At 43.7% G+C, this 72,089-nt stretch overlaps 1 protein-coding gene and 1 long non-coding RNA gene across 2 annotated transcripts; one reads left to right on the forward strand and one right to left on the reverse strand.

Annotated features, from left to right (window-relative positions):
* Positions 1-25,913: 25,913 nt before the first annotated feature.
* Positions 25,914-45,429, forward strand: LOC128840262 (uncharacterized). Its single transcript, XR_008445624.1, has 3 exons — positions 25,914-26,636; positions 42,600-42,705; positions 44,873-45,429. It is a non-coding gene; the product is annotated as an uncharacterized LOC128840262 (long non-coding RNA).
* Positions 28,587-47,388, reverse strand: FBXW12 (F-box and WD repeat domain containing 12). Its single transcript, XM_054034059.1, has 10 exons — positions 47,274-47,388; positions 43,934-43,971; positions 41,881-42,044; positions 40,488-40,609; positions 36,084-36,293; positions 34,537-34,701; positions 32,202-32,409; positions 31,087-31,268; positions 30,855-30,982; positions 28,587-30,114 (listed from the first exon to the last, which is right to left on the reverse strand). Exons 1-10 carry the CDS (start codon positions 47,364-47,366, stop codon positions 30,015-30,017), a joined length of 1,410 nt encoding a protein of 469 aa, XP_053890034.1. The 5' UTR covers positions 47,367-47,388; the 3' UTR covers positions 28,587-30,014.
* Positions 47,389-72,089: the final 24,701 nt, after the last annotated feature.

Genomic DNA, 72,089 nt, shown 5'->3' on the forward strand with positions numbered 1-72,089 from the left:
TGGGAATGGATCACTCAAACTGTCCTGTTCTGTTCATTCCCGCTGAAGAATCTGGCACTGACCACCTGACTACTGTCGGAGGACAAAATACTGAGCTAGATGGACCATTGGTCTGACCCCGTATGGCCATTCTTATGTTCTTATTATTTCTCATACTGAACACAGGGCTGCCCGGGGCAGGGGCAGTTTGCCTCAGGCCTCCTGTTTGCGAGGGCACCCAAAATGATGGAGGGGTGGCTGGGCCAAATTTCAGTGGGTGGCATTGCAACCTGGCACACAGGGTCACAGCACCACTGAGGTTTGGTGCCCGCCATCCACACTGCAGGGAGCAACTCACTCACCCCCGCTGGGACCAGATCCCATCGTCACTGCCTCTGGCATTATCGTACTGAGCCCAAGGCAACCCATCAGGCTGAGAGCCTGGGGGTAGGAGTGGAGTTGGGGATACCAGTTCCACTGACATTGGGGCTGAAGCTCAGTGAGAGGCAGGACTGGGAGCAGCCTTCCAGCTGCATGCAGAGCAATGCCTCCCATCCCCATGGAGAGGACAGCAACCCCACAGGCCTGTGCCCTCTCCCACAGTCCCACTTATCATACAAATAATTTCCTAGGCGAATTATTGCTTTGCTCATTAAAACCCAGGCACAGACCCGCTTTTCCCTTTCTGTGGCTGACAAAAATATTGTCAGCTTCTCTACTTGTACCCAAACAAAGAGTTAGACACAAAAAAATCCCACTGGTACCTCAGTTCTAGCTCCTCTCTCCTCTCATGCACAGAGCCCAATAAAAGAGAATGATAAAACTGATAAACCAAGATCCGCTATCACTGCTCTATCATGCTTCCTGACTCATTTTCCTCAGAAAAGAAGGTGAATCAGAAAGGTCAGACAATGAGATCCAGGCCACCTTTTCCGAGGGAAATTTTATTAAATGAGTTAGAAAGATCATAAAGACCAGACAAAACTCAAAGGATAAGATCAAAGGATGAAAAGTACTCTAAAACCAGAAAGAAAGGGAAACATTTGCCCTCTACCAGTTAAATTGAATGTAAGCATTCCACTCCTCTTTCAATCAGCAAACAGTCAAAACAGAGTGAGATTCCTTAGCTAAATAGAAGGGATGCAACATACAGAGTATGGAATGTTATAATATTCCTAGGAACAAGTCTGATTAAGTTGATCTCCCAAAAATTGATCATTGATTTCTTTCCTAAAGTTTTAAAAGCAGGAAAAACACTTACAAAGATTCATGAGACACCAGCTGCATCTACATGTTTTTCCAGGGACTGCCTTTGTTGGGCCTAATGATCTTACAGAAAATTGAGGGGCACAGAACATAGACATCATGTCACTGCTTAATATATGTATTACACATAATTATAGCATTTACCTTCATGGCTGGTCCAAGAGAGACCCTTGTTTTTAGATACACTTATGAGTGGGAAGACCAGAAAAGTTCCCAGTCTGAGAAGATCTGCTTTCACGGGGCTCTATCCTCAACATACTCCCAGAACTTTCCGGTGACTACCTCAGACATCATAGATTCCAAGGCCAGAAGGGACCCATGTGATAATCTATACTGATTTCCTATATAATACAGGTCATAGAATTCCCCCTAAATAATTCCTAGAGCAGATCTTTTAGAAAAACATCCCACCTTGATTTAAAAATTGTCAGTGATGGAGAATCCACCACAGCCCTTGGTAATTGTTCCAAGGCTTAATTATTCTCACAGTTAAAAATGTACACCTTATTTCTACTCTGAATGTGTCTATCTTCAACCTCCAGCCATTGGATCATGTTATACCTTTCTCTGTTAGATTAAAGGGCCAAGGATATTACCTTTATCAACCAAACTTGTAATCTCATAAAAAAATCTAGTTTGAATGCATTTATTTTCCATAAACTCATGTTGATTGGCATTAATTATATTACTCTTCTTTACTTCTTTATTAATCAAGTCCCATATCAGCTGCTCCATTAACTTGCCTGGGCTCGAAGTCTGGCTGACAGGATTATAATTACCTGGGTCATCCTGTTTTACTCTTTTTAAAATATTATCACAACTTTAGCTTTCTTCCAGTCTTAGAACACCGGGGAAGTTCCAGAAGACTTATTGAAAATAAACATTAATGGTCCAGTGAGCTCCTCAGCCAGCTCTTTTAAACTCTTGGATGCAAGTTTATCTGGACCTGGGGATTTAAAAATGTCAAACTTTAGTAGATGCTGTTTAACATACTCCTGAGATAATAGTGAAATGGAAAGCATGTTACCATCATCATATGATGAGACTAGATCCATCTGTTTTTTTCCCCAAATACAGAACAGAAATATTTATTGAACACTTCTGTCTTTTCTGCATTATTATTGATAAATGTACCATTTCCTTCTAGTAATGGACTAACACCATTGCCATCATAACACTGGGTTTCCAAATTTCTCAAAGCAAGACTCTCCTGAATCCACACATCAACCACAGATTTTCAACATGGAACTTAAATACAGTTCTGCAAACTCTGTTAAAGTCAACATCTGAACTATTTCAATTAATAACTTTATATTTATCAAAACTAAAAGTTACCCTCTTCACAGCCATGACATCAATGAGAAAAGTATCTGAATTACCAGCCTTTTCTATTGAAGATCAGATCTGATCTTTCATCAAAATACTATCATCTTAATCTCACCAGAGGGAGTTATGCCACTTTCCACAGGTCTCAGGACATAATTCTTCATTCTCTTCCAATTCCAGTCACGTGCAAATAAAGACATGGCATATGCTGGAATTCAGGTAGTTAATGCAGGTCTAAACAGCAGGGCAAATCTGTGAGAAAAATATTCTGTCTGGTTGTATTAGTGAAACAAATATCAAAAGTTTATAGGTAGGTGTGTGAACTGTGTTTAATACAACTCACACATCTTAAAAGAATATTGCAGTCACATGAAGAAATGAGTGCAAACTGTTCCAGATCCAGAGCTATTGCTCCAACTGAGAAATTAGGCATGACATATCATGAAATTCTTTGGCAATCAGTAACATTTTCAATGTAATTGACTTTCAGTGGGACTTATGAGTCTAAGGCACTTTTGAAAGTTTTACCTTGAGTTTCCAAGCTGAGTGACTCAAAAAAACAAACAAACAACCCCTCCCCCACAGACTCTTGTGAAAAATGCAGCAGCCTCTTCTTTTTAAGCTTCCTCCCTTGTCTCTCATCATCACTATCTACATTCCAATAATGAGGGCTGTCAGACATGAACTTTGATAGAGAAAGGTAAATATTCTCACCAAGTCTATTTTTCTTATATGAGAGTTTGTGTCCTAAAATCCAAACTTTGGCAAAATTTGTGCTTATACAAATGTAAGCCGAGTCTAAATGAGCTCTCCCTTGACATCTAGTGGTGAGCTGTGGAAAAAGACTTCAGGAGCTGATCTTGTTTGAATGGACACACCCACCCTGCCTAGGTGCTCAGCATGATGGGATTGCTTGCCCAAATGATCACTTGTGGCTGGTGCTAGATCCCAAGTCTCCTTGTTATTGGGACAGGAGTAATAAAGTGTTGTTATCCTTGTTGTGTGAACTCAGGGCAGCAGAACTGTACCTGGCATACCCCGATGGAGGGACTCACCCTCAACTGAATGGCACTCGGTAGACAGGGGACATGGATTCCAACACCCAAGGGGGGAAGGGGGGTATGTTTAGGGGTTACAGATGTGAGTTGACCTGTTTGTTTTCCATGGTATAATAAATGAGCTAATTTAGAGTGGTTTTTTTTACTGTTCAGAACTGAAATCACTGATACCTAGATTTAAGGATTAGACCTACTTTGGGACAGTGTGTTTATTGCAAGAGATTGCCCACTGTGCACCAGCAGTGAGGCTCCCCCACTAACAGCTGAAATCATTGAGAGCTGTGTTAAGTGGGGGGCCCTGAAGACATCTTGGTGTGTGGCCAGTTTGGTGGCTGGCAGAGAAGTGTGGTAAGCGGCCAGCAGAGCCCTGCTGAGAGGCATGGCAATCAGCTGTTGGGGTGATGAGCGAGTGCCTGGGCGTGTAAGGTGCCTCCTTACCACCCCTTCTGCACAGGATGGGAGGTGAATTCTGTGGATGAACCTCTGAACTCTGGGGCTGCACCAGCCAAGGACAGCAACTGTGAGTGGGGTATAGAGAAGGGATGGGAACATTAAAGGGACTTTTGGGTTGCTGGACTTAACCTGAGGGGAAATAGACAGTGCCCAACTTACTTGGGGGTGGGCCTGTTGCTCATGGTTTATGTTTATGAACCCTAGTTGTGGTGTTCTCCCAAATTAATGCTGAGTTACTTCCCTCCTTTTATTAAAAGTTTTTGCTAAACTCAGACTCTGTGCTTGTGAGAGGGGAAGTATGACAGCGGAGCCACTGCCAGCAGCAACACAAAAGTAAGGGTGGCATGGTATGGTATTTCCACCCTTACTTCTGTGCTGCTGATGACAGAGCACTGCCTTCGGAGTTGGGCCCTTGGCCAGCAGCCGCCGCGCTTAGGCTGCCCAGCTCTGAAGGCAGCACAGAAGTAAGGGTGGCAATACCACGATCTCCCTTAAAATAACCTTGTCCCCCGCTGCAACTTCTTTTTAGGTCAGGACACCTAATTTGAGAAACACTGGTCTCCCTGTGAAATCTGTATAGTATAGAGTAAAAGCACACAAAAGACCAGATTTCATGGTTCATGACATGTTTTTCATGGCTGTGAATTTGGTAGGGCCCTACATATATAGAATGGAGTTGTGGTGGATGAGGCATAAGGCCCTACCTAGCGCTGTACACTATGTGGGTATATGTGCCCGTGAACATGTACGTTTGCTATGCTGCTGGAGACATTAACACCTCTCAGAATATATTTCTTCTCTTGACCCCATTTTCCCCTTCTTGCCATCATACAGAATAATGCAACACAACATCACCACATAGGAGTGAGACTTGTGATATCAGCTCCTCTTTCTGTTTGAAGTTCTTTTATGGTTGTGCTGCACATCAGCATACAGGTTACTCTTTGCACAAATCAATTTAAAACACAATCATTCCAGGTTCTCAAACTGTTTTTTGGATTAAAGGCTTGGTTTACTGGGAGGCAGCGCTGTAGGTTGGACCAAGGCTCCCAGGGACAGATCCTGCCATTCTGGTTATGAATACATGTTCTGAACATACAGAGGTGCAGGAATTCAGGGTCACAGAATTTACAGAACAGTAGATCCCAGGACATTCATGCTAGACAATGAAAATACCATTTTATTATTCTTAGAACTGTGATTGCTAACGTCCTGCTTCCCCAAGTGTTCTCGGACAATGACAGCTTTCCTGACACTCCCCATTACCGGGCTCTTAACAGGACAACTCAATGGGATGAGGGACGGCAAACAGACTGTCTTGGGAAAACTGGGATGGAGACATAGGCTAGAGCAGCAGTGCGCGCTCCGGCACCCCTGGGCTTGAAGTGGTTTCCATTATATATAGGGTTTAATTGGTTCAATGGCTCTCAGCATCCCCCACTATACAAACTGTCCCAGCATCCCTGGAGAAGGGCAGCTGCCCACTCTGGCTTTGCTCTGCCTCCAGCAGGGTGTGTGTGTGAGCCCCTCCTGCTCTGCTCCCCCGGAGGGAAGAGTCTGAGCTCCAGCCCCTTTGGCTGGGGGGAGGGAGGGGGCGGAATCAGAGGTGAAGCCGCGTATCGCGGTTCATAACTCAGCTCCTCCTCCAAGTTATGGCGATCGGCGATGGGTTGGAGTCACCCTAGTCTCGCCTCCAATTAGGTGGTAGGTAAGTGTGCGGGGGGCTCTCCTCCAATGAGAGACCAGGCTCCTCTAAAGAGGCGGTGTCACCCAGTCTTCGATCCAATGAGAGTGGAGACTCTCCGGTGAGGGACGGGTCGCTCTACCTCCCCCGGAAACGTGCCGGGGGCGGTGCCTGCCTGCCTCTTCTCCAATGAGCGGGGCGACGCGACATTCCCCCCCCCCTTCCCGTGATGCATCGCGGCGAGCGGCCGCAGGACAGCCGTGACGAGCGACTCCATCCGGGTCCTGGGCGCCGCTCCGGGTCAGCCTGCAGCAGGTAATGGGGCTGCGGCGCCGCCATTGCTCGGGGGCAGCGCCCGGGTGGAGGCTTGCGGGGCGGGCGGACCTAGGGAGAATGGGGGCTTCCTGAGGCCCGGGCGCAGGGAGCGAGGCGCCGCGCGGAAGCAGGCCGGAAGGAGACGCCGTGCGGGTCCCTGCTGGCTGCACGCCGGGCTCGCCCTAGGGGCTGTCTGCTCCGTAGGAAGCAGCAACTGGGCCGTGTCGTCTTGTGGCTGCTGCCTGTGGGGCGCGACCGCGTGTGTGGGGCGGGCTGAACCAGGGCTTCTCCCCGGGGCGGCGGGGCCGCGCTCTGCCATGGTGCTGCTGCCGCCGCGGGTGGGGGCTCGCAACCGTCTCCCTCCGCTCACGTGTTTATGCATTTAAGGATTTTTCACCCCCCCCTCAGACTAACGTGAAGTCCCGGAAGTGCCGCCTCCGGGCGCTGCTGATTGGCTCTATGGTTTCCGTTCTCATGAGCGATAGGCTGTGAGGACTGCTAGCGGCTGTGAACGTCACTTCCGCTATCATGTTTGTGGGCAGGGGAGACCTTGGCGGGGAGGGGGTGCTCTCTTCCCCCGAAACCCCCCGGGCAACGGCAGCCGCCGATTCCCCTGCGGCCGGACGGGAGCGATCGGTGGCTTGAGACGCCCACCCCCGCTTCGCTCCCGGCCCTTCTCGGGGAGACTCAGCTCTGCCTCCTTAATGGCGCGGGGAGGCAGGTGAGCCCCAGACTCGCTGCTCTGCGGGGACCGCTGGGAAACCCAGCATCCCCGGTGCCCTTGGCCGAAGTCGCTAGCGTCAGGCGGCTGTGGTGGGCAGGAGGATGCTGTTGCTGGGAAGGGCAGTTCGCAGCTAATAAGGCCCGATGGGATGGAGTGACGGGGAAGCGCATGTGAAAACCCTCGGTGAGGTGAGTTACACTGCAGCGCCCTTTGAGCAGTTAACGAACTGTTAATGCGCTTTATCTCTTGGTTAGGCTTCAACAGATTTGACCAAAAACGTTTGAGGCTTTGACACTGCTGCTACGACCTGCAGGTATTGACAGCCGTGACTCGGATTTAAAACAGACCTGGTGGAGTAAGTATAGGCTCCTTGAAATAAAAAAGGTGTTTCTGCTTGCACAATGAATTCCATGCTTAAGCACCTTGCACTTTTGGTTGGCTTTATTGTGTTGCATATTTAAGCACTAGCATTTTGAAGTATGTCTGGATGCAGCTATTATGCATAGCTGCTTGTATCTCATATCGATTTGAATGATAAATTCGAGATTGGGAATAGTTCTCAGTTGCATTAGGTATTGCTGCAATATAGTTACCAGTGTTTATCATACAATCTACTATTTATATTGGCTGCTGTAATTTTCATAGAAGAAACATTTGGATTATCTTCAACTGTAGAGAGAAGAGCTTCCAATGTAATTCTGATTTATTCAAGAACAAGTGTTAACTGATAACAATGACAGGTGTGATACTGCAATTATAAGACTGATGAAATGAACTAATGCTCCTTTTTCCATTCCTGCAGCTGGGGGAAGGCAGAGTTTCAAATTTATCAGACACTTATTGCCAAGAGGCTACAAATGATTGAGCCCAAGAGTATGGTACTGAGGAAGTACACTGGTGGGAATTCAAGGACCAGCTAGTGGGAGCTTGGTTCTTCAACTGGATATTGTACTTGAAAATGGGACTCTTTATTTTCATTGTCTTCTGGTAAATAGGTGTCTGGTAAATTTTGGAAGCCCTGCATATGAATAGGTTGGTGGAAATGCTGCTGAGGATAAGTTCAGAGAGGCAAATGGAGTATTGATTTTTTTTTTTTTAACTGGGGTGGGGTAGTGTGGAATTGGAACAGATAAACATAGAGTAAATTACTATATATAAGGAAATATAAGGAGGAAGGAAGGAGAGTGGCATGACTTGATTAATCTGTAAATATCTACATCTGGAATAAATACTTGATAATGGACTTTTCAGTCCACAGAAAAGGTTACATGATCCAATGGCTGGAAGTTGAAGCTAGATAAATTCTGATTGGAAATGAGAGTGAGGGTAATTTAAGAGTTGAAAATATTTACCAAAGGTTGCGGTGGATTCTCCATCACTGGCAATTTTTAAATCAAGACTGGATTTAAAAAAAAAAAATGCCCTAGGAATTTTTTTGGGGGAAGTTCTATAGCTTGCAACTAACAGGAGGTCAGACTAGATGATCACAGAAGTCCCTTTGGATCTTGGACTCTAGGCATCTGTGAAGCCAGTGAGAGAGAAAGGTAACAACAAAGGGAGATATTAAGTTGTATTAAAAAAGAAGTTGACTGATTCATATTTAAATACATAAATAGTATGTAGCTGTTGCAGGAGCTGCGGTGGCATAGGATAACTTTCTTCCTGGCTAGTAATTGTCAATATTTTTAATCTGTTAAAGGATAGAGCGCAAAACAACATTGTACCAAGTAGGTCTTGCCATTACCTTGTATTAGCTTACCATAAAATCCTTGAATTTGGTGTATGCTATTAACATACCACTAATGATTTTCTTGCACTGCTTACTCTTCAAATCTCTTTAAGGATTTTTAATCGATTGTAAGTGTAAACTAATTCCCTCTGACTCAAGGTCATCATAGCCCCTTGCCTCCATTTATAACTAATTTCTCTATAAAAAATATATTCTTGGGAAAGCAGATCTATTGAAAAGATTTGCTCTTACCTAAGAGGTGTCATGAGAAATAAATAAAATGCTAAAAATGTGCTAGTTTGATCTTTTTTTAAAAGAATCCAGCAGGGCATAAATGTACATTTAGTGCCTAAAGAATAAAATTGATCATGAAAAGTTGGATCAAATTCTGCTGTGGGGTTTGAGATAGCATTTGTTGAGCAGAATTATGAATTTTTGTACTTCAAAAAGCATTTAATGATTTTATTTTTATTGAACTTCTGATTCTTTACAGTAGAGGTGAATGTATCCTAAAATCCCAAGATATAGGAAAAAATCCAGCAATTGGGACTTCACTTTAACAGATGTCTAATAAATGGTTCCTATAGTCAAATTTGGCTTGATCTGTTTGTCATAATATTTTATATATTGATGGTTACATTAATTTTGATATAGGCTTATTTAGGTATAGTCTCCAGAGAATGCCATTCACAAATTGTTGTTATCTCAAGTTCTCAATTATTCAGTTCTGATTACAATAAGGATTACTGGAAGGGCGGTTACCGAACTATTTAACATTGTCATAGTGAAGGTCTTGTAATTTATTACTGAAAATTTATCAAGTTTGCTAAAGATTGCACTTCAATTGTTTTATCGTCCTATTCTAGCCCTTATCTTGAAACACTAGTTAGAATTAAAGGGAGCTTCTAAATTCTTTAGGACTTCATTTTTATAGTATTTTGATTTATAACGTGCTAATTAACACACTTTTTGTATGGGGTGTTAGCCTGCGATATATATGAACAGCATACAAATTAAGAGGTTGCATAGGTTACTTGAAAAGACTAAAATGTAATTATCTTGCATGTGAAGATTGGAGAGGATTGGTACAATAATTGAGTACTTACACGATTTTTCAGAGCAGTAGAAATCATTCTTGTTTTAGTTTCCATTTGACAAATGCCTTCTAATTTCCCCTTAATTTTTAACTAGTATTGGAAGATCCCTTCGGATTTGAAGTACCTTAGAAAATTTACAAGAGACATTCCAGGAGCTGTAAAGATCAATAGAAAAGTTAAATTGTGTTATGGATTGCTGCACCTCTACCTGAAAACTGAAATCCGTGAGAGTTAAGCACCCGAGTACCTTTGTGAATCCCACTTAAATGTCTGCAAAAAGAACAGGAATACTTGTGGCACCTTAGAGACTAACAAATTTATTTGAACATAAGCTTTCGTGGGCTACAGCCCACTTCATCAGATGCATAGAATGGAACATATAGTAAGAAGATATATATATATATATATATATATATATACACCACACACACACACATATACATACACACAGAAAACATGAAAAAGTGGAAGTAGCCATACCAACTGTAAGAGACTAATTAAGTAAGATGAGCTATTATCAGCAGGAGGGGGGGGAAAATGTTTTGTAGTGATAATCAAGATGGCCCATTTTAGATAGTTGACAAGAAGGTGTGAAGATATTTAACATGGAGAAATAGATTCAATATGTGTAATGACCCAGCCACTCCCAGTCTCTGTTCAAACCCAAGTTAATGGTATCTAGTTTGCATGTTAATTCAAGCTCAGCAGTTTCTTGATGGAGTCTGTTTTTGAAGCTTTTCTGTTGCAAAATTGCCACCTTTAAGTCTGTTACTGAATGGCCAGAGAGGCTGAAGTGTTCTCCTACTGGTTTTTGAATATTATAATTCCTGATGTCATATTTGTGTCTATTTATTCTTTTGCATAGAGACTGTCCGGTTTGGCTAATGTACATGGCCGAGGGGCATTGCTGGCACATGATGGCATATATCACGTTGGTAGAGGAGCCCCTGGTGGCGTGGCTAATGTGATTAGGTCCTATGATGATGTCATTTGAATAAATATGTGGACAGAGTTGGCATTGGGCTTTGTTGCAAGGATAGGTTCGTGGGTTAGTGTTTTTGTTCTGTGGTCGCTGGTGAGTATTTGCTTCAGGTTGGGGGGCTGTCTGTAAGCAAGGACTGGTCTGTCTCCCAAGATCTGTGGGAGTGAGGGATCATCTTTCAGGATAGGTTGTAGATCTTTGATGATGCGCTGGAGACGTTTTAGTTGGGGGCTGACGGTGACGGCTAGTTCTGTTATTTTCTTTGTTGGGCCTGTCCTGTAGTAGGTGACTTCTGGGTACTCTTGTGGCTCTGTCAATCTGTTTTTTCACTTCAGCAGGTGGGTATTGTAGTTTTAAGAATGCTTGATAGAGATCTTGTAGGTGTTTGTCTCTGTCTGAGGGGTTGGAACAAATGCGGTTGTATCTTAGAGCTTGGCTTTAGACAATGGATCATGTGGTGTCCTGGATGGAAGCTGGAGGCATGTAGGTAAGTATAGCAGTCAGTAGGTTTCTGGTATAGGGTGGTGTTTATGTGACCATCGCTTATTAGCACAGTAGTGTCCAGGAAATGGACCGCTTGTGTGGATTGGTCTAGGCTGAGGTTGATGGTGGGATGGAAATTGTTGAAATCATGGTGGAATTCCTCAAGGGCTTCTTTTCCATGGGTCCGGATGATGAAGATGTCATCAATGTAGCGCAAGTAGAGTAGGGGCGTTAGGGGATGAGAGCTAAGGAAAGGTTGTTCTAAGTCAGCCATAAAAATGTTGGCATAGTGGGGGGCCATGTGGGTACCCATAGCAGTGCCGCTGACTTGAAGGTATATTCAGTCCTCTAATCAGTTTATATTGACACCTGAAATTAACCTAGGGATATGTGTTAGACAACTGCTCCGTTAATGGGAACAAATCAACTATTTTTCTCAGGGGTTAATACTCACAGAAGAACACAAGGGAATGAAGTAGGAAAACATAAGGATGCATGTGGACATCTTGTTACAATGTCTTTTAAAAGAACGACACCTTAATTTTGATTCAGGCATAAGTCCAACTCATGCTTTTCCCTTTATTAAATTTCTCTCTTAATACACCACCTTCTGAAAAGCATATCAGGTGGGGGATTAAATATCAGAAGTAAACAATTGATATTTGATATGATGAAGTAAACATTCCCCATCAAGGGAGTACATAATATCATAATGGAAACACATGCATAATGAAACAGACATTTCAGGGGGAATACATAACTGGCACTCTAATTGTTCTGTGAAAGACAGTGGTTCAGAATGCTGTAGTTCTTCAGATAGCTAAAAAAGGAAATGGCAAACTTCTTCTGGTCAGTGGAAGACTGTATTATTATAACAGTTGATTCTAAATGATAGTGAGATCAGCAATGTCAGTGGTTTATGTAAAAACTGGGCAATAATTTGGAGTGGTTGTAGTTAGAAAAAACAGTGCTTTGTTCTGTACTTTTATTTCAGTTATGTCAAACATGTTTGTTTACAAATTAAAATGTTTGTTCCAGCATCAGCACTGCATGCTCAACCTGGTATCTAATTGGTTCTCTTTGCTATATACATAACCTACCTTCAATAGTTTATGGCAGGGGTGGCCAACCTGTGGCTCTGGAGCAGTTAATATGCGGCTCCTTGTATAGACACCGACTCTGGGGCTGGAGCTACAGGCGCCAACTTTCCAATGTGCCGGGGGTGCTCACTGCTCAACCTCTGGCTCTGCCAGAGGCCCTGCCCCTACTCCACCCCTTCCCGCCCCCTTCCCTGAGCCTGCGGTGCCCTCGCGCCTCCCTCCTCAGAGCCTCCTGCATGGCACGAAACAACTGATGGGCGGGGCTGCCAGTGGGTAGGAGGCGCTGGGAGTGGGGCGGGGGAGCTGATGGGGGGGCTGCTGATGTATTATGGTGGCTCTTTAGCAATGCACATTGGTAAAGTCTGGCTCCTTCTCAGGATCAGGTTGGCCACCCCTGGTTTATGGTCTTGGAGTTAGGAGTAGCTGGTGATTTTGATACAGCAGATAAAATTAGATTGCTTCTTGCATGCTTGCTGTTGTATTGCTAGAAAAAAACCTATGGCCTCTAGGCCCTTCATGTCTGTAAAACAGTCTCAACCTCTGGAGGTAGGTAAACACTTGCATCCATTTTACAGATGGTAAAATGAAGTACAGATTAAATGACTTGAAAGTTATACAGCAAGTTACTAGCAGAGCTGTTTGATTAGAAGGCAGGACTCTGAGATTCGTTCTTCAAACCTTGATTATATTGCCTTTAAGTAAACGAAGCAAAGATTTGGGCATCAAGGTGTGTTGTCTACTTTTCTGACCATAGCATTATCACTTGTACATGAAGTTATTACAGATATTTAGGTTAATGTATAATTTTGTTTGAAGAGATTTGATCTATAGCAGGAGTCAGCAACCTTTCAGAAGTGGTGTGCTGAGTCTTCATTTATTCACTCTAATTTAAGGTTTCATGTGCCAATAATACATATTAAAGTTTTTAGAAAATCTTTCTATAAGTCTGTAATGTATAACTAAACTATTGTTGTATGTAAAGTAAATAAGAAGCTTCATTTAAAATTAAATTAAAATGTAGAGCTCCCCGGAACGGTGGTTAGGATCCGGGCAATGTGAGTGCCACTGAAAATCAGCTCGTGTGCCGCCTTTGGCACGTGTGCCATAGGTTGCCTAGCTTGGTCTATAGCATGTAGTGGACAGGCAGCATGTATCAATATCTGGCCAACAGATTGTTTACTACCCTAGAAGTAATACACTGAAGTTAACAGCTTTTTAAAGTTTGTTGGGTACAGTAGGCAATAGTGACTTTCTAATTTTGTTTTTGTAAATCCTTGATCTACAAACATGTCTAGTACTCCTGGCGCAGGTACCCCTCAATTCTTAGAGAGACAGACCTCAATATCAGATATTCCTGTTTGCAATCATTCACTGAAATTAGAAGTAATGTAAAATGCTTTGATACAGTCACTTTGAACCATTGATTTAAATCAGATTTAGACTTTGTAAATCTATTTGAAAACTTGTGCTATTGAGACTTTACTTTAAAATTCATATGCTACATTATAAATACTGTAAAGCGCTACTAGTTGGAGTATTTTGAGTTGTACAAAATTTACTACAGCAAAAAAGTGAAAATTAATGTCCTGATGTTGTAAACACCGAAGCAAATACATAACTCTATTCACCATGTATAGTCCAATTGTCTTCAGTGGGACTAGCAGGACCAAGTACTGATTTTGCCCCAGATCCCTAAGTGGCCCCCTCAAGGATTGAACTCTCAACCCTGGGTTTAGCAGGCCAATACTCAAACCACTTTGTAAGAGACGGTTACTCACCGTTGTAACTGTTGTTCTTCGAGATGTGTTGCTCATATCCATTCCATTAGGTGTGTGCGCGCGCCGCATGCACGATCGTCGGAAGATTTTCTACCCTAGCAACACCGGCGGGTCGGCTGTGGAGCCCCCTAGAGTGGCGCCTTCATGGCGCTGAATATATACCCCAGCCGACCCGGCGCCCCCTCAGTTCCTTCTTGCCGGCTACTCCGACAGTGGGGACGGGGGGCGGGTTTGGAATGGATATGAGCAACACATCTCGAAGAACAACAGTTACAACGGTGAGTAACCGTCTCTTCTTCTTCGAGTGATTGCTCATATCCATTCCATTAGGTGACTCCCAAGCCCAACTTAGGTGGTGGGGTCGGAGTGAGACATTGCTGTGTGCAAAACCGCTGATCCGAAAGCAGCATCGTCTCTGGACTGCTGCACTAGTGCATAGTGAGCTGTAAATGTGTGGACTGATGACCAAACCGCTGCTCTACAAATGTCCTGGATCGGAACTTGTGCCAGGAAAGCCGTCGAGGAAGCCTGGGCCCTCGTGGAGTGAGCGGTGAGGTGCGGTGCTGAGACACCTGCCAGGTCATAGCAAGTCCGGATGCAAGACGTAATCCAGGAGGATAGGCGTTGTGAGGAGACCGGTGAGCCTTTCATTCGGTCGGCCACTGCAACGAAGAGTTGTGTCGTCTTTCTAAAGTGCTTTGTGCGGTCAATATAGAAGGCCAGGGCCCTTCGTACGTCCAGGGAATGCAAACGTTGATCCTGGCGAGTGGCATGTGGTTTGGGATGAAAGACCGGGAGAAAGATGTCCTGGTTGATATGAAAAGGAGAAACCACCTTAGGGAGAAAGGCAGGATGTGGACGAAGCTGCACTTTATCCTTATGGAAAACTGTATAAGGGGGCTCGGATGTAAGCGCCCTGAGTTCAGAAACGCGCCTTGCTGAGGTGATGGCTACAAGGAAGGCTGTCTTCCAGGATAGGTACAAAAGTGAACAGGTGGCCAGTGGCTCGAATGGAGGACCTGTGAGCTTGGAGAGAACCAGGTTGAGGTCCCACGTCTGAACGGGCTGACGTTGTTGTGGGTACATCCGGTCTAAGCCCTTGAGGAATCTAACGACCATCGGGTTAGAGAATACCGAGGACGCGAGTTCCCCTGGGTGAAAGGCCGATATAGCGGCCAGGTGAACTCTAATTGAAGATATCGCCAACCCCTGCTGTTTTAGGGAGAGGAGATATTCCAAAATGAGAGGAATGGGTGCCTGCAACGGGGACATGGCTCGTTGTTCGCACCAACAGGAGAACCGCTTCCACTTGGCCAGGTACGTGGTGCGTGTTGAGGGCTTCCTACTGCTCAGCAGAATCTGTTGGACAGAGTGCGAGCATTGCTGCTCTGCCTGGGTGAACCATGGAGCAGCCACGCCGTGAGGTGGAGTGATTGCAGGTCGGGGTGACGCAGCCGGCCGTGGTCCTGAGAGATGAGATCCGGACACAACGGAAGCGGGATCGGTGTCTGAACCGAGAGTTCCAACAGTGTGGTGTACCAATGTTGTCTCGGCCACGCTGGAGCGACCAGAATTACCTGTGCCTGGTCTCTGCGCAATTTTAACAGTACCTTGTGGACCAGAGGAAACGGAGGGAAGGCATAAAACAGGTGGTCTTTCCAGGGAAGGAGAAACGCATCCGAGAGGGAGCCCGGAGCTCGACCTTGCAGGGAGCAGAACACGTGGCACTTCCTGTTGTCTCGAGATGCAAACAGGTCTATCTGGGGAAACCCCCACCTCCGGAAGATGGAATGTATGATGTCCGGACGGATAGACCACTCGTGCGTCTGGAAGGACCTGCTGAGTCGGTCCGCTAGAGTGTTCTGGACTCCAGGGAGGAACGATGCCGTGAGATGGATTGAGTGGGCGATGCAGAAGTCCCACAGGCGAATGGCCTCTTGGCATAGAATTGACGAACGTGCTCCTCCTTGCTTGTTGATGTAAAACATGGCCGTGGTGTTGTCGATGAGAACTAACACACATCGGCCACGTAGGAGGTTGAGAAATGCCTGGCACGCCAGGCGCACCGCCATCAGTTCCCGAACATTGATGTGCAGGGCTAGCTGGGGTGCAGTCCACAGGCCCTGGGTATGGTGTTCGTTGAGATGGGCGCCCCAACCCAGAGATGAAGCGTCTGTGACCAGGTGCAGAGAGGGTTGTGGGGCGTGAAATGGCATCCCCTCGCAGACCACATTGTGATCTAGCCACCAGGTGAGGGAGGTCAGGACCGAGATCGGGATCGTGACCACCATGTTCAGGCTGTCCCGATTTGGTCGATATATTGACGACACCCAGGTCTGGAGTGGGCGAAGCCGAAGTCTGGCATGCCTGGTTACGTACGTGCAGGAGGCCATGTGACCCAGCAGGGTAAGGCACGACCTCACCGTGGTAGTTGGGAACGCCTGGAGCCCTTGAATGAGGCTCGTGATGGTGCCAAATCGGTTGTCTGGCAGGATGGCTTGTGCACGTCTGGAGTCTAGAACTGCGCCTATGAATTCTATTCTCTGGGTAGGTTCTAGAGTGGATTTGTCCTTGTTGAGTAGGATGCCCAACTCGTTGAATGTGTGCACTATTATGTGGACGTGAGCTTGAACTTGCTCCTTGGTGCGACCGCGTACCAGCCAGTCGTCTAGGTACGGGAACACCTGTATCCCTTGCCGACGAAGGTACGCTGCCACGACAGCCATACATTTCGTGAACACTCTTGGGGCCGAGGATAGGCCGAAGGGAAGGACTGCAAATTGGTAGTGCACCATGTTTACCACGAATCGCAGGAAGCGTCTGTGAGGTGGGTAAATTGAGATGTGAAAGTATGCGTCTTTCATGTCGAGGGCGGCGAACCAGTCTCCAGGATCGAGGGAAGGGATAATGGCCCCCAAAGAGACCATGCGGAACTTCAACTTTACTACGAATTTGTTGAGTCCGCGCAAGTCCAAGATGGGCCGCAGACCTCCTTTGGACTTGGGGATCAGGAAGTAACGGGAATAAAATCCCCTGCCCCTTAACTCTACTGGAACCTCCTCTATGGCCCCCATAGCAAGGAGCGTGGAAACCTCCTGTATAAGAAGTTGCTCGTGAGAAGGGTCCCTGAAGAGGGACGGGGAAAGGGGGTGGAAGGGGGGGATAGAAGAAAACTGGATAGTGTATCCCCTCTCCACTGTGCGGAGGACCCAACGGTCCGAAGTTATAAGGGACCAAGCACGGTGGAAGTGGGAGAGACGATCCCGAAAGGAGGGGGCTGGACCCTGGGGGATGACTGGGGCGCCGTCCTCGACCGCACCTTCAGAAGTTCTGCCTGGGGCCTGAAGGTGGTCTAGGTGGCCCCTGGTTCTGGCCGGGTTGAGGGCCGGCCCACCTTCTTCTACCACCTCGCCCTCGCCTCCGGGTCGAGTCCTGTCTCTGACGAGGCGGGGGGGGGGTAGAAGCGCTGAGGCTGCGGCCTAAATGGTCTGCGCTGAGGGCCCACAACATGCATCCCCAGGGAGCGCATGATTGTTCTCGAGTCCTTGAGGCTCTGCAGGCGAGAGTCCGTCTTGTCCGAGAACAATCCACGTCCCTCAAAGGGCAGATCCTGTAGGGTTTGCTGTAGCTCCGGAGGCAAACCCGAAACTTGAAGCCAGGAGATCCTCCGCATAGCGATACCCGAAGCCAGGGTCCTCGCAGCTGAGTCTGCTATGTCCAAGGAGGCCTGCAAGGAGGTCCGAGCCACCTTCTTACCCTCCTCTACCATGGCTCCAAACTCTTCCCTGGACTCTTGGGGAATCAACTCCTTAAACTTCCCCATAGAGTTCCAGGAGTTAAAATTGTAACGGCTCAATAGCGCCTGTTGGTTCGCCGCTCTAAGTTGCAGCCCTCCGGCTGAGTAAACCTTACGGCCAAACAAATCGAGCCGCTTAGCCTCTTTTGATTTAGGCGCTGCAGCCTGCTGGCCGTGGCGCTCTCGTGCGTTCACTGATTCCACCACCAGTGAACACGGTTGGGGGTGGGTATACAAGTACCCGTAGTCCTTAGACGGGACAAAGTACTTCCTTTCCACCCCTCTCGCTGTGGGTGGGATAGAGGCAGGAGTTTGCCATATCGTATCCGCATTGGTTTGTATCGTGCGGATCAGGGGTAGCGCCACCCTCGATGGGGCATCCGCTCCGAGGATGTTCACGATAGGGTCCTGTACTTCCACTATCTCCTCCGCCTGCAGGTCCATATTACGGGCCATCCTACGCAGGAGATCCTGGTGAGCCCGAAGATCTATCGGAGGGGGACCCGTACATGAAGTGCCCGCCACTGCCTCATCCGGAGAGGAGGAGGAAGACGCCTCCGGTGGTACTGGATCCAAGGGGGGGTCCTGATCCCCCTGCTCTTGGGCCGGAGCATCACCTGTACTCGGGTCTATGGTGTCAGGTGGCGTGGACACGGAAGCCTCCATGCCCCCTGGCGGAGGCCGAGAGATGGTGGATTCTGGGGCCCTTCTAACCGAGTGACCCGAGCGAGAGGTCGATGGTATTGGAGCCCCTTGCTCCTGGTGGTACGCCCACGGGGTCCAAAATGACCAGTGAGATGGTCCATGAGAGTGGTCCTCTGCCATCTCCTGCCAATGGCCCAAGTTCCGTTCCTCGGCTTGCCCTTGAGGGGGGTATGCCGATCTCGACAGGTCCTCCGAGGAGCGAGACACCGATCTTGACGGCCATGGCGGTGCCGAGAGAGATGAAACGACCTCCGTGGGCTGCGGTGCCGCACGGTACCGGTCCGGAGATGATCTATCTCTGCGCGGTGCCGGCGAACGGTGCCGGGACCGCGATCGGTGCCGATGACCTCGTCGGTGCCGGGAGCCGGATCTGGACCTCGACGAGGACCTGGAGTATGCCCGGTGCCGGGAGCGGCCTCTCGACGTCGAGCGTTGACCGTAGCGGTGCCGAGAACTACGTCTCGACATTGATCGGTGCCGACGATCATAGCGGTGCCGAGACGTAGACCGGTGCCGCGACGAAGATCTTGGCCGCGAGTACGACCGGTGCCGAGGTGATATTCGGTGCCGGGACTGCGAGTGGCGTGGGGACCTGCTTCTGGACCTGGACCGGTGCCGAGGTTCCAGCCCTTGTGATGGAGGGTGCATCAAGGCAGGTTTCCCCCTTGACTGGACCGGGCGGGTCAACGGTGCCGTCGGTGCCAGTGGTTGAGGCGGTGCCGGCTCTGTGAGAGCTATCAAGTCTCTCGCCGCCACGAAGGTCTCCGGAGTCGACGGGAGTTGTATTACCGCCGGTCTCGGTGGAGACGCTATCTGCACCGGACTCAACGGCCTCGGTGCCGGAGTCGACAGTGCTGGAGGCACCTGTTTCCGGTGCTCCACCGGCGCACTCGGCTCTACCCCCGGCACTGGGGGAGCCGGCGTCTTCGGTACAGAGGTCCCCGTCTTATGGGCTTTTTTATGCCCCGGGGATAATGACCGGCGCCGAGGTGCCTGCTGCGGTGCCGACGAGGTCCGGTGCCGGGGAGGTTTGTCCGACACCGCCGCGTTGTCGGCATTGCCGGTGCTGCTGGGGCACTGCGCACCGAGGCGCTAGGTGCCTGGGCCTGGCTCGTAGAAGGAGTGTCCGGGCTAAGTGCCGCCTCCATCAGGAGTTGCCGGAGCCGAAAGTCCCGCTCTTTCTTGGTCCTTGGTCTGAAGGCCTTACAGATCTTGCACTTATCTGTTTGGTGGGACTCTCCCAGGCACTTCAGACAGGAGTCGTGCGGGTCGCTCGTGGGCATAGGTTTAGCGCAGGAGGCGCACTGCTTGAAGCCGGGAGCTCTGGGCATGAGCCCGGGCCCGCGGCCGGGGGAGAAAGGGGGCGACGACCCCCTTAGTCCCCTGGACTATTATAACAAATCTAACAACTTTAAACTATTTAACTATTAAACTACAAACACTAGAACTATAACTATAACTACAACTGCGAATAACTAATTAAGCTAGGGAGAGTGGAGAACAGCTATGCCGCGCTCCACGGTTCCAACGACCGTCAGGGGCGGTAAGAAGGAACTGAGGGGGCGCCGGGTCGGCTGGGGTATATATTCAGCGCCATGAAGGCGCCACTCTAGGGGGCTCCACAGCCGACCCGCCGGTGTTGCTAGGGTAGAAAATCTTCCGACGATCGTGCACGCGGCGCGCACACACCTAATGGAATGGATATGAGCAAGCACTCGAAGAAGAACTGCTACTCCTGAGTTGAAAATTGGATATGGAAACAGAGCAGTGTCACCATTCCAAGGTCCTAGATAAGATTAAATGGAACGTCACTAGAATTTTTTCTTAGAAATTTCTATACCTTGTCATCTCCAGAGTTGTAAGAGCTGAAAATACACTAGCAGCAACCATTTCCTGGGTCCAGTTTCCCTTTTTCACAATTGGGAGAATGTGTTGGTGGGCATGAGCTATTAGTGTCTTAGGTTGTAATGTAGGAAGACACAGATTAAACAAAAGATAAATAACATAAGCAAATAATTCAGCTTTTTAAAACTTAAGCCTACACATTTTAGCAAGTCTCATAATATAAGCAGATCAATTCCCCACATAAGATTACAGTCTGTATATTAGAATTTTAAATGTATTCTGAAAGCTCAGTGAAAAATTAGCTGTAGAATCATAGACATTAAGGTCAGAAGGGACTATTATGATCTTCTAGTCTGACCTCCTGCATGATGCAGGCCACAGAATCTCACCCAGCCACTCCTGTATCAAACCCCTAACCTATGTCTGAGCTATTGAAATCCTCAAATCGTGGATTAAAGACTTCAAGGTGCAGAGAATCCTCCAGCAAGTGACCTGTGCCTCACGCTGCAGAGGAAGGTGGAAAACCCCCCAGGGCCTCTGCCAATCTGCCCTGGAAGAAAATTCCTTCCCAACCCCAAATATGGCGATCAGCTAAACCCTGAGCATGTGGGCAAGACTCACCAGCCAGACACCCAGGAAAGAATTCTCTGTAGTAACTCAGATCCCACCTCATCTAACATCCCATCACAGGCCATTGGGCATATTTACTGCTAATAGCCAAAGATCAATTAATTGCCAAAATTAGGCTATCCCATCATATCATCCCCTCCATAAACTTATCAAGCTTAGTCTTGAAGCCAGATATGTCTTTTGCTCCCCTTGGAAGGCTGTTCCAGAACTTCACTCCTCTGATGGTTAGAAACCTTCATCTAATTTCAAGTCTAAACTTCCTGATGGTCAGTTTATAGCCACTTGTTCTTGTGTCCACATTGGTACTGAGCTTAAATAATTCCTCTCCCTTCCTGGTATTTATCCCTCTGATATATTTATAGAGAGCAATCATATCTCCCCTCAGCCTTCTTTTGGTTAGGCTAAACAAGCCAAGCTCTTTGACTCTCCTTTCTAAGACAGGTTTTCCATTCCTCGGATCATCCTAGTAGCCCTTCTCTGTACCTGTTCCAGTTTGAATTCATCGTTCTTAAACATGGGAGACCAGAACTGCACACAATATTCCAGATGAGGTCTCACCAATGCCTTATATAATGGTACTTGTATAACACCTCCTTATCTCTACTGGAAATACCTCGCCTGATGCATCCCAAGATCGCATTAGCTTTTTTCACGGCCATATCACATTGGCGGATCATGGTCATCCTGTGATCAACCAATACTCCGAGGTCCTTCTCCTCTGTTACTTCCAACTGATGTGTCCCCAGCTTATAACAAAAAATCTTGTTATTAATCCCTAAATGCATGACCTTGCACTTTTCACTATTCAATTTCATCCTATTACTATTTCTTCAGTTTACAAGGTCATCCAGATCTTCCTGTATGATATCCCGGTCCTTCTCTGTATTGGCAGTACCTCCCAGCTTTGTGTCATCTGCAAGCTTTATTCGCACATTCCCGCTTTTTGTGCCAAGATTAGTAATAAAAAGATTAAATAAATTAGTCCCAAAACTGATCCCTGAGGAACTCCACTACTAACCTCCCTCCAGCCTGACAGTTCACCTTTCCGTACGACCCATTGTAGTCTCCCCTTTAACCTGTTCCTTATCCATCTTTCAAGTAAAAAACAAGTCCCAATAATAACCGAAGCAATCGTCAGGTGGGACCTGGTGTGCAAATGAGTCCCAGTGGCACTGTGAAGAGTGGCTGGATTTGTGGGAGCTCAACTCAGGTTCTACTCTGGCTATGAACAACTCGGGAATGGAGGTTGTTCATAACTCTGAAATGTTCGTAATGGAACAAAACGTTAGGGTTGTTCTTTCAAAAGTTTACAACTGAACATTGACTTAGTACAGCTTTGAAACTTTACTATGCAGAAGAAAAATGCTATTTTACCTTTATTTTTTTTAGTAGTTTACGTTTAACACAGTACTGCATTGTATTTGCTTTTTTCCCCCTCTGTTGCTGCCTGATTAGAACCAGAAGTGTGCAAATAAGGGGTGTGGGTGACTGGTTAGTTCATAATTCTGGTGTTTAACTCTGAGGTTTTAATGTACTGTAGAGCTGCTGCTCTAGAGGAGATCTGGGACTGAAATTAAAGCCCCGATTGGAAGTTTAGAACTCTGTTCTAGAGGAAATCCTGCTGGTCTGGTGGAGACTAGGATGCCCTGAATTCACTTCTGCTGACTATTGCAGCTGTAATGGGGAGATCTGGGATTTTGGTAGATTGTCCATCTGGTAAAGTTATATGCAGGGGAGAAGCCGTACCTGGTGACCACAGGCAACTCCCATTGGAGCAGAGTAATGAGCAGTAAACTTGCCCATTGCACCTGGTTGGTCCTATATGAAAATATAAATTAATCCATTTTATCTTGCTTATTCAGTACAGTACCATACTTCTTCACTTCTGTAGTTGTGAAGATTAAGACCTGTGGAATTTGCATTTCGCTTATTTCAGTGAATTTAAAATATACTATAACTAAATGTGACAATCACTAGTTGACTATAGAATGCAAAACTTACAGGTGTGACTGCTTGTACTGTAGGTATTTACTACTTGTGCATCTCAAACTGAGGTAACTAACAGTACAAATACAAATTGAAAGTCCAAACGCCTGATTATTCTTTTTTTTTTTTTAGAACTTGAATTTTGTTGTTACATTGAGTTCTTAGTCTGCCTGCATTTCATAAACATATATAAAGACATTTGCTATAAAACTTCTTGAGATTTTAAAATGTGGTTGTCATTTTCTGGAAGTTATATTTGCTAAATTCCAAAATACAAAAAATTCTCTATTTAATTCTTTCATCTGGTTTGGGGAAGAGGAAGTCATCAATTCTATATTGCACTGCTCTTTAAAAATGCCACAATAGTTCCAGTCAAGAACAGTAAATTCTAAGTCTCTCCTTAGGAAAAGGAAATTGGAATTTATAGGAACTTTTTTGGAATAAAAACTGAGAATTAATCCACAACTTCACCCATCAGAGGATTAAAAAATACTGGGCTTCTAGAAAGCAGAGAACTTTTTTAAATTATAGTCCAAAAGAGTGTTTTTCATTAAGAATAAAATTCATTAAGATTTAAAGGCCACTGAAACCCATTTACAATCATTTTGAAAAAATAGACTTTACTTCAGTATCTTGTGATGCACATTTATTTTCACAACTGGATAATATAACAAACATAGAATGCTTTTGCCATTCAAATGGAGGTTAGCACTGATATATGTTGGATTAAATTTATAGCTCAAAACAGTGAAGAAAATGAGTGGTGGCTGCCCTACCATCCGTCCGTGGCCGGTTATTGCAGCATGTAATCAACAGCTATTACTAATAGCTATTCTATTCTATTGAATAGATTATAAAACTTGGAGTCACACTGAGTCTACATCCCATTCTGGCTTGCTGTATGATGACCAATGGCATCTTCTTCATTGGTAAAATGAGGAATGAATATACTCATGCTGGTATTTGAGATTTCGTTAAAGTGCTTTAAGACCCTAGGACAGAATGCATTATAAAAGTACTATATTAGAGTTTAATTTCATTACATCCTTGCTCAGGTACCGTTTGTCTGACAAACTTAATACCAAAAAGTGCCTGTATGGGGGAAATGTTTTTTCTTACATTGATTTGAAAGCAACTACAGGCACTTGTATATTGAGGAACAGCAAGCTAGTCTGGTGATGGAGAGGGGAAATGATTTGCAGCCTCCCAATTTCTTGTTACAAGTTAATATGGGAATTTTGTAGCTACAGAAGTAAAACTAAGGCAGAGCCTTGCATGCTTTTTGTGGTTACCAATATGTTGTCTTAACTTCTGTAATTTAAAATTATGAAAATGCCACACTGGTTTCAACAACATTTACAATATAAACTTCCAATAAGTGTCTACTTTGTGTATGAGAGTTAGAGCAATGGGCTTCCAGCAATGCAGTTTTAGTTCGTGTTTTTGGTATGCTATGTTGCCATGTAAATGTTTGTTGTGAACAATTTTAGAAGCATTTAAAACTCTCTATACAGCTTTGGATTTTAAGGGTGTAGTGTAGAAATTTAGACGTGCTTTTGCAGATTTGTTATGCGTCTTGGATTTCATTAAACCTACTGGAGTCTAGAGCAGGGATTTGCAACCTATGGCATATGCTCCCTGGCAGGCTAGGCCGGTTTGTTTACCTGCCGCGTCTGCATCTTCTCCCAGTGCTACTGTTGAAATTTATTTCCGTTTTGGGAATTAGGACCAACTGCTTATGCCCATCTGTGCAATGAAATACTTAAAAATTAAATTATGACAGGAATAAGGTTCATGAAAGTAGATCTGGGGTTTATGCTAATCCATGGCAGACTCTTAAAAGCAATCCAATAAAATTCATTGTCAATATTTGTACAAATGAAGGTACAGCATTGAAGAATTTTGGAAACTTTTGCTTTTATGTTTGCTGTTCATGGAGGAATAATGTCATCTGTTTGTATATAAATGCACTGGATCATGGGTTGTATTTTTTTTTGGCAAGGACATTACGTGTTGGGAGCTCTTCTATTAAGGCTTTGTTTGAAGACTTGTCTGAGAATCTTAAATTAGAATTGTGAAGAAAAACTAGTAAATGTATTTGAATTGTTTAGAAAGTTGCACTGCTAAATACATACTTCAGGCTGTTAATTGTTTTTCCAAATATAAATCCGCTTTCCTCCCAATTCCCTGTTTTCAAGCTACCTTTGCCAAGCATTGGATTCTAAACCATACATATCTGCCTGGCACACATTTTGTTTGTTTTTTCCTCCCCCCAAATTTGTTCAGGATCATGGTCAACTGAAGTGCTAGTGTGGAAACTGGCTTTAACTTTTAAAAAAGGCAGACAAGATGTACTAATTCATTCATTGTAAACTTAAATACATTTAAGTTGCTTTTGGAGAAATAAGTTGAACTAATATTGTAGCGCCTAGAGGGGCCCAATCAGAATCAAAGCTATATTGTGCTAGTTTCTGCCTCCAAGAACTTACCATATATTCTCGTTCATAAGCCGAATTTTTTTAGTAAAAAGGGAAGCACAAGAGGTGGGGGTTGGCTTATGAACGGGTATAGAGAGGGAGAGGTGGGACACAGCCCCTCCCCCCAACAGAGGGGGCAAGGAGAGGCAGCAGAGAGAGAAGGGAAGAGGCGGGGCCAGAGTCTCTCCGCTTCTTGCCACACTTCTCTCCCCCCAGCCTTCAAAGCAGCTGCAGCTGTGCCGCTTGGCCCCATCCCCAGAGCACGCTGCGGCCACGCCGCCCGGCCCAGCCCGCCGGAGCACGCTGCGGCCGCGCTCGCGCTGCCCAACCTGCCGGAGCAGCTCCAGCCAGGTCAGAGACATCCTCCTCCCCAGATAAGAAGGGATGGGATGGGGGAGAGTGTGGGGGTCCCGGGCTAGGGTCATGTGGGGAGTGGTCACAGGGGTTATTCCCTTGACTCCCAGCTTCCCCCCCCCCCCCCCCCACACACAAAAAAAAAATTTCCCCATCAGTTGCTGTCCTGGCCTGTCAGGGTAAGCAGCTGGCGCACCGGGACACTTTGTTTACTTAGGTTTACCTCTGTGCCTGCGGACGCTTGAGGTAAACAAACCATCTTGGACCACCAGCGGCTTATCCTGATGGCCCGGGAGCCAAAGTTTGCTGACCCCCGAATTATAGGGTCGGCTTATGAACAGGTTATAAAGTTTCCATTTTTACTTATCCATCCCGGGGGGGGGGGGGTGGCGGCTTATAAATGAACCGGCTTATGATCAAGCATATACGGTAATTTAAGATCTACAGTAACAATTTGCTCACCGAGATATTGCAAAGTCGTACTTTTGTGCTGTTAGATTTAAAGTTAGCATTTAACTGCCATACGCTAAATCAGTTTAAAATATTGGTAGTTCATAGTGTTACATTTTGTATTTGGTCTAGATTATAGGCATTAAGCCCTTACACTGGTACAACTAGGAAAATTGGCTGAAGAAAACCATGATTTTCAGGTTTCACTGTTGCTATTAATTCATGAGGAATAAGTGATGTAGGTCTGTATGTAAGATTTCTGACAGTCTGTCTTTCTTCTACTTTCAGATTTGAGATTACATCTACGGAAGAAGATTGTAATTTAACTCACATTTTTAAAAGAGAATTGAGTTTTAGATACCTTTCTTGCTCTGCATCTTGCTGTCTATCCAGAGGTGAAGTTTTGAGAGCCCCTAATGGTTGGTATAATTTTAAAAAAGTCTGAGGTCAAAGTCTTTCTAAGTAACTTGTTGCATGAGGCAAGGGGAAGCTTTCTCTGTGGTAAACTGTTATGTATAATATAGATGCTGTCTTGCAGCTAACTTGTCTCTGGTAAAACAACATTTCCTCTACATCTGAACTAAGAAGATGCCTGCACTGTGGGATGAGGTAGTAGGTTGTATAGTTTTAGGGTCATACCCACAACTGGGAGATAACTATACAATCTACTGTCTTTCCTAAAGCAGCAGAAAATCAGCAATGTCAGATCTTTCACTTTAAAAGCTTATTGTCCAGTTCTTCAGATCTTCTCTAGTTCAAAGGGCTTGTGGGCAGAGGAAATACATTTCTGTAGCATAGCAGAGTTGATATGTATGTCTGAATTTGTTTATCCCTGGAAAGTCAGTTTCTTTACCATTCTGATTTTCAAGTTAAATTTTTTAAAATTCTCTTTAGGGGATCAGCACAGGTATGGAAGAATAGATTTCATTCTAACTGTATATTGCATGGGGTCATTTAAAAACTAAAGTTGTTTAATTTCTAATTAAGCAAAATACTAGTGGTGGTATTTGGTGCCATTAAGATAAAACTTGTTCAGAGTTGAATAGCTGTGCAGCTAAGCTATATTTCCTGAAACTAGGACTGTTGCGTACAAATTTCTCTAGCGGAGTGAGGTAGTAGATTGTATAGTTGTAGGGTAGTTATTTTACCCTGTTCAGGAGATAACTATACAATCTATTGCCTTCCCCGAGGAGTAAAAAAAATCTGCAGTTCCTTTGCATGCTAGCTGAGCATCCTGAGTTTACAGTTGGTGAGTGGACTTTCACTCAAGCCTGTACAATATCAGGTGATTAAGTGGCTGGATTTACAGCACTAAATGCTAATGTGGCACACACTAACATTGCATTTGGCTACTATGCTGAATTTTTTTCAAAGGTGAGTGATATATTGCTGATTTTTATATACAAATGGTCTTTCAAGTGTGTTCTGTTGCATTACTAATCTTGACTTCAATTGGTCAGACAGCTACACAAGTTTTGAAATTCATGGCTGCCCTGACAGCATGTAGCCCAAGTAGCCAGTGAACTGATTTGGGAGAAAATGGCTTCAGCAGTACTATCCTGTGTAAACACTTCTGTCTCCCTCCACTTCTCCTCCCCCCCCCCCCCCCAATGCTAGGAAGTGAAATTAAGTTAGTGGTTCTCCACTTTTTCTTTGCACATTACTAAATGGGAGGGTAATCCCAAACAGTGTAGGATGGCTATGATCCCCTGATGCCTGTTTTAAGCTTCCTGGGGGGTTATGAGCCCCAGAAGGTTTTCTTTACCAATAAATCTGGCTGGTTACATTTTATTTATTTTTTTAAATGGCATAGGCTCAAACTTGTTTTCTCATTGCCTAAAATGGTTAAACCCTGACTAGTTTGTTGTGTGGGAGAAGGAGCTACCTGATAAGTGATCATTTTAGGGGCTGTTCTGACTGAACAAGTGGTAATTAAGGTAAAACTGAAGCAGTATATCAGTCATCAGGGTTTTTAGTCTAGAGACAACTTTTGTAACTGATCTACCATTCCTGACTTAAACAATATTACCAAATATAGTGAAATAAAGCTGAAGTTACCTGGAAGTATAAATGAATGTAAAATGTCACAATATATGCATGTCTGAAACAAAGTCAAAAGAAACTGCAATAAAAGTTAACAGCTGATTTCACAGTGCAGCTGCTAAATAGAAGAACTGCAGAAGAAACAGTGGGCTCCTAGGAAGAGGTAGTAGGTTGCATAGTTTTAGGGCAGGGATTTTGCTCACAAGGAGTTAACTATACAACCTGCTGCCTTTCTTAGGGCTTTATTATTACAACAGGACCATTTTGGCTCAGTCTAAACTTCTGCAGCTTTGATATGTGAAGAAAAAAACGGTATAAGCCAAACCAATATTTGATCATATTAAGTTTTAATGAAACTAAGTGTGGCAGCAACAGACTCATTCTGACAACCCATGTACAGTACTAACCGCAAGGTTGCAGCAGTATAGTGCTGCTTTTGAGGACAAACAGAACACACCATTTGCTCCTTTAGTAAAAGTGAGTGGTGTAATATGGTAAAATAGTCTCTCACCTTCCTTTCAAGATTAGGCTAAGATTTTCCAGCACTGAATAAGAGTTAAAGTATATTGTTAATTCAAGTGACTTTTAATGATCTTATTAGAAGTGAGGGATAGACCTCTTCTCTTAAAGTACTCAGTGCTTATGAAAGTCTCAAGTTCCTAATGACAACTCAAATGTCCTATTTTTCTAGAGGAGTAAACATCTAAAATAGTTAAGAGTTTTAAAGCTTGATTTTATTGATCATGGGTATGTGGGATATTTTTAAGGGAAGACTTGCAACCAGCTTAAAAACAAATAATGTTGAATGAATCACAAGCAGTGGAAGGAAGTATAGTGGTCCTTTCCTGTAGATGTGTGAAAGTACAAACTCTTCCATGATTACACCATTGCAATGTAAATTTATAGCTGAGTTATGTACTTTTTGCAAGACTTCACACTGGTCTAAATCTTGCAGGTGTGGAAAAGATGTCCCCTGCTATATTACTTAGGGGTAGTCAGTACTTAAGTCTGTACTTTTTAAAGAAGTTTACAGCATATCATCCATCTTCTGGATAAAACACCATGCCAGGAGATGTTGCACTGAACCACACTATATTGACAGAACCAGGTTCAAGAATTGTTTCCTCCTTGTATTTTAATTTACGTATGTATTGAGTATTTTCCATGTGACTAATTGTACTTTGTTGCAGATCCAATAAATTTTAAACTGTTGTATGACTCTTTTTTTTTAGTGTAAGAGCACCCAACTTTTCATAATGGAAAGTGAGGTTTACTTATTGAGGTACTGCATTCTAAAGGCTGTAATATAAAGAGTGGTGGCATTACTGAAATTAGTGTGTTTTTTAAAGGAATATTTTTATTTCATAATTAGACTAGATAAAGTATAGCTTAGGTATGACCTCTAGTAAACATTATGGTTGATGTACTGAAGTTTATATTTGAGGGGTGGTAGTAGCATTTTTATGTCTACTGTAGACTTACTTCACCCCCACAACTGATGGTTTCTGATTGAGGGGACCTAGCTTCATGGTGCTCATCTGCATCTCTTCTATTAACATGAGGGTGTTCACAAAGCTTATCACTGCATATTGCTCCAAGGGAACAGCTCTTTGTTCATACTTAAGGTACTGCTAGTTCACCATAAAGCCTTTGTTTTCCCTACATAGTGCCCTATACTTAACAGAAGAAAGCTTTGCGAAGCAACACCCAAAACTGCAGCTAAAATAATGAAGGATCATTAAATATTTCTCTGTTTACAGGTTAAAGGAATATGCTCTTAAAATACTTGTTTCATCACTTTCAGCCACCACACCTACGATGCTGATGTTGTCACATGCCACATCCGTAAAGCCCCTGTTGTGGAAAAATTGTGAACAGAACATGTTAAACTGAAAACCTTTAAAAGGAGACATGACTATAACTAGCTGCCTCTTAAGTTAGGATCTTTTACAATTTAAAGTTTAAACACATCCATTAAATCCATACTTTAATCTAGCAGCCTGAAGCACCTAAGCAGAAACCACCTGTGACCTAATCTGTTAAACAGTCCAGACAGGCACCCTAAACTTTCAGAGCTTGGGGGGAGGAGATCCTGAACATTGCCTTTCCTGTATGTTGCATGAGCTCTGCCTGGCATTTAAACTCTACTACACTGCAGCTTCTCAAACATAGTCTTGATGCTGTTTGTGTTTAATTAGCAAAGGCTCAACTAACTGAAAAATAAAAGGTGTGACTTTTTTTGAAGGATGGTTTACAGCAGAAATTGACTTTATAAAAAAGAATGCTATTAAAATACAAGAACCACATGCTCAGCTCACTAGAAATATTTTACATATAAAAAAGATTGACATGGCCTTCAGCCATTTATTTTCTACAGTTGTTTGAACAGTAGGGTAATCTATTCCCAAAATGTTCACTTAAATTCCTCCCTCCACTTTGGAGGAGACAGCAGTAGTGACAATGTCACTTAAGCTTTCAATGTACTGAGTTAGCCTCATCTTTTTGTAAGTGGAAGCAAGTTAATCATAAAAACAAAGGCTTGATTTATATCACAACTTGTTAGCTTTGTCTAGTTACCAACTGAGCTGTCTTACCTTGACCATCTGTGGGTTCCCCCTAGTAAATAATAGCGACTTGTCAGTGAAGAGATTTTGTTTACTTTTTTCCATGTGTACACACGGAGTGAGAGATCCAAAGATGATGTGACAACACGAAAAGCATCCTTCCAATTTAAAGTAAAATACTGTAGTTAAGAGTACAGTAAACAATGCTGTTCTCTCCCTCCCCTACCCCCCACCCCTTGAACTAAACAGTTGAGACACATACCACCCATATTGAAGTGATTGTATTGTTGTGATGCTGGAAAGCTTCTACTTGAGTCCCAAAAATTGAATATAGTTCTAAGTTTGCTCCACATCCTAAAAGAATTGTTTCTGTGCCATGTCCTTTCATGAGAATTTCTGTGGTCCAAGTTCCTTCTGGTAGTGTGAAACTTGCAACCTGTTGAGCTTTTATAAAGAAAATACTTCAAAGATTATATTTCAACTCTAAAATCACTTCTACCAAAATCTGCAGTAAAGAGTTTTGTTTTATTTTTTTTATATATATATAAAGAAACCCCTTCTCTGGTGCCCAGACAGCTCAGGGCTGCTTACTAGGAGTAAGAGATTTCAAAGGTGGTGAGATTGACCTACAACATCCCATGATGAGTCTCTCTCTCTCCCTCTTTGTGATAGTGCTACATTGTTAGTCAGGAGAAGCAGTTGACAGGAGCCCTGTTTTTACATAAGGGGCTGCAGGCTGTGTGTTCTCTGAGGGTCCCTTGACTTTTGAAATTACTTTCTGCCCACCAGGGACCATGTGTATATTTTAATTTAGCCTCTTATCCTTTTTTTCCCCCCTTGTAGTCCTTATGCAGAATGAAAATCTCCTCTCTACCCCTTAAGTAACGTCTTGAGAACAAAGGGGGGCCTGCTACTATACCCTAATGGTCAACTGGCTCTGTTGGTGCAGTGGTAGTGATTGTTTCCAGAGTTGAGTACCTCTGGCCACTTACATGTCTGTATGCCCTAGCTGAGTTTGACTGCTGAGACAGTACATGGGGAAATCGTTGGCTTCAGTAAGGCCACAAGCTATGTTGTACAGCTTTACAGATCAATTTCAAACACCTCAAACTGCAACCAGAAGCTAGCATAGTTCCTGAAGAACAGCTGCAACAAATGCAACTGTTATTTTTTTCGAGTCTCTTATAACAATAATGGATTTTACCCACATTAAAAAAAAAAGTCACCTTTGGGAGAGCAACTATAGAAAATTCCATCCCTAAAATAAAATATTTTGTATCCTGAACTATAATAAGACACCTGTGATTACTACAAAAAAAAATTAAATAAAATTTCTCTGCTATGAAGTGTTAATAGGCAATAGATATCAAAACATACCTAGAACTTCCATTTTATATTTAGACTTTTTGAGAGCTAGATCAAACACTGTGATGGTCCTTTGAACTGACATGCGATCTCGGTGCACTACTGCTATTCTTGCTGGTGCTTTTGGTAACCAGCAGACTACAGCACAATTGTTGACAGGCAGCCAGCTAGATTCAGGTGATTCATCTGCCGGGTTAATCAAGCAATCTGTATAAAATATCTGGTGTAGAGAAAAACAAAGACAAATATACTATTCAGACTGCAGTGCCACCTCTGAAAAACCTTAGATTTCATAATTCTTGTTAAGGATTTTTTCCATTAAGAAAAGCTTTTTGCTAATTCAGATTTATTGAAGTTTATCTTTCAATGGTTTATTGAGTCATCACACTTAATGAAAAGTGAGAGGTTGATGCTTGTGAAAGCATGGCATAAGACCTGGCATAGCTGAGCCATAGAGCTTGTCTCCACTTAGGGAGGGATCGACGCACAGTGATCAAGCCACGGGGGGTGGGGTGTCGATTTAGTGGGTCTAGTGAAGAGCTGCTAAATCAACTGCCGCTCGCTCTCTTGTTGACTGGTACCCCACTGGAACAAGAAGCGTAAAGGTAAGTCTACGAGAGTTTCTCCCATCAACCCAGCCCAGTATAGACACCGTAATAAGTTGACCTACAAGTTATTCACATAGTCGGAGTTGCATAACTTAGGTCCATTTAGCCCGGTAATGTAGACCTACCCATTCCTTATACAGCTCTGCTAGTATATCTGAATGTTTAATGACAGCAGTCTCTGCTATTCCAGTCCACTTTCCTTTTGTCCAACAGGCAGCTGTGCTAAAATGTGCATGTAGAAAGGGTGTATGGGGTGTTGACTAGAAGGACGCCAGCAGAGTACTGCTGAAAGTGGCACTTTTTGCACAAAGAAAGATCACAAATGACTTGTGGCTTGGTTTATTATTTTGTGAGGTGTTTCTAGTAAACTTTTCAGTGTCCATTCTAAAACAATCTAACCTGTCAAGGGCTGTTGAAAATTTGTTGTTGCTCAAGTTATCTAATTTATGGTAGAATCTCTCTTAAGCAAATATGAATCTAGGGTGAGTTCAAAGCTGGTTGGGAAACAACATTTTCTGCAAAAATGTATTTTTGGAAAAAAATGTATCCTGAATTGGAACAAAAATGCCAAAACCTCAAATTTTCACAGAACTGAAATCCCACATTATTTTGTTTCAGAAACACTGAAAGATGGTGTTTCCAAAATGAAATGTGTTCCCTAGGATCCCTGGCTGCCCATCTGGTAGGCTGCAGTGGAGATGGGGACACTGGAAACCCTGACAGCTGCTAATGAAAGTAATGATTGTCTCACTGCTGCCCATCACTGAATAGCAGCTGTGAAATTGACCAGACTCTGGTCAAGTTAAGCATCTTGTCAGTTTCACTGCTGCTATTTAGTGGTGGGCAGCAGTGAAACTGAAAAAGAATGGTCAGTAAGTCTGCATCTGCCAGATAGACCCTGGGTCCTCTGTAGCCTACCTGGCAAACTGACTAGGAGCATTGAGTCACACGCTCCTGTCGCAGCCAGGGCTCTCAGAAGTTGGGCAATGGAGGGAAGTAACTGGCCTGGAAGATATGGGGTCCTGAATCCAGGGAAGTCCGCATAGGCGAGCTAGCAGAAAACCAGGCAGGAGTCCAATGTAAATTTGTCAAAGTCTACCCCTTTCCAAAAAAACCATTCAGATTTTGACAAATCAGCAAATTCGGATGAAAAAAGTGTCTTGTTGGAATGTAGCTGAACCTAGCCGTTAGCAAGATTTCTCATTCGGTAAAGATGAGGAGCTTGATAATAACCACTAGGTTTATCAGATGCCCAACGCTGAGAACAAGTTATTTGTTTACTCTTCCAGCAAAGTTTCTATGGTATTTTTATTTTTCTAATTTTCATATTAGTTATTAGCAGATATGGAAAATTAGTACATTGATGGCTCTACTTGCACCACAAAAATATAAAATGCAACATTTTAGATATTCAAATTCAGCCTGTTGCATTACAAGCAGAGTCTTCGTAACAGAGAGAGCTGCATTATAAATTAGATGTACTGCCATTAAGACTTATGGAATAAAATACATTGGGCACTTCATTCAGGAAGGGCAAATTCTTTAAGTTAATTAGGAAAATGTTCTAACAAAGGAAGAATAAATGTTTACCTACTTTGAGGTAGAGATTGTTCTATATAAATGCTGCTGAGTCCATTAGCCAGTGAGATATGCCAATAGATCAAGAGGAAGGTGAGAGACTATATTAAAACAGAGATCCTATATTTAAAGGCAGCTCCCAATTTTACGTAATACTGTACCTTTGGAGATGGAGCTGCATTCTCAGTAGATCCAGCAACTAGCCATTGCTCGTCTGGTGAACAAAGTAATAAATCAATGCTAGAGTTTTGAAATGCTGTAATACATGAAACCTGATTTAGATTAGGAACTTCTAGCGTATAGATAGCACCTCCTGCAGTGGCTGCCTACAATAAGAAAAGATGAGTAAGAAAGAAACATGGTTACAACATCCCAGCTTCTGTAAAAAAAAGAATTTATATAAATCTGAAGGTTTAGTGCTCATGACATCAAGCATTTTTGTCTCATTTGAATTTAAACTTTGAGTGGTACTATCAGCACCACGCCTGAAGGCTAAAGTGTATCTCACATCAAGATGCGCATAGCACAGAGTCTCCTACATGCATCCGAAGAAGTGGGCTGTAGTCCACTAGTGTTGTAAATCAGACCTTCTATGTATTGTGTATGAGGAGCAGCAGAAGCAAAAGGCAGTAGAGAGATATTTCCTAATGATTCAGCATCTTTGATTCCAGTCTCTGAAGTGGGAATTTAATTCTTCACCAGTCCATCATGTGCTTCTGCAGTAGCACAATGCCACTATGCTGTAGTTTTGAACTACTAGAATACACATTCAGTCTTCTTAACCCTATTCCCGGCAGTTATGACAAAAACAGGACTGTGCAGTACTCATCCCCCACTAGCAGCACTAAATCCACAGAGGGCTGAAACAGTCACTTCCCAAACAAGCCCCACAAAGACAACTATAGTTAAAGCCTTTTTCTATTCCTAGCCAAAATAAACACAAATTCTATTGTCCTGCTCTGGCATACTTCCACACCACACATGCCTGTACTTGCTCCATTGTAATAGCAAGGCAGAAGATGTACATTACAGCCATTTGTATGAACACTTAGTATGTGGCATTTTCCTGTGTTCTAGATACTTTGTTCCAAAAACCAAAAAGATGTAGACAAACTCAAGGGAGTCCAAGGAAGAGAAACCAAAAATGATTAAAGGGCCTGGAGGAAAGATTAGAAGAACTAAATATAATGTGGGTAAGGAGCAACTTGAAGGGGATCTGATAGTCTCCAAAGGGTATAAACACAAGGAAGCATGACTGTGCTATCATCAACAGAAAAAGAATGAAGGTAGTAAAATAAATTTTAAGCTAAAAATCAGAACTCCAGGCTGTGAGAACGAAAGCCCTTGGAAGTGACACATCCACAGTCTAGTGGTTAAAGTTCCATCCCTGCAAACTTTTGAAATGAGAATGGATGAAGCACTAGAACACAGATCATCTAGTGCAGAATAATTCATTCTTTACAAACTGTTCTAGGATGAAATCCCGGCCTCAGTGAAGTTAACTGAAGTTTTGCCATTGATTCCAATGGGGCCGAGATTTCACCTGACGTCTCAATACATTTTATGCACCTTTAATTCTTATCTCCCAGTGCTTAAAATGCATCACATCAGAAGCATATTCCTCATTATTTTAAACGAGCACATACCTAGGTGTAGCTGATCTTGTTAGATAGTGGTCATTAATTTACAGTCACCATGGTTTACTTACAGTTAGGAAGGGCTTGTCGTTCACTGAGTAGGTAACCAAACTGGACGAGGACGACGATGTGGAGAATGCAGCAAGCTCTTCCCCACTTTCTCCATGCCAGACCTTGATGGTTCCACGGGCATCTGTGCTGATTGCTAGTTTGTACTCTGGGACAGTAATAACCTTTACAAATGGCACTTCCTGGGAGGGACTTGACCATATCTGTGTACCCTGAACAAAAATATGCAGTTAGGGGCCAGCTTATGGGCATTTTAAATAGATTTAAATTGTTATCAATAATGCATTCCTTTCCCCCCATTGCTTGTTTTTGTATGTATATATCATTGAAGATATTACCTATTTCAACAACATTTTGCTTGGTATTTTCCAGTATTTGTGTTGAAATAGTTTTCCTTTAACAAGATAGCTATTATTTTCTCCTTGTTGGAACTCTCCCCCCGCACTGGATTCTAATAATGACTCAGCTTACTCCACTGTATTTCAAAAATCCTAAAGTGCAGCCAAGAAGCTCTTTCCAAAGATGAGATTTTAAATAATTGGATGTTTCCTTTGCACCACAAATCTCACTTATTCTTCCCACACCCAATGACACTGCAGACCACAGGACTGGAAAATTCCACTCCTTCACCCCCACTTGAGAGCAAGAATCTGCAATAGCTTTTAAATCTTCAATCTCCCCTATTCATCAGAAACTGGTCTGCACTGAGAATTAATAGCACATTTTAGAGCCAAATGTACATTCAGGCAGACTACACAGCAACATTTGCTACCTTGCTATGCAAATTCATCTCAGTTTGGACCTACAATACAATACCCTTTGCTACTCAAGTCCTGGGTCTCTCCTGAGCAGGAACTGCCAATAGCATTTCAGTCTGCCAAAATGGATGGTGGTTTCTGAAGTGGTCTAATGATCACAAGAATTAAATTGAGACAAAGCACACTTCCACAAGTCATCTATTGCAAGATTTGATTCTAATGGCCCAGTTCATCCTTGGCATAATTCTGTTCAGGTCAGCTGATACAAGCAGAGTTGCACCTGCTTGCTCCCATGGGTCAAGTTCTATCCTGTTGTAACTGACACACAAGTCCTGGGCTGAACTCAACAGTGACAAAGTGTTGTAAATCAGTCAAAAAATGGGTGTGCATGTCACATGATAGATGTTATTGGTCAGTGTCCATTGATTTACCATTTAATAGGCATGCAAAATGTAGGTGTGTAATACTGCATGCCAAAGGTTTGTAGGGGGGGAATGCTACCAATACCAGCACCAGCTAACTTAAAAGTTTGCCATATTATTGCACTCATTTCCCCAACCATGTTTTCAATGGTCCGGCTCTCATAATTGATCTTGAATGCTTTATGTTTGGCCAGTTAAATGACATTGGTTCCATTTAAGCTGTATTTTCTCAGTATATGTGATACTGTGCAGTCCTGGAGTATCTTAATATTACCATTTTAAATTCTGATTGCATTTAACAAGTTTCTCTAAAAGTAATATTCCCCAATAGCTGTTTTCAGGGGCACCAACCTAACGCCCAATAGTCAGTGACTACCTTTAAAAAAAAAAAAAAAGTAGAAATCAATAAATATGGCACTTTAATCTTATTGCAAGATTGTCAGGCTGAACATTGTGTAGCACCCACCTCCCAAGAACTCCCCAGAAAAAGCAGCAACAGCAAATACTTGACGCTCTTAGAAATTCTGATCTAAGATCTAATTCAAATTAATTAGAAGCTTAATTTGAGTGGAGCTTTGATGCATGAAAAACCTTCACTGTAATAGGACAGAATACTAGAAATATGAATTGCTTGCAAACTTTGCCAGATCTCTCTGTTCCTCTCAGATGTGGACAGAGAAGTCAGGGAAGAAGCAAAGTCTGATCTCATTAATATACCATGTTTTTTGTGCTGTGATTTGAATTACATATTGAACATTAGGGATGACAAGCCTGCATCTCTAGTCAGAGTTTAAGGCCGGAAGGAACCACTAGATCATTGTTTAATCTCCTGTATATCACAGGCCGCTACCACCCCGCACCCACACACTAAACCCCACAACCAAAATGAGACTAGACTATTCTGTGCCACAGGCAGAGAATAGGAGGTCCCAAGCTGCATCAGTGCCCGAGGCCCCCACAATTGCAGGGAAATGTCAGACTCTCCTAAAAACAAAGTGTTTTCTCCCACAACTCCTATTGGGAGGGTGTTTGAGAACCTCTTTCCTCTGATGGTTAGAAGCCTTCTAAATTTCAGCCTGAATTTGTTCATGGATAGTTTACATTCATTTGCTCTTGTGCCAACATTGTCCTTTAGCTTAAATAGCTCTTTGCCCTCCCTGGTATTTAGCCCTCTCCCACCTCCCCCAACATATTTATAGATAGCAATCTTATCCCCTCTCAGACTTTTGCTAGCCTAAATAAGCCAAGATCTTCCAGTCTCCCATCATAAAATACGTCCTCTATTCCCCAATTATCCTATAGTTCTTCTCTGCACCTGTTCCAATTTGAATTAATATTTCCTGAATGTGGGTGACCACAATTGTATCCAGTATTCCAAGTGAAATGTTACTAGTACTTTGCACAATAGCATTATTGTTTCTTGGTCTGTACTGGAAATGCCTCTCCTAATACATCCAAGGATCGCATTTGCCTTTTTCACAGCCACATTAAATTGATGACTCAGTTATTCTGTGCTTGACCCATACACCCAGGTCTCTCGCCTCCTCTGTCGTTTCTAATTGATGGACTCCACATGAGTACCTGGGCTGTTAATCTTTTGTGATCAAGACTGGCACTGGAGCTAAAAAGCGCTTTAAACTAGGAGATGAGGCTGGAAGAGGCTCATGAAGTCTCCAGAGTATTGAAGCCAGGGATGGAGCAGGAAAATCAGCTAAAGGAAGATATAGTAAGGGACAAGGGAACACCACAAGCTAGAAAACTGAGTGAGGTCTGAGGGAAACAACTGAAGTGCTTGTACACAAATGCAAGGAATCTGGGCAACAGAATGGAGGAACTGGTACTACTGGTGCAGGAGGTTAAACCAGATATTACAGGGATTACAGAAACATGGTGGAAAAACACTCATGACTGGAATACAGGTGTTGAAGGTTATGTACTGTTTAAGAGAGAGAAGAAAGGTAGTGGGGTAGCATGGTACATCGACAGCTGTACACTTAAAGAAGTGATAGTACAGACAAAATCTGTTTGGGTCAAAATCACTTTGGGGAAGGGTTGTAAAAGGAGGTTCTGCTGGGATAGTATTAGGGGTCTGCTATAGACCCCAGGAGTCAGACTCTGTTATGGATAGCATTCACTTCAATGTTATTAGAGAAATACTTTTGGGAATTGTGTCATAATGGGAAACTTTAAACTTCCTTGATATAGATGACAGAATAAATACTACTAATACTGGTAGGGCCCAATTATTCCTAGATGTGATAGATGACAGTTTTCTTCATCAAATCATCACTGAAACAAGAGGTGATGCAACTTTAGACTTAAGCTTTACTTGGTGGTGACATCACAGAAGAGCAGATCATAGGAAATAATCTTGGATTGAGTGATCACAATTTGATTCACTTTATATTAAATGAAGGAAAATCCAAACCATGTCATTGACTCTTCTTTTATTTCTGAAGGGCAGACTTTGGGAAAGTAAGACATTTAGTTAAAGGACTTGAGGACTTAAATACGAAAGAGGCTTGGAATTTCTTCAAATCAACTATACAAAAACAATCTGAAATTTGCAAAACTTGTAGGGAAAGGCTCCAGACCCACCTAGATGAATAGCCACCTCAAAAAAGGTTAATAGGAGGAAGCAGAGAGCTTATAGGGAATGGAAAAAGTGGCTGGTCAGCAAACAAAGCTATACTGTAGAAGATAGAAAAATGTAGGAATAAAGTGAGAATTGCTAAAACTCAGGCTGAATTAGCGCTTGCCAAGGAAATGAAATTAAATAAAATAATAGGAGGGGTTTTTTTATATAAATAAAAAGGAAGAATGAGGTTGGGCCATTATGCTGTGTGGGTGGGAAAGAGATTCAAGATCTAGGGATGGCCCAAAAAACTAAAACTAGTGAGTGTTCTCTTCTATACATTAAAAAATGCCACAATTTCCCTCTGCATAACTTTAGAAAGATGACACTAGGAACAAAAACTGGGTTATCTGTAGTCCCCCTTCCTTATTTACATACTAGCCATCCTATGGCATCTGTATTTTTGGAACAGTTTGAATTAAAAAGCATGGGCAATGTTTGACCTGTATTTTAACTATTGCCTTCTGATGATTTAGAGCTATTCTAGAACAACAAATCATATAAGAGGAGTAGGATACATAATTGTTTTTTAAATGATGGTATAAATATTCTTGATTGTGACACTGGACTTGTAAAGAGTGTGCATCCCACCTCTTGGACCTGCCATGCTCGAATAGTGCCATCGGTAGATGCAGTGCAAACCACAGACCTCAGCTTTCCACCACCAAACACGTGCTCATTGTCTGAGAGATAAGCCATACCAACTATTTTACCTACAATAATAAAAAACAAAAATATCAGTATGACCATCAACTGATTTCATGCTCACCAGGAACAGTAAGGCCCCTATCAGCAAAGCATTAAATAGGAGACTAATGGCATTAAGCAGAATGGGGATATAAATCTGGGGAGGTCTGGATTGCTTCCTGGCACGTTATCATTCTGCACTTTCAAACACGGCCTAGTAGTTTATTCCTAATAGAGTAACGGTAGATACAGTGTTCCATTTTTCATGGGTGTGATGACTCACACTTATTAGTGTAGCCTATGCTATTATCCAAAGCATGTTCAGTCAAAATAAAAAAAACCCTTTCATGCAAAAACAAAAAAGTGTCTGCAGGAGAGAAAATAAATCACAAATTATTCCCTTTACTGAGAAGGTGATTAAACAACATTTATTTCAGCAAATAACTCTTCAGCATAATACCTGGGTAGCAATAAAAATTGCCTTAGTTAAAGCTGTTAACCCTTTGCTTGACAATCTTACTGTCTGAATGAAAATATGATGTATTCCAAAACTTGCATTCTAGTTGGTTTTACAATATGATGCATGAACATAGCCTTCATGGCTTGAGTTAGTGCAATTTACCCTTTAATTTCTTGCTATCTGAAGGGAATACAGTAAATTAGAGTCTACTTTTATTTATGTGTGGAATCCAGAGTCCAGTCTTAAATTTTTATGTGTGGGTGCTATTTAATTTGGACTTTACTGAAGGTGACATGCAACTCAGAGGATACAGGACCAGATTTTTAAAGGTATATGTGTGTCTAAAGATAAAGATAAGCACCTGAGTCCCTTTAAAAATCTGGCCATAGTTATCAGTGAAGAGAGAATTTATTTAACCAGCATGGAATAACAGATGAGATTTTTATTTAGTTTTATATCACCATCTTTGAAGAAGACATTTTCTGCAAAATGTTATGGGATGAAGCTAGTAATTTTAAAAACGTTCAAGGCCCTGTTCTGAGAATGTACACACCCCATCATACCATAAGGCCAATTTTCCAAGGTTCTTCAACTGAATCTGAAGATTTTCCTCATGGTTTTGTACCAGTAAAGCTTTCCAGCTTTTGGATTTGTGGGATTTGCATGTAAAAAAATGCATGTTCAAATTGGGAACAACAATTTTGCAGTCTGCTGAAGTCTTTATTGCTAATGTATAAAGCATATGTCTGCCTAGATCCTATGAGGGGTTGGATCCATTTGTACAAAACACCTAGCAACAACAGAAGTAACCATTCTTTTTATCATTTTCTCACATACCTTTATGCCCTCTCATGGACCGACATATATAATCAGCTGATGGCCGACCTGATGCCATTTCATGCTCAAGTTTGGAGCGGTGGAGATAGTACTGTTTCCATGTCTGCATACCTGGAGTCAGGTTGGAAATATTGCAAAAGGTCCAATGATCTAGGCATATCCTTCTATGAAACATAAAGGTGACACTATTCAGTTAAAAGTAGGGGATGGTCATTGTGCAACACTTTTCTTAACTATTCACATTTGGTGGATGTCACTAGGTACATCCAAAGATCTGTCATGGATAAAAGCACGATTTTGTTTCTTTACTTGGGAAATTTAAGATTCAGTAGAGAAAGGGAATTCCTCCCCAGTCACAAAACAAGATACTGCAGTCACCATTGTGAAATATGAAGAGATGGAAATAAGGAAACGCCATCATGGAATGAGAGTACAAACATCGATTTGCCTGCCTCCACTATTTTGCTCACTGCAACATGCTGAAAATGTTAAAAAAAAAAAAAAAAAAAGCCCGGTTGCATATAATGCATTGAAGAAAGCATTCTAGAACTGTTTGAGTGAAAGTGTAACTTCCTGAAGTACAGACAGTCAGTGAGAGACTTACAGCAATCCCCAGAGTGAGTGTGATTCAGCAGCACTTGAGTCAGTGTGTGCTTTTCCACTGACTTTTCTGGGTCTGATCTTCTGCCTAATAAGCGCAATTTCTACTCCCCATAAAGGCACTTGTGAAAAGATGCGACTCAGAACCAGTTTTTCCTCTAAGATATCACCCACCTCTACAAGGGACTGCCTGACCTTTGGAAAATTTGACTGTACAAAAACAAGGTTTGTAAGCTCAAAATATGGTCACCTAAAATTAAAATGTCCCTGTGATAGTAAACACACACCCACCAGTGCTCCTAACCAGTAGTGGTAAACTCTCCCGGAACCTGAACTGATCTGTTCTTTCCTAGTCCTGGAATTTATTCATTTTCTTTTAAATTATTTAAAAATAAATGCTAATGAAAGGTGCCAGCCTGCAGACCAAAGGCCTGTATTTGTCTGCTGAATAGATACAGCCCACTTGGTGGCAGCAGAAGCTTCCCCACTAGGCTGACCAGATGTCCTGATATTGTAGGAGACAGTCCTGATATTTGGGGCTTTTTCTTATATAGGTGCCTATTACCCCCCATCCCTGTCTCGATTTTTCACACTTGCTATCTAGTCACCCTGTTCCCCACCCTGCCCTGTCAATGTACTTCACTTAGAAGGAAAACATCTGTAAGAGTTTGAAGATAGCAGTGAGGCCATAGGCTAGACTGAGGCTGTGCTAACAAGGATGCCAATTCAGTTACAAGTTAACTGCGTTGCTCCTGGGATAACAGATTGATCTGCCTTATTCATTACTGTATTTTTAAAAGATTATCCAGAGGGGTGCCCAGAGCACTGGAGGGGTGCCCTTAATGCAGAGCCGTAACAATCTAAGTTATTAAAATAAGGTGGTATTTGTATGATGCGGCTATAGTTTCATATCAGCCAAAGAGAATGGATTCCAAACACTATGGTGGGGTGAAAAACGGTGCGCACACATATACATGCCTTACAATCAACCCTGTGAGCCCTTTATCTACCATGTTGTATGCTCTTCAACTTTATGTAGTTAAAATTCCTGGATCACAAGTATTTCCAGGTTCTCATTCTGTGGATGCCCCAAGAGAGAATGGGTTGTCTCAATCCCCATCAGTCAGTGAGGGTTAGGACACCCAGGTTGATGTTCAGCACCTTTCAGGGCTGGTCATGGAACTTGGTAGCCGTGAAGCCCCTCAAAGAGCCCACCCACAGGAACACCAATGACTACCCTCTTAAGAAAGGAGGTGCCAAAATGGGAACCAAGGGCTACTAAAAAAGGCAAAGCAAAAGTACCGGGTAAGTGGCTATAAAAGAATGCCAGTGAAGGACATTGAGCAGGGAACCCCAGAGAGTGCCCACTCTACCCCAAAAAGATCACCTTGCAGCTTGTCAACTATTACAATACCTAGCCTGGACTCCCCAAAACATTGAAAGGGGCACTCACCTCCATAGGGAAGTTGTGCCTGCGGCTTCGTTCCATGCCTATTACAAATGGAAGGGAGAAAGACGAGACATTTTAGAATGAAGGAAGCTGCGTTTCAAACTTTTCAGTGTTACTGTGACTGACAGAATAGAGAAGATAACATCAGTCAATGGAGAGGGAAGGGGACCAGGAAATCTTTCTAGGTCTGTGCTGCACCCCAATTTCTTGGAATCATCACTCTTTTTAAGTTTACATTTTGTATGAATGTTTAGCACAACACAGTAAGGGGGAATTTTCAAATCAATTAATTGGTTATAGTTTTACATTGATTTTTATAGGAATTATGCGGTTAAAATCATGAACAAAGTTTTGTAAATTTGGACATATGTGCAAGGACTGGCCTAGCAAACTTTTTAGTTAAGTAGTTCAGGCTCGATCCCAAAATTTGAAAATAATCATTGTGACATGAAAGATCAATAAACATCTAAGCTTAGAACGCCCAACTAACTTGCTACTAGTGGAAATAACATCAAATGGAGAGTAAAAACTCATTTTTACAAGATCCATTAAGCTGAATGTATGTGATCAGATATATATAGTGTATAGTTCTTAAAGGATTGTTAACAATTCAATCAGTTTATACCACCCCCTGCACATTTAGTGTAGGATATTAAAGTCATACAGAACACAGTAATATGGAGTATACTACTGATTCAGAAATGTGCTAGATAACTATTCAAGATTGTATTTTGTTGACATTTCCGTCAGTGTTTGTGTACACACGCTTTATCTGTATGTGTGTTTACATCTCCATACTAAAAGCTATATAACTATTTAAAGACAGCCATCCTGCACCATCTAGATACTTAAGGGGCTGAGTCCAGTAGCACAGAAAAAGCAATCTAAAACAGAAAAGCAGGTTAATATTGTAACATTAAAATGGGTTATTGCCACCTGCAGATGAAAAGAACAGTTTGAGGAGCTATGACACAAGGACAAAAATAGAGGAACAAAGATCATAAATATGGGGCCAATCGGGCCATAACAAACACATGCCTCTGGGGAAAAACCAAACCAACTCACCCACCCTTAAGTATTCCACACCCTGGGGCCAACCAAAGCAAAGTCTTGATCTGTCAACCTAAAACATGGCAACTGGATTCTTCAAAGATGTGTGAAATCTCAACATAGGTACCTGTCAAGTTCCTCCAGGAGGCCTCAAATATATAAAGGAAAGTGCCAATTTGATATATTAGGTTTAAAATGTATGCAGGATGGGTCTAATGCGATCCTGGCTGCTCATACCAGTGAGCATATACATGGCTGCACTCTGAACACACTGCAAGTGACAAATTCATTCGGAAAGAGCATTTCCCAACAGCAGGACGGACTGCACACTGCAGCTGGATTCTTGACAGCAAAGAAGCTGAAATGTCAAGCTGATGTTTTTCATTGTTTTTCTCTCCCCCTACCACCTGTTCCCTCTTGGATGGGTTTACGCAAGACGTTGTACTCAGGGTGCATGTTCTGAACTGGCTCAAATAAAATAATCTCCTGAACTTTGCTTCAGTGGTTTGCCATCAAACTACCATCTGTGTAAAAGCAGCTCTAAGAAATTGTTTGCAAAATAAGCACTGCTTTATAAAAATAAGTAATGCTACTAATATTTTGCATTTTATAGAATCTTCCAGCCAGAGATCCTAAAGTGCTTTACAAATATTAATGAATTTAGCCTCACTACTCTTTGGTGACGTAGGAAAGTCTGAGTTCCATATAACAATTGGGGAACTCAGTGCACTGTTAAGCAATTTACTGAAAGTTACACAGGAGTTTTAGGCAGAGCAAGGCAAACAGCCCAAATTGTCTGGCTTCCAGTGCTGTCCTTTACCTAGTAGGTATTGCTTCCTCTCTATTCCAGTGGAGATAATCAGTCTTTTGGTTACAGTTATCACTGATAAACCCTTACTGCAAATCACATGGGATGGGCAAAGCTTTGCATCAAGTGTGAAAAAAGACAGACTAGCTTTCCCACCTGGTCCAGCTGCTTTGAGTCATTCTGGAGAATCCAAAGGGGATCCCCAAGTGGCATACAGCGGCTGTAGTGACTCTACACCCAATCCCAAACTTGGTCCACGCTCTGCTCACTAGCCAGAGCATGTGACATTTTGTGTCACTAAGAACGAGTTCCTATTTCCCCCTTCAAGGTCTGCTTATCCCCACACAGGAGAAGCAGGCACGGGGCTAGGCAGGAGCCTATGTGCTTCCACCTTGCATTAATGGGATGGTTTTTGCTAGGAGAGGTTAGGTCCTGCAGCACCCTCTGTCACTGCCCTCCATTTTTTATCCTCCCCTGCCTCATTCTCTGTCCTGACCCTCCCACCCCTCTGGCCACAGTTGCCTCCCCTATGGTGGCTTGGATGCAGCACAGGGAATACGGGGAGTTTGGATGCAATAGCATGCTATACACAATTCTGCCATGGCAGCCAGGCAGAGACTAGAGAAGAGAATACCTGCAGGCTAGTGGATGTGTGATCTCTCAGAGGGGCTGGGGCTGCACCGCTGCAGCCCTGAACATGATCAGAGTGGGGTGATGATGGAGGTGAAAGAAAGGCTCAAGGGAGAGGCTCATTACCTGTGGTCATGAAGGGTGGGAAGGGAACACTTATGTGCAGTCCTGATGGTTGTCTCCAGACCTGTGTGTGCTCCTCCAGCCACCAGGTGCTGGAACTGGGGATGCAGGGGGTGCTGCAGCACCCCCCTGGCTTGAAGGGATTTCCATTATCTATAGGGTTACAGCCCCCCTGCTCCAGTCTGCTGTCAATTTCACAGCTCAGACACCTGGTGCCACCGGCCGCTCTGCGGGAGTTTCTAAACGTCAAGGCAAAATAAACCCCCTCAGGGCCACGCGGGTACAGCAGGCTCCCCCTACTGCACAGCGGGGTGTGCTCCGGAGCAGTGGCAGTGAATTCCCTTCGGGGGGAGAGGCAGGAACCAGTGTTATTTCGGTGGGGCAAGGCACCCCCGGGAGTGGCGAGAAGCGCTAAGGCAGCTCTGCTGGGACACAGGGAGCTCTAGGAAATAGGCTTGCAAAGGCCCGTTCATTCCTCCAGCGCCAGGGCACGCCCAGCCTGGTGCAGTGTGTCTGGGGAAAGGGAGAAGCCCCCAGCCCAGGGGCCCGGGCTGTGCAGCGGTCCCCAAGGAGGCCCCCAGAGCTGGGCAGAGCAGACGCCACCCGTGTCCTGCCAACGGGGTGCGACCGACACGAGCCCGCATCTCCCTGCGCTACACGCGCGGCTGCGGGCGCTGGAGCAGAGCCGAGGCGCCCCCCGTGCCCCAGGGGCGGCCAGCCCCAGCTGGGTACCTGGTTCACCCGCGCGGCGCGGAGCAGATCCGGTGCCTCCAGGTAGGAGAAGACGTGGACGAGGCAGTCTAGCGTGAGCAGCTCGCCGCTCATCTCCAGCCCTCACCCCGCCGGGGTCTCGCGTCTTTCCGCTTCCGGACCAAGTTTCCTGCTTCAGCTACAGCGGCTGCTCAAAGGCGGAGCCAGCGCGCCTGGCAATCCGCTGGCTGCGCTGATTACACCGGCACAGCGCGCCTGGCCCCTGCCGGCCAGGATACTTCATTGGCACGGCCAGCTCCTTGCACAAGGGCTGCTAAAGTGTAACAAAGCGCTCCGGTAGCGGGGACAATCTGCTCAGGACAGGACTAAATACTTTGTTTGAAGCTTGTCCTCTGTGCCCGTTTGTAATCCTCTTTCTAAGCCCCCAGCCCCCTTCTCTCCTTTACTCCCTTCAACCTGTGTCAAGGCCCCATCCTCTCACCCCTACCTGTCAGGGCAGATTGGATCAGCCAGTGTTGAGATGCAGCTACTTCTACAGTGGCACATGGCGGCTTGACTATCATGCAATAACATCACATCTCTACTTAGGGCAGGCAGTGAAGGTGAACGCTTGATGCGGCTGAAACGGCAGCGGGACTATCTATAGCCAGAATGCAGGTATGTGAGTTGAAATAGGACAAAGAGTTTAAAGACATCCTCGCCCTCTTACTGAAAGTGCCATGGAACAATTAATGACCATCCATGGTCATGATCTTGGTGTTGTCTCATCTAAAAGCAGCAGAGAAGGATTCTTTCTTCTAGAGGAAGGACCATGACATATGGTGGGAGCCGAGCAAGAAGAGTTGGGGTAGCTAATGGAAGGGTCTTTATGGTGGGGGAAGGTTAAAAGCCTGGGGGCAAAGTTTCTATGGGTTTAGGCTGTAATTTTGCCTTAATGCTTTTCTACAAGTTTTACTGTGATCTACAGCTAGACTGAGTGAAAGAAGAAAGTGAGCATGATGGAAACCTGGAGAAAGTTAGGTAAGTAGTTAAGTGTAAGAACCCATTACTTAGGACACACACACACAAGGTAGGGATGGGAGTATTAGTTTGATTGGGGGAGAGAGGGAAATACTTTTTGCTGTAGGATCATGTCTTTAAAACTGGTGAAATAAGTTTTAATGTGATTTTAGCTTAAATTAATTCATACCTGGACAAAGTAGGGAATAAAGGGCAGTCTGCTTTTGACAGAATAAGGACTATATTAAACGAGGACTATTAGATGTGACTAGAAGAATCCTCTATATAATATAACAAGGCCATTTACTGAAACTTCCCATAGAAGACAAAGAAAGAGAGAGACCTTATCATTTATGCATTCATTAGCTACAGAATTTTGTGGGACTTGGGTTTTTGTTTGTTTTTTAAGAAGAAAGCAGCTCAAAGAGGTCACAGGTTCAAGAAAGGGTAAAGAATTAAGATAATACAGGTCAGAAAGCAGCAGAAACAGGACTCTGGCAGAGGGAGAAAAAATCAGAAGAAGAGAAACTGTGAAAGTAAAGATGGGAGGTGAAGGAAAAGCTGCAGCTCAATGGCCCAGCAAAATTAGATTGTACTTAACTACACAGATAAATGCAAAGTGAAAAAACCTAGTCTAGGAAACACAAATTCCTCCCGAAGTCTAGTTAGCAAGAGCTGAGAACTGGTAAATCAGCCCTTTAGAGAATTACCCTTTTGGTGGAGAAGAAGACATCTCTGCACCCCAAGAGGATTATTCGGACACCTTATTGTTGTCCATGGATTCCTGCTGGTTCCAATGACCAAATCCAACCGTGGAATTGTCTGAAAATACATGAGGACCAGAACAAACCATGAAGAGAGACTGAACATACATCGAGAAGGAGAAGAGAAGCAGATAACCCTGTGTCTCCAGCCACCTGCCATACGTCTTCTGCCAGTTACGCACACCTGCAAAGGGTAAGTTTAACCAGCACAAAACAGATTCACATATGAGGACCTAGCTGGAATAAAACTTCTAAATTTAATGTCCAGCTGAGACCTCTTTGCTAAAACACAGGCTCTAAATTTGTTCTTTTAACCTCTGCAGTTTGCAGGAGAGAAAATAAACCACACAAGTTATCTCTTTTCAGCAGAAGGGTTGATAGCTGCAATAAATATTTAAATAACTTAGATTTTCATGATACATGAGTAATACAATACCTTTGCTGGTTAGTTTCGTTAACTCTGTGCTCCCTGTTATTTGAACAAAAATATATTGTTTTCTATACATAACATAGTCTGGTGGATTTTGTAATGTCATGTATGAAAAGGGTAACAAAGCTCATTGAATTTTTCTAATTTACTATATGGGTGGAGTTCAGAGTTCTCTGTCTTGGGTTATCAGATGGGAAAACTAATCACTTAAACTTTCAAAAGGCTGGTTTTCTTAAAGTCTACAGCTTGTCTGCATGGCAAGTTACTGTGCTACAAGCCAGGGTGTGAATCTACAGTGCAGCAATCTTACTGCATTGTAGCACGGTCCGCACAGGATGTGACAGCAGGGCAAGCGGTGAACTGTAGAATCACACCCTAGCTTGGAGCACAGTAACTTGACATCTAGGCAAGCCTGAAGGCTTTGTCAGTTTCCTAAGTGAGCAGAATTGCTTCCTTGTCTGAGTCACGAAGTTTCTGCTGACTCTTTATCCTATGAAGAAACATCCATTGTACACTCTACAAAACTATATTGCAGTATGTTGTATTTGCCAAGATGCAGAACTTGCCATCCAAAGATAACACGCATTACACTGCAGAAGAGAGATGGTGCAGAGTGAGTCAGAGACTGCAACAAAACCCCAGGGCTCCTGTCTTGCAATCCTGTGTCCTACCCGCTGGAAGCACTGCCTCCCCATGGGCACTTTCAAACTGGTTTTAAGCCCCGTTCAGATTGTATTTTTTCATATACTGTAAAACTTGACTCAATTTGTGCCAGAAACTTCCAGGTTTTGGGTTTTGTTTTCCATCTGTGAATTATGTTTCCTTAAAGAACCACAGCCCTCTTGAAGTACCTTAGAAATGCACCATAAGCACTAAGCCAATGTTAGACAGTAATTAATGAGGCAAATTACATGTCAGGATGTGCTGGTGATAACTGTTTTCCACTGAGGACAGAAGCAGTGAAATTTTCCAGCACAACAACAGAAGCACTATTTCCCCCACCTCCCAGCAAGACAAAAAATGAACTCCACCTCACACAAATCATAGAATCATAGAAGATTAGGGTTGGAAGAGACCTCAGGAGGTCATCTAGTCCAACCCCCTGCTCAAAGCAGGATACTCTACTGCAGACCTGCAAATATTCACCGATCTGAGAATATCCCACTAGCAACACTTGGAATGACATATGTGCTGCAGTTAGGTAGGCCAACCTGGGGAAGTCTGACCTTTAACCCACTCACTCTTTTTTTTGTTTGCATGCCCAAGAGGAAATCACATGCATGGCATAAGCCTGACCCAGAAATATTGCAGGGAGGAGGATATTTTGTGCGAATAAGGAAGGGCAGGGACTGCAAGATGAATCACCGAAACAATAATTATCCTGAGGAAAAACCTTGGAGGGTGGATTAAATGTGATAACTGCCCTTTCAAGGTAACAACGTGAACTGTCAACTCTCCTGAACTGTTAGAAACACTTTAGCACAAAAAGAGAAAAAGAAAAAAAAATTGGAAGAGCATAAAGAGTGATCTGGCCAAAGAGGCACCCTTCAATTCCAAACTGATAGGATTGAAGCTTGTAATTGTTACACACTATGCAACAGTAACTGCTTCCAAAACTATTTTTAGCACACCACACATATAGTGAAAATAAATAAAAAGACAGAGTTGCCATAAATCCAGGAAATAAACTTTTGAAACTATTTAGCTTTTGGCTAAGCAAGGCAATTGAGCTACAGCATTCCTGAGTGTGCATGATAGTCTCTGATAAGGTGAACTCCAAACCATCATTTTCTCTTCCAACTCCAAGCTGTAAAGTAACAATCAGCACTTTGAAAGTCCACCACACTTGAATCTTAAGGCCCTATGTTCACTACAGGGCCAGCAGTGGTTTTATAACTAGTTTACTATCTGACCTGGTTAGAACAAATGTGGCTGAGTCATGTTCACACATCAGCGTTTTTTGCTCCACAACACAATCGTGCGTGCAGGGCCGGCTTTAGGAATTGCGGGTCCCGATTCGAACAGTTTTGACGGGGCCCCGGCAGGGATGACTGAAAAAAAAAAAAACACGTAAAAAACACGTGGGGCTTGTACTCACCGGGCGGCGCTCCTAGTCTTCGGCGGTGGGTCCTTCACTCACTCCAGGTCTTCGGTGGCACTGAAGGACCTGCCGCCGAAGCGCTGCCAAAGACCCAGAGCGAGTGAAGGACCCGTCGCTGAAGTGCCGCCAAAGACCCGGAGCGCTGCCGGGTGAGTAAAAATTAAAAAGGAGCCTCTAGCCAGGGAAGGGATTCTCAGCCACTTGCCCCCTCCCAGGCGGTCCTGCCACTGGGCACGGGTCCACCAATTCGGGGGAATTGGTGGAATTTGCCTAAAGCCGGCCCTGCGTGCGTGTGTCTGCATCTACCCTCTGGCTAAGCATGTTTGTATCAGTGCAGGCTCGGGAAATCTGGGCAGTGGCCCCATAATGCTTCAGCAGGAGCTAGAGTGTCCAGGGGACACACACAGAATAGGACCAGCAGCAAGTCTGGCAAAGCACCCAGAGATGTCCTCCTGCCCAGAGCTAGAAGGAAGGAGCAGCAGCCAGACTAGTTACTCAGCTATGTTTGTTTACGGGCTTCTCTCTAAAATACAAAAAAAAAAAAAAAAAAACCAAGAGGGCCAGGCCACCAACAAGGCTGATTGGTAAGCATTGTTACCAATCAAGCATTAGCCACATTGTGTGGGCAGACAAGTCATGGGCCTGACTCCGCTCCCACTGCAGACAATAGCAAAACTTCCATTGATGGATCAAGCTCCCCGTTTACACCCTCCAGGTCACTGTGGTCTTAGCTACAACAGGGGAATTTTAGCAAAATATTCCCAGCCTTCCCGCTATTGGTGGGAGCCCTAATGTTTACAGGTGCCAGCTTCCTCCAGGCCCTGGGGATGCTCAACCCCTGCTCCACCCTGCCCCCCCTTCCCACCCAGTTCCGCCCTCTCCCCCAAGCGCACCTCATCCCCGTTCCTCCCCCTGCCCCTCCCAGCACCTCCTCCACGCCGTGGAACACCAGATCGTTGTGGCTAGGGTGACCAGACAGCATGTGTGAAAAATTGGGATGGGGTGGGGGGTAATAGGTGCCTATATAAGACAACCCCGAATATCGGGACTGTCCCTATAAAATTGGGACATCTGGTCATGCTAATTGCTGTGGGTGGGAGGCATTGGGAGGGAGGGGGAAGAGTTGATCGATGGGGCCGCCAGCAGATGGGAGGCCCTGGAGGGGAGTGGGGGAGCTTACTGCCAGTGCATCTTCCAGCCCTGGAGCACCCATGGAGTTGGCATCTATGCTTATATAGACAAGACACCAGTGCCTTTCAGTTTTTTCACCACTGGGTGAATTAAATCTGCTGATGATATTTTAAACACTGGTTGCTGCCAGAGCCTTCACTACATTAAGGCTCCCATCAGTATGGCTAACCTGATGACAGCACTTTTGCTAAAATTGCCTTGTGTAGACTTGGCCTGACCGAGTTACTTACTTGGTTAAAAAAATGTAGTGTAAAATATCTTCTATCACTCATTCTCTGTATTGCACCTGATCAGAAAAGATCACTGTCAAATTTGCACTAACACCAGTTGTCAAATAAGCCAGAACTAGAAAGACGCAAAGCAGTGGCAAACAATTTCTTACGCTGCTTTTTGGTAACATTATTTTGCTTTGACGTGCAGCATCCTCTCCTCTCTACGTGCAGACACAAAGGTAAAAAAAATCACACATTTTGCACCCATGGAATGCAGTATCAGGCTCATAGTGATGTGTTTTAAATAAATGCTTTCCCTGCAGTATTTAGAAACAAGCTCAACATCTGCCAGAAACACACAAGTTTAAGATAGTTATGAAAAGTATAAGCAGATATAGACTTCCCAGAATACATATGAATTTGGGAGAGAGGGTGGGAAAGTCTGGACTGGGTGCTTCTCAGGCACTTCTTTCTCGCTCTGGTTGTGAGTGCTTAAATTTCATAACCACAGACAGTTCTGAACACAAACCTCCACCAATTTAACACTCTAAAATCTACTGCTGTGTAGTTAACTGCGTACATTATTTACAGTGAAATACTCAATCAGAACAGTTGTCCATCCACTCCAGTATCCAGTCTCAGAGTGATCAATACCAGATGCTTCAGAGAAAGGTGTAAGCCCCCATAATGGGCAATTGCACAGTAGCTGATCATAGGGAATATTTCTTCCTAACCCCAAGTGGTTAGTGTTGGCTTATGCCCTGAAGCATGAATGTTTATATCCTTTATATATTTTAGCCTAACTGTGGATGCTCTCATTATGCATACGAGTGTCTAGTCCTTTTCTGAATCCAACTAAATTCTATCAGGCCTAGAGGCAATGAGTTCTACAGGCTAATTACGTGTTGTGTTAAAAAACAACAACCCACACACGCATTTCCTTGTACCAATTTTATATGGATGCTTTTCAATTTCATTGAGTTTGAGAGTAAAGAAGGACCTTCCATTTGACCGTCTCTAGGCTAGTCATTATTTTATATACCTCTGTCATGTCTCCCTTCTAAATTAAGCAGTCCTGATCATTTCGGTTTCTCCTCACACAAAGTCTCTCCATGTCAAGAATAATTTTCATTGCCTGTCTTTGGACTCCGACTTTCCCTAAATCATTTTACGAGGGAGTGATCAGAACTCAATATAGTATTCCATGTGATGAGGGTGTATCATTGACATTATAATATTCAGACTTATTCTATAGTTCATTCAATTCAATCCACAGCAACAATCCAAAAAAGAAAAAAGAGAGAGAGAGAGAGAGAGAGTGTGTGTGTGTGTGTAAAAACAAACATACATACATTATATTTCCTTTTTTGGTTGCATATTGAGTAGATATTTTCCAAGCTGCCCACAATGACATCTTGGTCTTTTTCCCCTGAGTAGTTATCATTTTATTTATGACCTAGGGGGAAAGGCTTTAATATTTTTCAGCTAAAACCCCAAAACATTTTTAAAGGTGTAAAACACCCCTGCTTCCCAACTTTGACTCAGCTGTGACTAGTACTGTCACTAGAAGAAAATGTAACATCTATTGGAACAGATCAGTTTCCTTTACTATGAGATTTTTCTTTTTAGGGCTTTCCTATGTGTACTATAGAAGCTAGAGCTAAAAAGTGATGAACTAGAAGCTAGTATTCATTTTTCCTCATGTCTAAATTATGAGAGTAAGTAATCAGCAGTAAGAGTGAGAAAACCCACAGCCTGTTTATCAATGCCAGGAAAACAATAGTGCACTTTGCCTCTGAAAAGTCACTACACTGAAACAGGAAGCGTGCTGCCAGTTTAATATTAGCCTGATGACTGATGGGAGGAGTGGTACGATTACAAATGTTGTTTGGGAAACGTTTTTTTGACTTTTCTCCCCCCACATCCTCACTATGTTTAAAGAAATATTCACATTTATAAGGACACAAATAGTGGCATGGAGTCTAATTCTGTAGTGAATATATTTAGGATGCTAGTTAGCCAAAGACTGTGCCTAATACGTATGCGTGAGCTGCCTCCATGGGCCTTGGCCTGTGAAGTACAATGATATTAGAAGATAAAGTGCTTTATTATAGCACTGAAGTAACATATGCTTCTGTGCTTCTTCTGCGAAGCAGTTTCTTTCTAGTGCCACCTGCGGTGGGGTTGGATTACTATTTCTTAAATGGACAGAAGAACATGGCTGGAGGGTAGCAAAAAAATGGCAAGACACACAAGCCAATGTAATGGTTTTAAAATAAAAGTTGTTTTAATTCAGTGCTGCTTGCTTAACAGACCTGGAGACTCAGGTCCCATGTTAATCTACAGGCCAGGTACAGCCTGGACAGTGGTAGTGCAAACTTCCCCACACTGCCCCTTGCCACCCTGCCTCACTTCTGATGAGCAAGGCTGTAGGAGTGGTTTAGGCCCTGTGCCCTTTCAGTCCTTGTCCACTCTGCTCAGATTGCTGGGCAGCATTCACTTGGTTGCTGGATATTTGTTTGTAATATTTTATTAGGTCCTGTTTTTCTAACAGTCTTTCCTGGAAATTTGGAGACTTAAAATAGGACACTTCGGTGTCTTCCTGTGCTCAGTAGCAACCCCTCATTCCTCCTTTCCAGCAGGGGGCACTGCTACAGGCTTTGGAAAGCCATTTGCCCCAGATCCCAGAGAAAGCAGCAGCAGCAGCACTTTCAGGTGGAGGATGGTAGCTTCAGTGCCACCTCACCACCACCTCCAGAACCTGGTGGGTGGCACCAGCACAGGTGGTGAGGGGTGTGTGGAGAGGGGACAGGTGTCCCTGCTTGTCTTGCACCTTCACATATACACAATAAGAACTCAACAACCAATTTTGAATTGGAGACAGTTGTCACTAAGTGCATTTATACCTTCCTCCCTTGAGGCAAATTGATTTCTGGGATCAAGTGATGGTCCCTGTTATAGAGCTTTGGGTTCTAGTTCATTAAAGGACACCATTTAATCCATCTCAGGACATCAGGGGTGGAGGCAAAAGGTCACTGTGTGTCCTCTTTATGCCCTCCCCCGCAATCCTGGGGCCAGTTCAGTCCAAGGTCTAAGTGAGAGTCGTTTCTGAGGCCTTTCTGGCAGTTGGGGATTGGGAGCACATGCGGGCACACTGGATCCACCTAACCTCAAGGAGGGTCAGGCTGGAGTGGTGCAAATCTAGCTATGCTGGCCCTATGCCAGGGAATCCTTGGGTGGCTAGCCAGCCATGCTGGCCTTGTACCGCCAAACAGAAAGCACCTGCAGCAGGGGCCAGCATCTGGCCCATGTTTCCTGCATTGAAGCAACACAAACTGCAATTGGGGGAGTTGGGCGGGGGGAGGGGAAAATCACCATTTTAAAAATTGTTCATTAAAAAAAAAGTTGCAGAAACTCCCCTCCAGTGAATTTAGGAGTAAGGAAGGATTCCAGAGAGGCAGCCAGGGAGACTAACTCTCCCTACAGCACAGCTCCAGCATGGGCCTCCATGGCCCGGAGGGTGGCAACAGCACCAACCCAGGAAAAGTGTGTGTGTGCCTGGGGGCAGGTGACAGATGTCTCTGTTTGTCATTCTGACATTTGGTTAGGGAGATTTAGAAAGTTTTTTCTAATATGTAACCTAACTCTAAGAGTAATTAAGTATTCGAACAGGTTGCCTAGAGAGGTTGTGGAATCCGCGCCATTGGAGGCTTTTAAGAACAGGTTAGACAAACATCTGGCAGGGATGGTCTAGGTATGCTTGGTCCAGCCGGATGGCCTAGATGACCTCTGGAGAGCTCTTCCAGCCCTATTTTCCTATGATTATGTGTTTCTATGGGCAGCAGAAGGCTGGTCAGAAAATGGAGAAATAAATTTATGACATTATTTGAAAGTGATTCTTGTTTTAAAAAATATTGCTTTCTTCCTTTGCCTGATTTGGATTTTTTTTTAAAGTGATGGCTGGGGAAGGAATTTTCAACAACAACTGGGAAAAGAAAAAGATGGAAAAAAAGAGGAAAAACAAAAAAAGAAGAAAAATATCAAAAGAAAATATTGAAAAAAAAATCAAATATGGATACATTTGTCAGAGATGGACAATATCCCGAACAAACCTTGTTGAATTAGGGTTAATTCCATAAGATTTAGGTTAGTACCTTTGGGGTACATCGTGTTAAAAATGCAATAATATATATGTTGTTGTGGCATTGCATGTACCTTTTCTAGTAGGGAGCGGGGATGCTAATGTACTTCCTCCATCATCAGCCTTTGAAGCCACCCCTCCCCCAGTTCCCCAAGGAGATTTGCACATACTTGCACATTGTTTTTAATATGTCTTCTCTGTAATGCTTTTAAACCTTCAGAATAAAGGCTTACTTAGAAAGAGCTGAGTGGTAACTTATATCTGTAGCAATCACTTCTCAGTCTCTGACAAGAAAGCAAGCAGATCTATATAGGCAGACTGTCTTTGCTGGGAAATACCCAGGGAAGGCAGGGAGCTGTGCAGCCTGAACATATTCTAGTCAAAGGGGTGAGATGTGGATCTCCACCCAAGGAAGGCAACAGCTGGGGAACTGGAAGCCTGAGAACAGGTGTCCTTGCTGGACCACTGAGGGGAAATACAGGTGCAGTTGCCCTGAACTGTGACATATGGCAGCAGTGTTTGTGGGATCTGTAACAACGTAAATTGCTTGAGTACTGTAGAAGTACACAGAGAAAAAAATTTCAATAGTCTTTTCAGAAAAGGAATAACAAAAAGAGAGATGTGGGAAATGAATGATGAGCAGCTGAAGAAAATTCAACTGATTGATTTATGTGGACAAAGGGAGGTCAGTCTGAAGACAGAACCAAACCACAGTTAGCTGAGTTACTTTGTTCTAGTCACCAGCTGAGAAATGATGGTCTGGATTTGCAAAGAACCTCCAGTCTGCTTACAGAGGGGCCAGCTGATGGGGAGAATCTTGGCGCCAATGTCTGAAGGGAGGCAGGGAAGAAGCGTACAGAGGTAGCAGCTATGTTCCATCAAAACCAAGTATACCACTGCAACCACCAGGAGTGCCAGCGCCAGCATGAGAGAGAAGTGAAGGAAACCAGCACCAGCGCAAGGAATGCCAGCACACAAGGAATGCCAATGCCAGCATGAGAGAGAAGAGAAGGAGCGTCAGCATAAGTAGAGAGAAAAGGACAGGGACCATCAATATCAGATTGAGATGGAGAAATTGCACAAGCAGAACCATAGTCCAGGAGGTGGAACCAGTCCCCAGGTCCCTGTCCTGGTAGGTGGTGTAGACTCCAAATTTCTCCTTTGCTTTAGGGAGGGGATGACATGGATGTGTTCCTGCATGCTTTTGAAATGGGGTGTGACTTGAACATGGTGGGGAAAAGGGACATGGTAAGGTATCTGGCTCCACTACAGTCTGAGACAAAGGCCTCGGATGTTTTCATCCTAATGGGAAGGGAGGATTATAAAGATTATGATAATTGTAAACATGTTTAAACTGTTCCTTGAAGTGTACAGGCGACTTTTTTGGGGAGTTCAGAAAAAAGGGGATATGACCTAGGTTGAGGTTTCAGCTCAAATTAGGGGTTATGTAAGGAAATGGGGAACTGGTTGGGGGGTTACTATGATCAAAGAGGTCTATGGGTTAATGGGGATAGAAGAATTCTATAAACTCTTCCGCTTGGACCTGAAAGCATGGTTAATAAACAAAAATCCTAGAGATGTTTGTTATGATAGCAGGAGACCTGGAAGACCAGCATGAGGATTGTTGTCCTGGGTTTGATAGAAAACCTAATAGGGAAGGAATGGGATTAGAGGACAAGAATTGGGCCCAAGCCGAGATTCACACCCAGTGACTGGGAAACCACCTCCATGAAGCCCTGGGAAAGTAGGGAGAAGGGGTGTGCCAGACGTGGCCAGCAGGGTCACTTTGCTGAGTCCCCATGAAGTGCTGGAAAGGCCAGCTGCACCTCCCCTCACAGAGTTAACTGTGTGACTGAACCTCCAGAGGGAGGGAGTCACAAAGCCATTTGGCTAATGCCATATAATGTTTACTCTCTTTGCCCCCTGCACTGCGTACATGTCATACTGCACCCTCCAGATGCAGATCCAGCCGATGGCCAGTGGGAGTAGAAGGGGGTGGTTAATGGGGAGACAATCACAGGATGGAGAGATACTGGGCCTGCTAAGACGACAGTTAAACCCCGTGTAGTGAAACCCCATCAAATGGTCCCAGGGCATGAAATGCGGGTTCAGGTTCCTGGTGTAAAAGCCCTCACTCAACCTATAGCACAGCTCTCAATACAGACACAGGAAGGGCTGGGGTGCTGGGGGTAGGGGTGTTGTCAGATATTCTGTCTTCTTTGCTTCTGTGAAATGATGTTACACATCATTAAAAAGAAAAAGGCTAAATGAGGCTCCCTCAGTTAGCCTCAGACAGGCAGGAAGGAGTGAGATCAAAAATGCAAATAGACTTGTGTGTGTGTGTGTGTGTGTGTGTGTGTGTGTGTGTGTGTGTGTGTGTGTGTGTGTGTGTGTGTGTGTGTGTGTGTGTGTGACAAACAGACAGACAGACAGACATTCCCTCAGGAAGTGTCCAAGAGGATTCAGGTTACATCCCCAGCTAAAGCAGACAACTGCCTGAGGAGAGAAGAGATGAGATCACTGTCTGCTCCAGAGAAGGGACCAGACCTACTAACTTCAAAGGGAAACGTGCTGGGCCCTAAAGCCCAGATCAGACAATTAAGCTCTCTGCCAACCCTTCCAGGGAGCCAGAGGGCAGTAGAGCATGATGCTGGCAGTAACTCCAGCCAAAATAGGGACACTGAGGCAGCTGTGGTGCACTGTCAAATCTATAACACCCACCTCAGGATGGGAAATGCCCAAGTAGAGAGTCAGACATCTGCTTGGGAGATGACAAAGGTAACTATAGCCAGGAAGGAAGGGGGTGCAAATCTCCCGCAGTCTGCTTGCCTGATGGGCTGCAAAAACAAAGGATCCTGAGCTAGGTGGGAGAGGGAATTCTGCTCATCTTTACTCGGGGTGTGGGGAACAAAAGGCCTCCCTGATGGGGCAGCAATATTTTCCCCTCTCTCTCCAGAGAAACGGAGGTGAAGTCAGCAGCTGGAGTCCCCAGACCCTGAAACTTAGGGGAGGTGGGGCAGAATCTGGCTGGGGGGGTGAAGACTGTCCGTGGCTTGACTCTTTTGCTGTTAAAAACAGTGCATGGTTGAGAGCCACTATACAGGGAGGAAGCCCTGGCAGATTTCTCCCTTTGGTCCAAAGAATAGCTGCTTGTAATATTCTCAGGGGCTGGGGAACCTTAATCCAGACCTGAGGCAACGGACTCCTTGGTGAACCATGGGGTACCACACACACTCTCTAAAACCACATGGGAGGTAGAAGTGGGAGAATCAGGTCTTAAGTTTAAACCCAGATGTTCTGGGGTAACAAGAGTAAGAATGGGCATGTGAAAGTTCAGTCCCATAGATTCCAAAGAGAGAATTTACGTAGGATCATCGTCAAATAACTCCGTACAGATTTCCAAAGGAAATATGCTGGCAGGAGATTTGGTATCTGAACAGGAGATATATGAAATTGTGAAACGTAATGGCAAAATGGCCATGCAGGGAATAAACCTGTCCAGGGAATAAGTCAATGTGTTCCCCATGGGTGCCAGTCAGCATCCTAGTTGCACCCACTTCTGTGGTGGGAAACGTGACAGATTGACACTATTTTGTAATATCCTAAACAAACCTTATGGAATTAACAAACTTTAATGAGTTAGGGTGAATGCCTTTGGGGTACCTTGTATTAAAAGTGCAGTTGTGTATGTGTTGTTGTGGCATTGCATATACCTTCTCTACAAGGGCTTGGGGGGGGGGATGCTAATGTACTTCCTCCATCATCTTCCTTTGAAGTCACTCCTCTGGGGAGATTTGCATATGCTAGTTCAAACTAGATCCTCCAAAGTCCAGACAAAGAAAAGACTTGGCTTTAATGCCTGGGCTTTAATGTGACTCAGGGCCTTCTTCCTGATCCTGCAAATGGACAGAACCGTGATCCACAGAAGGCTCCAATCCTTACGGGAGGATTGGGAGGAGTTGGCCTACTGAGGCCTCATAAGACTATGTGCTTGTTCTGAGTTGGAGCTCTGATGAACTTGTGACCTCAAAGAAACTACTAGGATTGGGGTGATGCCCAATAAGATTGCATGTAGGTTCTTTCATTGTTTTTAATGTCTTTTCTGTAATGCTTTTAAACCTTCAGAATAAAGTAGGCTTACTTAGAAAGAGCTGAGTGATAATGTATAGCTGTAGCAACCACTCTGTTATCAGTTGCTGACAAGAAAGCAAGCAGTTCTCTTTAGGCAGACTGGCTTTGCTGGGAATGACACACTGAAGCTGTGCAGCCTGTCAGAAGATGTGAGATGTGGGTTTCCACCCAAGAAAGGCAACAGCTGGGGAGCCAGAAGGGTGAGAGTAGGTGTCTGGATCACTGAGGGGAAATACAGCCCTGAACTGTGACATTTTCTAGAAAAAAAGTTAATAAAAAAAAGTTTTCTAAATAAGAATTTTTTCAACCAGGTCTAGACAGCAGTAGTGCAAGCTTTGCAATAGAACTGCCCTGACAAAGTGTCACGGAGACACAGCAGTTCAATCTGTGCGTCCATTCAGTCTTTGTCCTCTCTGGGGTAGGGTAAAATTCAGTGGTAATGCAAATTTAATGGTAATACCTTTTAGTTGATTCTGAATTCCTTGGGCCACATTATGATCATTGCACAAAAACCTAAGTTTAGATAAGGTGTTTGCATGTGCATCCGTTAGAGAGCATGACCAAATAGCTCAGAATGTTTTCCATTAATACTTCACTCTAGTGAAAGGAAGAGTTTGCTGGGCCTGGGCTTGCGTCTGTTGCATTTGCTTTGTGTGAACAGTCTGGCAAATCAGTTTGATGGCAAGAGCATTCACACAAACTGCACGTTAGAGAACTTTCACAGAAAACAACTTTTGAACTCACATGAGCTAACCATGCTTTCGTCTCGCAGTCACAGATTCAGTTCAAAGCAGGATGAACAGTGATCAAATCTTTTGTTTACCCTCCATGGCTGTTTGGTGGCCTCCGACCAATTGTAAGCACACACAAAAGCCTCCACAGAAATTGGCACTGTTGTTGGCTCTCTGAGCAAACAGGCCCAAGAACCAAGTGATTGATGCTACAAGATACTGAGCATCCGCAGCTCGCTTCTACATCCATCCCATTGACAAGGCTCTGGAGACAAAAAAAATGTGGTCTCCTCAGGTAGGGCTGTACCTGTGCTGTGGATAAAGAACTTCACTCCAGTATTCTTAATGTAGCACCTTTCACAAATTCACATGGTGCTAGATCCTCAGCTGGTGCAAATCAGCAGAGCTCTGTTGAAGCCAATGGGGTTACACAAATTTACACCAACTAAGGATCTGTCTCAACATTCCTAAAAAGCTAAATAAAATTGAACCCTTTGTGCCTTAATACTAGTTTGCCTCTATCTAGGGTGACCAGATGTCCCGATTTTATAGAACTAGTCCTGATATTCAGGGCATCCTCCCATCTGCTGTCCCAATTTTTCACACTTGCTGTCTGGTCACCCTACCTCTATCTGACATGGTAACCTTTATATTTTCTCAGTCATACAAAGGTCATGTTAGAACTTGATTAATTTTCTTCTATGCCATTATACCGCTGCAGTTTACAGTTATGTTTGTGATACCTTTCATTTATTTACTCCACAATTGCTGTTTGGAAATTTATATCTGGAGGGCAGTACGAATCATCTTGAAGAGGTTAACTGACCCCATGGTAAACAGCTGTGCATTAAGTAACACTTCCCATAAACACAAATTGGCATTTTAACTTAGTCAGGCGTTTTCCAGGAAAACACAGGTTTTGATAGATCAGCACTGTTCATATAGTTTTAAAGAAAATACTGAATGCAAGTTCTTTCGCCTTATTTCATCAGATAAAACACACCTCCACTTATGTAAATAGAGAGAATTTCCTGCCCTCGTGAGGTGGTAGGAAGTTATTTGTAGGACCGTGGAATCCTGTTTTCTGCAATGCCGGGGTTCACAGTTAGCAATTAAAGTTATTTGCTACTAGCAAAGATTACTCAAACAACAATCTTGGTTGGAAGACAAATCAAATCCAGTACAGTACTTTCCCCTCCTTATGCTTCACTGCTGATTTAAGAACAGTTGTTAGGTTATAAGATAGGCCAGGCTGAAGTTGGGGGAAAAAGTTGTGGGACTTTACATACATCACTTGCCATGCCCACATGCCCTGTACATCTGGCTCACAATCCCATCATTGTGATCTTGCTAGGTCCTTGTATCTATCTAGTCATGTTATGAAACTAGTGTTGTAAAACTGTACCTGAAGTGTCACACTCGGAGGCGAGGGAAGAAAGATTCCTTTCAGAGAACGAACATTTATTTTTTCAATTTCAGTAACTGTCATTTAGTAGTAAAGTTTCTCATTGATATTAGTAAGTTATATTGTAGATATTATACCATAAAATAGTACTCAATGTCTTTTTCAATGCAAATCCCATCCCTTTGTGTCTTCCTCTCCATGAATTCTCTACTGTTTCTACCCTTCCCCTTCCTGCATACTGCCTGCAATGAACAGTTTGCTTCCCCATGATCTCCACATGTAGCATTCCCTTTCCTAATGCCATATGTTACTCCAGCCCCATGCACAATTTTTGAGACTCCTCTCTGCTCACAGAGAGCAAATAGACAATTTCCCCTTCCCCTGTGTTTCTTTCCCCCCGCCCATCTGTCTATACACACTGTCTGCTTTGCACTTCACCATGCGCACATTGACATTGTCTATGGTAGCAAGGTGAGCTTTGTTTGACTACTGGTATCAAGCACAGCTCTGCCTCATTCTTTCCTCAAATGGGATTCCGAATGTTGTGGGAACAATCAACTGAGTTCAACATAGATTGTAATAAAGTCTGATTAACCTCTTGTATCTAGCATGGTTTACCACTATGGGTGTTTAACAGGGCTGACCATGTCCACACTAGCAGGACTACTGTTTTCAACACCAGTTGAATGGGGTTAAAGGAGCCATGTTTGACACCCATTTTCATAGCGTAGTCACAGCCATGGCATGGCTGTGTTTCCTCACTGTGAGGATGTTCTCCCCATTGTTCACTTTTTCTACATTATTTGCTCCTCCATCCCCTATATATTCCCTAGGCACAACAAACTCTCCTCTACACAAGCCAGCATCTCTAGCTTTCTGGTTCTTGCACCACTCAAGGCCACGTCAAATATTTTCTGGATCAGGTCCACTGTGCTCAAGACCTTCATCTAGCAACAATTATCATTTTTTCACCTCCACATCCATTTATAAATGTGCAAAGGAAATGTCAGTGTTAAAGACAAAAATAGCAAATGCCTAAGTGCATATTGTGATGAGCTGGGTTTTTTTTTTTTTTTTTTATGAATATGGTACAAGCCTCTGTGTGGCTGTTTATGATGGGTGCTTGCTATGGGGTAATATTAAAAGGGACTGCTAAAGAAACGAAGCAGGAAAGGTAAAACATTGGCCCAGATAAGGAGTATCCATAGACACACTCAAACCCAATGGCCAGGCTTTATGGGACGAGAGAGATCAAAGGGAACAATAAACCATTACAGGAGCAGGGGCCTAGAAAAGAAGGGGTAGGAGAAAGTGGTCAGCATGTCAGACTGGAGATATAGGCGGGTAGGCCCACCCTCTCTAAGCAAGGCTTAAGCATCTAGGCCAGGAGCAGCTAAAAGGTTTAGTAAGACGCATTCTGTTAGGCCTCCCTGTGCTATTTTTAACCCATGTCTCTGGATGCTGCATTCCTACTGTAAATATTAATCAATACTGTCTGAAAAGGCTGTGTGGTCCCTGTGTATTAACCATTAGTCACAGCCCAGGGTCCAGACCCCTGCTGGACAAGCTGAAGTAGTCATGGTTGGTACCCAGGGTTTGTAAACCAGGTCTTGGTCTAAGCGTGAATGAATTGCAGAACTCCACCCCCGGAGAGGAAAAGGCCCAAGGCCTGGCACCTGTGGGGGTGCCGTGTACTCAGACTGTGAAAAGGGTCAGCAGTGCAGCTAGCCCCATACACAAAAAAGGCAAGAGTAACAATTTCAAAAGTGCCTCTGTCACTCAGGGCTGGCTGTAGGCACCAGCAAACCAAGCACGTGCTTGGGGCGGCACAATTTCAGGGGTGGCATACCTGACACCTTTTTTTTTTTTTTGCTTCGGCAGTTGCGCTCCCAGAGGTTTTGTTGTTGTTTTTTGCTTGGGGCGGCAAAAAACCTAGAGCTGGCCCTGCTGTCACTTAGGTTCCTAAGTCACTTACAGAGAAACTTAAACTCTTCTGAAAACGTTACTCTTGGGGTTTTTTTGTGTTGTTAAGTGTCTCGGTTACTAGGCTGCACTGCAGTCTCTTTTTGGAGTCTCATCAACATTATTCAAGGTGCATTAGAATGGCAGGTCCATACAGTACTCAGAGGATAATCATGTGGGTCTCTCTTTTTACATTTCCTCACTTGTGGAGAATCCATACCATCCAAAACCCAAAGCACACAAAGTACCTAGAAGAGACTCTCCATTAACCAATAGTAATAGAACTGTGCAGAGGCCAGCAGTTTGGGTTTGCAGGGGTTCATGTAGACCTTTTCTTTTGGTTGCACCCTTTGATTTCCACTTGGAGTCAAGTGTTCGAGTGAACCCAAAATTCAAAGAGAAACTTGACCAATACCCCCTGGTTTCATGTGGGAACATCTGAGTTGTATTTGGTTCACACTCAAAACCAAAAGTCAGCACACGCGTGGCAAGCTAAAATTGCATCAGAGAGGTAGCTGGGTGCTCATGTTTAATATGAACAACACTCTCCAAGATCTGGAGTTTAACCAAGATGGTACAAACTTGGCAGAAGTCTCTGGCTGCTTTCCTTCCAAGCAGCTTAACAATCAGCAAACTCCAAAAACACAGAAACTAAACAAGACAACTCTTAGTTTTACCAAGAGCTTTCATCCTGACTTCTGTTCAGCTCAGCCCCCTGTCTATCTCTTCCCCTGGGGAGTAACTTAACTCCTCTAAGGCACTGAGACGATCAGTTACTAAGGTCAGTTGTGCCTAATTAGCTTTCAGCTGGATGTGCTTCCCTGTGCCAATGCTACCCTCTGTCTGGGAATTAACCCCTTGAAACCACAGGGTCACTGTCTAACTTGGCAGGGCTTTCTCTTAGGAACACCATTAGGGTGACAGTTGGAAGGACTGCAGATTCTCCACCCAGGGGGCACAAAAATCTCACAGGGCCTCTCTCAGCATGCTCAAGATTGTGTTTTGAGCTCACTTCTAGTGTTCCCAGTTTTGGCTTTGATCACATGACATAATCTTTAATTAAAGATTAATCTTTAATTCCTGGAGACTCCCGGACAATCCTGGAGGGTTGGCAACCCTACTTGAGATTCTTAACGGAGTTTTCAAATGGTTTGTAAATTCTGCATTTCAAAATCTAAAACTGGTCTAAGTCCCCAGTATTGGTCCTGACATTCTGAATGCCAGAGTCCGGACACTGAGGGACACAGGCAATGGATTATATGGGCCCCTGACCTCCCAACATTCTGGAAAGCAGGCCCAGCTCCAGCAATGTTTGAGCTGGGTTGCAACCAGAATTTTGCTAAAGCTGGGGGCCAGGTTATCTGCCTGGCCACCCCCTACATTTGAGTGGCATTGCAACCTGGTACACGGGGATGCCAGATGGTAGGGTAGCTGAGCTAAATTTGAGTGGCATTGTGAGCAGGTGCATGGGTGGCCCCGCCACCTCTCCATCATCCATGATTACTTGGGGGTTTTACTCCCCAGGTCCTCAAGTATAAGGACTCGGCCATTTACATCCCTACTGGGGGCTTTGCTCCCTGACCCCCAACAAAAATTTTACAGACCCAGCACCTATGCCCAGGGCCGGCTCCAGCTTTTTTGCCGCCTTAAGTGGTGAAGAAAAAAAAAATTGAAGTGCCGCCGAAGAGGAGAGGGAGTGAATTCCCGCCGAATTGCCGCCGAAGACCTGGACGTGCTACCCCAATGACGGACGGAGTGCCGCCCCAGGCACCTGCTTCCTTCGCTGGTGCCTGGAGCTGGCCCTGCCTATCCCTAGGGACTCTGTTTTATCCTTCCTGAATCCTGACCTGCAGCAGCTGCTTACATAATTTACCCATCCCAGGATGCACTTCGGCAGCCTGCTATTTATTATTTGTTTTACTATTCACTTGGCAGTCTGCAAATGAAGTTGCAAAACTTGAGATATTAAAAAGGGACATTATGGTGGTCAGCCTTGTGATGTATTACAATAGCAGACAACAATGTACCCTGGAAATTTGTAAATGTTATTTATTTATTGTATTTATTGTTTTAAAAACAACCATTTTGACATAAGTGTATTAATCTCTCAAATTCTGCCCCTGAAAAGATTCTCCAGGCTGACTATTATAGGAGATGTTTTGACAACAGAACAGTGCAGCTATCATTAACCTGATAAAAGGGAGCCAGAGTTTGGGATATTGATGGTATGTGTTTCTAGGATCTAGTTACAAAATGGGCTTTTAATCACATTCCCTCCCATGAATTTGTGTTGTAAGAGACCATCTTTTTAAAGCTTTCTTTTTTGTGGGGTAACTTTGGATCTTTATGCTTATGAAAAATCAGACATCAATAACCTTGACCAAAGCCAAGCACTGGGAAAACTTCCTTACTTAGCTTAGCCAAGGCAGCAGTAAATCTATCATATGCAGAGTGTCACTGTTGCTGGCCTGTTTTCTGGGTTTATGATGGAATCCAAAAGGACTATATTGAGGCGACCAGACTCATCTTGATCTTCTAATCTAATCCATATTTGAGTCTACAGTTTCAGAGCTGATCTGCTAGCGTATTAACTCACTGCACTGCCTAAACCCTAAAAGCAATCCAGATAGAAAATTAATAGAAAACACAATTGTGGAAACAAATGATAAATGATTCGAGGGTCTAACTTGGGCCTTGTCTTTGTTCAGGAGAAAGTTGTCGCTGCTAAATAAAGAGATGGAAATGCATTCTTTGATTAGCATTTGATGACAGTGAATGTATCAGATCTGGAAAAAACTGCTCCCACTTCCCCAGAACATACGCTTTCTCAGAATTGTGAACATCTTGCAAGAAAGATGAAGGCTGTTGGCAGGTCCTCTCTGAGATCCAGAGAGGCCCAGGCCACTTCCAGCTTTTGAGGCCCCTAGCCATAATAAAAATAAAAAATGACAACACATGAAAACAAAATAAGGCACCAAAAAGAGTGAGACATAATTTGAATATTTTTTTATTTAACAAATGCTTTTCTAGCCTTTTTCTGTGCAAATGTGAGGAAAAATCTAGCTTTTGTGCAATGTCACAGTTGATACACCTCTACCTCGATATAACACTGTCCTCGGGAGCCAAAAAAATCTTACCGCATTATAGGTGAAACCGCGTTATATCGAACTTGCTTTGATCCACCGGAGTGTATAGCCCCGCCCCCCCGGAGCACTGCTTTACCGCCTTATATCCGAATTCATGTTATATCAGGTTGCGTTATATCATGGTAGAAGTGTATTAAGCATGGCGAGCCCATTCAAACGCTCTTGTCCTATAGTTGAACGATGACAGTTCTTTATTTGCTTCAACATATTGAAGGGGCATTCACCTGAAGCCACCGATTCAGGCAAATTGACAAAAATACGCAATGCAATTGTGATATTAGGAAACACCCCAGAGAGTCCAAGTTCAAGTATTTCTTGAAGCAATTCCTTTGGCTTGCAATCCAATTTAAAGTTTGTGGAATATATTCATTTGAGGAAGATGACCTCGTCACTGAGATCTTTTGAGATTTCTTTGTTGTACTGTTGCTGAAATTGTTCAGCTGCAGAAAGTAGATCTTCATTACTCAGTCTGTTGAACTGCCAAAGAAACCGAAAAAGGGTACAAATTAGTCACAGTGTCAATGATGAAAAGGAAGAAGCTCAGCATCGGATTCAGTAGGTAAGTTGCGATTGGTGGAGAACTCAGATGAAATGCCAATATTCTGTGCTACTAATTTGGACTGAGTCAGGATCGCATCCCATTGTTCATGAATCTGTTGAATGTCATTGATAAGACTTTCAATGTTATCCCTCTCAACATCAAGTGTAGCATTGCATGCTTCAATTACCAGATTAGTTTGGTGGATCATTGTAAGTAGCTTCATCCACAAAGATGACATCAGAATGCATTCAAATTTCGACATGTACTTCTGAATAGACTGAAGTTTAGTTCGAGTCTGTGCAGTGAGATTGAGAGATTCAAGCTCATTTAAAGCCCTTCTCACTGAATTCAAATGCTGCGCAAATGGTTGAACACTATCAATCCGTGCAGACCATTTACTTTTGGACATCCCATGCAGTGAAACAGGAAGATATTGCTTCAGAATTTCCCACCTTTGTGGACTGCTACTGAAGAGATTGTTCATTTGCTGAACAGTTCCAAAGTAAGTAATTGCCTCCTTGCATGATTCAGCACAGTCAACACCTACAAGGTTTAGTGTGTGGTTTCCACAGCTGGAGAAAATACAGTTTGAATTATGCTCAAGCAGAACTGCTTGTAAACCTTTGTACTTCCCAGCCATATTAGATCCCATTGTCATAGGCTTGACCAATGCAGACTTGAAAATCTAACTTAAAACCTTCTAGAATTGTTAGTACTCGAGTAGCAATTTCTTTCCCAGTTTTTCTTGTGAAATTATCAAACAAAATAAACCTTTCTTCAATTGAAAATTTTGAGCTGTTTACAATCTTAACATATTGAATAACCATCGTAGTCTGTTCTTTGTGAGAACAATCTGGAGTGGCATCAACAATGATTGAAAAATACTTGGTATTTCAAATCTCATCGAGAATTTTTGTTTGTACGAATGACCCACACAGCTCAATAAACTCGTTTTGTATGCATGTGGAGAGATAATGGACTTGCATGCGCATTTGACACTCTTTCAATTCTCGAACACGTTTAACATGCTCTGATAAAAGTGGGTCATATTTGCTGAGGAGTTCAACTATGCCTAGAAATTTTCCATTTGCATGATTATCAATACGTTGACTGGAACCAGAGAAAGCCAATCCCGGCTCAGAAAGAAAAAGGATGACATTCAGGATGCGCTCAAGAAGTTTTTTCCAGTTATTAGTTTCTGTAGAGAGTTCAGTCAAGAGTAAGTTCTCAACTGAACTTTTAGCTGATGCTGCCCTACTGGCTGATTTCCATGCAACATAGTTTTCTTTGTGTGACGTTGAACCATGTGATGGTATTCGGTCTTTCAACTTCCTCCAACCTCTGTTGATGCTCCATCCTGACTAATCAGAGAGAATTGATGCATTTGCAGCACTTTTGTTCAAAATGAAGCAGGGTGCTCACAGAGCCGCCCAGAGGATTCAGGGGTCTGGGGCAAAGCGGGGGAGCTGCGGCGCTTGTACTCACCCGGCGGCAGTCCAGGTCTTCGGCGGCATTTTGGCAGCGGGGGGCCCTTCAGTCGCTCTGCGTCTTTGGCAGCACTGACTGCCGCCAGGCTAAGGCTCGCGGGGCCCCTGTGGGGCCTCCGAAGACCCGGACCACCGCCGGGCTGGGCTCACGGGGCTGCTGAAGACCTGGACCACCGCTGGGCTAGGGCTCGCGGGGCCCCTGTGGGGCCCGGGCCCTGGGACAAATTGCACCACTTGCCCCCCGCTCTGGGCGGCCCTGGGTGCACAGTACAGAGATTGTTTTTCCGTACTCCAACATAACCAGTCTCTTGTGCAGGTCTCACCATTTGGAAGAGTTTTTGTCAGCAGATGAGTAGAGAAAGATGGTTATCAGCATCTCATGGAATGTTACTTGGAATTTCAAAACAACTAATTTGAAGAAAAGATTGCATTTGGGCAGCATTGCTCTTGTCAATAATTCCAATGTCAGTCACAGTCAAACCTGTAGTACTCATGAATTGCTCTTGCTGTGTAAGATCTACATCTTCCTGTTGCTGTTGAATTTCTTGATCGTACAGAGGATCTTTTGCTGCATCTGTTACTGTTGGCAAACATCCTTCTTGACTACTGTCCTCATGTTCAGGTATTGGCATTGAAATATCACCTGTTGCAGTTCCGGAGTTTTCATTATCTGTAGCATTGTTTATTGGGTAGGGTGTGTTTTCCAGTGGCTTGAGAAATGAAGTTATTGGCTTTGAGCTCTTAGCTGCTGCTTCACTCAGTTGTTTTCGCCGTCTCTTGCTTGCACCACTTTCAAATCTCCTCTTCATAGTGATCTATCTGGTCAATATGTCGCGTATCCAAATCTCCTCTTCATAGTGATCTATCTGGTCAATATGTCGCCTATCCACACTTGAAATAGTCTGCTGTAAATAAGTAGCTTATCTACACTTGAAATCTTCTATTGTAACATGTACATAAATGCTGAATGGTACACAAATGCTGAAAAGACTTAAAACGAAGAAATACTAATTAAGAACACCGACTGTTTCATTTTGACATGTTATTATCCTTATCACTGAATCAAAACTCAAGCACGCAAGATATAATATAACAGGCTGAGCTGAAGACAAAGCGATGACATATATATAGTAATCACAGACACGGATACAGAGAGAGGGATAATGTCCAAAAATTTCAAATGTGTGTCCTCACGAAACTCACTGTACAAGATTGTCCTCACAAATTTTCACCTTGAATCTGGGCCTATAGACTACGAAAGCCTATGATGATGGCCAAGCTACCAAGCTAGGGATCAACCAACCAACCAGTCACCTCTTTTAGCTACCCTATGAAGATAATAATGAGGAATTCTCACACATAAATAATTCCTTAGTCAACTAGACATAAAACTATAAAGACACTAAAATATAACAATTCTCTACCTTTCAACACGCACTTGATCCAGCACCAGTCACTGGTAGTGGTTTGTTTATATAATCAGCTAATCTGAGCGGACACGTTCATCACAGTCTAATCTCGTGCCATCAGAACTGATATTTTTTTAAAATATTTATGAACATTTTTAACTCTTTAATATGACAAAATTTATATGTT

The sequence above is a fragment of the Malaclemys terrapin genome, chromosome 7, assembly GCF_027887155.1.
Source record: "Malaclemys terrapin pileata isolate rMalTer1 chromosome 7, rMalTer1.hap1, whole genome shotgun sequence".
Classification (NCBI taxonomy): domain Eukaryota; kingdom Metazoa; phylum Chordata; order Testudines; family Emydidae; genus Malaclemys; species Malaclemys terrapin.

Bases quoted from the DNA above. Each gene is read 5' to 3' on its own strand.
- FBXW12 (XM_054034059.1), bottom strand. From the start codon at position 47,366: ATGAGCGGCGAGCTGCTCACGCTAGACTGCCTCGTCCACGTCTTCTCC. The intron at 42,045-43,933 runs GTGAGTGCCCCT...TATGTTTCATAG, and splicing joins GGCACAACTTCCCTATGGAG to AAGGATATGCCTAGATCATT. The intron at 31,269-32,201 runs GTATGTTTTGAT...TCTTTATAAAAG, and splicing joins ATATAAAATGGAAGTTCTAG to CTCAACAGGTTGCAAGTTTC.